This window comes from Nycticebus coucang, chromosome 19 (genome assembly GCF_027406575.1).
Source record: "Nycticebus coucang isolate mNycCou1 chromosome 19, mNycCou1.pri, whole genome shotgun sequence".
NCBI lineage: Eukaryota > Metazoa > Chordata > Mammalia > Primates > Lorisidae > Nycticebus > Nycticebus coucang.
Genome location: NC_069798.1, coordinates 33,845,391 through 33,917,479, shown reverse-complemented (window position 1 = coordinate 33,917,479; position 72,089 = coordinate 33,845,391).

The window sequence follows — 72,089 nt, the reverse complement described above, 5'->3', positions numbered from 1 at the left end:
AATGTAGAATTCACTTTCTTTTTAAACTTATGTGTATTATCACTTTTCGTACAGTGATCATCTGTTATCATGTGTTGTTGATACAATCAGAAAACAAGTCCTTGAATTATTTTCCTTCTCTCATCAAACTGCTAATGTCCTAGTTCATGTTTCAGTTATTTAAACCAGACTATTGCAATAGCTGTTTTTGTGACTGCCCTCCACACAGGCACTTCGGTGAAAACTACCAAATGCTACTCTACATCACTCTGTAGACATGGAGGACACAAACCACGAGTTACTCACTTTGAATACCATTCACCCAACTCTATCTCTGTCTCTTTCTCCTCTCTTTGAATGAGACAAATGAAAGAAAATAGAAACTATTTTCCCACCAAGTTACAATATTTTCCCAAAAGACTACAGATAAAAGGGCATATATAAATTTTCAGCCTTACACTTAAATTTAGTGTTGAGGTTCCCATTTTTTTTATTTTTAGTTAAAAATTTCCACTCAGTAGAAGTTGGATGATAACAATTTACTGTTCTTAACTATGTTTAAATTCCTTTGAAAATGAAATGGAATGAAAATTTTCAAAAGAATTACATTACATTAACTTTGAATGGGAAAATAATCAAGATTTTACTACTTTTTTCCTTAGAAAAAGTGGCTGTTTTGCTGCAGAACATCAGTGCCTGGAATGCCTTTCTGACAAAATGCAGAACAGATGCAGGAGGGCACCTTGGGAACTGTAGATTATGGAGTGTGGCTGAAGAAGTATTTTCACACCTCTCCCAGCCCTGTCTTCACCTGTTTATGCAGGAAACAGACCTGTGGATTTTAGTTCATCTGGTTCCATTCCAATGAATTCCCAGTGGCTCCAGACAACTGCTTTCTAATTTGAAGTTCTGCTCTTTTCCTCCCAGCTTTTGGCTGACAGTTGCTCAGTTTTGGCTGCTGGCAGGATGTCAGAGGCCTCTTGGCTACAGGTTGCCTTAGTTTAAGAAGAGTCAGAAAAAGAAAAAAAGAGTACTAAGAATGAGAATTATAGTCAAGGTGCCATTATTTTATGGAAGGGAAGGCCTTCTATGTAGACACCTTCAGAAAGACATATAGATATTTGACTCCCAGGTGGAAACCTCCTGCCATGTGCCTATAAATGTGGGGAGGGCAAGCTTACACCTGCAAACTCTAGACATATACCCATCTCCATCAATTAAAAAAACAAACAAACAAACGAAAACACTCAGTGTAACACCATCTAAACAAGGTCCTGTAACTAATGATTTCCTTGTTATATGCTCACCAAATAATCAAATTCCCTAACAAGCTCAGGTCATACATATTAAGTTATAATACTAGATGTGTTGATATCTAATAATTAAAAGAGAATTAGCCATGAACTCTTATGAAGTAGAAAACGTAAAGACTTTCAGATTACAATGAATGAAAAAAAGAGTCTAACAATCAGCTACAAAAATACACAGGCCAGAAATCGACATCTCTACCCTGTACATCTTCCCTGGCATAAGAAACATCGTAGCTGCTTTCCCTGGGGTGTGCCAGTTATGCCATAAGGGCTCTGATTGTCTCACTTTCGGGTTTTATTCCTGAGAGGCTGTGATGTGAACTTAGTTGAACAAATGTCCACATTCCCTGTTAGAGACCCTCTTTGGATGAGAAGAATCTGAATAGTGAGACTTCTGTGTTCCTTTCTTGTTTTCCATCCCAAGGGAGTTAGAATATGGTACCTATCAGAAAACAAACCAAAGTGCTGCCAGATATTTAGAAATAAGGCTGTAGATGTGTTTGTGGACTGTTTCAATATCTCTTTTATGTACATCTTCAGGCTTTAAGAGATATGGCATGGGTGGTGTTAAAGGACAGGATGTCCCATAAAATAATTTTTAGAACTCTTCATATATGGAGACCAATTTAACGAAATTTTAAGAGGCCACAAGGACAAGATCAGAGAACTCCCAGGGCCAAAGTTAAAGATTAAATTATTTGACAATGTTCCTGTGCCCTCCTTCTCTTTCTCAAACAGACATTTGCCTCAGAGAATGGCTTGGGAAAGCATACTGATTCTGGCACTTCTGATATTGATGGAAATCTCCCTCTCCAACTTGCATTTAAAGGTGAATTTAGAATTTAGCCATAATCCCTATACTTTACAGGTGATATCTTAGCAAATAAAATATTCGATACTCTGTGGTTATGACTGTGTCTTAGGGAATGATACTTAGGGCCTGATGACTCTTAAAATGCAAATGTCTTATAGCAAGCCATGTGCCTATAAGTGCAGCATTATAGTAATCACTGGAAGAATGCCAAGGAGTCTAGGCCAGAAACCAGCAAACTTTATTTTTTAAAGCTAAGAAGTAAATATTTTAGTCTTCGTGTGTCATACTATCTCTCAGCTTTGTTGTAGCACAAAAGCGGCCACAAGTAGTATGTAACAAATAGCTGTTGCTAAACTCCACATAATACTTTGTTTATATAAATAGCCCGTTAAATTCAGCATGCTGGCTACAGTTTGTGTACCCTGTTCTAGGTTTCTATCCATAGTGAGTTTACAGTCCATTAGGCAGAAGGGAAGGCTTACAAACGTGACAAAGGCAGTACCATGAGGGAAAACAAATCTATGATACAGATAATAAGATATTCACAAGTTCTGGGGAGTGAATGATACTTGAGAATAATAATCATGTTTTGTACAAGCCATAGGATAGCAATGCTGGTGTGTGTTTAAAGTCTATATCCTAAAATACATTATCATCATAGGTTCTTCTCTGTTAGGTAGATCATAAGTTCTTCACTGTTAGGTAGATCTTCTTTCTTGGTGAGTACTCCTCACTAACAAAGGAGGATACATTTGCCTTTAGAAGAAGTAGAAAAAAAAAAAAAAGAAAGAAAGAAAAGAAGTAGGTCTAAGGTCCAGAAAATTAAGGACTTCTAATATTTAAGATGATGATGAAATGAACTTACAAGTACTTTAAATATGAAGATTATACAATTGTCATTTTCTCCATTTTACCCATTCAATATCACATCTTGGGAGACTCAGAGGTTGATGGTTGCGTTGTTTAAGAAAATACATGTATGATGATTATTGGAAATATTTTGGCTTTCTGTTTTCATTACTGGCAAACATGGAGCTCATTTCAAACTAAAAATCAAACTTATAACTCCAAGCAAATATTGTGGCCAAACTTATTTTTGATAAAATGAATGTCAATTTAATTGCAAATGAGGTTCTCTCCTTAGACTCCTGGCAAATTGCAATCCTGGCCCTCAGTGCTGAAGGTTTGTTTTTTTGTGCTGAATTTTCCTGACCTGGTTTAGAAAATAATGTCCTGAGTTTCACCCAGAAATATTTAAAAAGGCATCCTGCACAGATGGTTTTATGGAGATGTGAATAAAAATGAGTTGAAGACGTCTCAAAGCAGCCATAGTCTCTCATTCAGTGCAGCTAAAGATATTTGAGATACTGTGCAAAAGCAGAGGACTTGGCCATCTTCCTTCTTGTGGAGTTAAGTTTCCTATCAATGAAAAAAAGTTTCTTTACCTTAAGATGAGCAAGATGGGCCTCTGATGGCCAAAGTTGAAGTACATTAGTGGAAAGATTCAAATCTACCTTCTGCCCATCTGCATTTTACATGACCACAAAATACAAAAAGATTTTTGTCTCATGTGAGCTGCCTCAGTCTCGTTCCTCCTCTCTCTATGAACACTGAATTTATTTGCAGCAGTATGATTTTCCTACTTAAAAACTGCATCCTCATTGTCATTCAAATGTTAAAAAGGGAAACCAGATGCTATAGTTATTAACTTTTGGAATCAACTATAATCTTCCTATTAAATTCTTCCATCCAGGTATGAGCAATTATTTGCTTGATCTAAAGGTGCAGAAAACGCAGGCACACAGGGTTTCAGAAAGTCCAGTTTAATAAGACAGGTGGGTAACTAATAATGTGGAAAATTACCTGAAGATTGGGAATGACTAATGACCAAAACTAAGTGAGTAAATTAGTTGCAAAATGATACCATTTGCAGCAGTTGTGTGAATGGGGGACGGGAAAGCACAGTGGCATGTGGCAGAGAGTGGAACAAGCAGAGTTTGAACGTGGCCCAGACTCAGGGAAAACATGGCATCAACTTATGCCTCTCCCCCTAGCCCTACCCTACAACCCCAGTGGCCTCAGGCCTTTATTTATTTATTTTTGCACATTTGGCAAAATCAGTACTGTAGGTGTAAGGTTTAATAGTGCAGGCTCTGGGGTCTAGTTAGCTTTGAGAAGTCTAACACAAAGTCTCTACCAAGGTCAAAGTCATCAGTTACAAAAGCCTGAATTTTCTTCAAAAACTCAACAGATTTCAGATAAGAAGATATGGCAATATTTGTAGAAAAGGACAAGGGCAAGGGTTAAATTAGCACTTATGTTTAAGTGTTATTAATTGGTGATGTGTTGGTATTACCTTCTTAAAGTTGCTGAACAAATACAGGGTGTCTGTAAAATTGGCATGCAATTTTAAATTGCACATGGATTTTATGGCCATGCTGTATAACATGAAATGCTTTTCATTTCAAAATATTTTGGAATAACATATAGTCCAAAAGTAGGCAAGGTCTTGTGTTTTATTTCATGTGCTGCTGCTTCCCTTTTTTCCAAAGAGCTATAAATAAATTGATGGTGTGTTTTGCTTTTTATGATGCTTTAAAATGGATAAGACACATATCTTATTGATATTAGTGTATTTTAAAATACATTTGCAGAGATACCCCTTTTTCCTTTTCCCAGGATCTCTTTGAGATATTGTCTAGAGACAGTGGTTCTCAACTTTCCTAATGCCGTGACCCTTTAATACAGTTGCTCATGTTGTGGTGACCCCCCAACCACAAAATTATTTTCGTTGCTACTTCATAACTGTAATTTTACTACTGTTATGAATCATAATGTAAATATATGATATGCAGGATGTATTTTCTTTGTTATAAAGGGGTTGCTACTCATAGGTTCTAGACTCTAGAACTAGCAGTACTGGTAGTTCAAAGCCAGTAACACATAACATTTCAGTCCATTGTCTGCACTTGCCCCAATGAACTTTAATCAATAATATTTTATTATTTATTATCTGTTCTACAAACTGCGTACATGCGACAAGTACTTCTCAGATTCAATGTTGTTACTATTGAGTGGTCACAATGTGGAAAGAATGCTAATTAATCACCCCTTATGACTAGCAGTCATTTAGTGCAATGATAATGTCCAGCCCTGAGGGAGGTACTATGACTTGCTTAAGAGAGGCACAAAGCCAGATGTCTACCCACCAAATACTCATAAAACTAAAACGTTTTGTTGTGTAAGTATGTCAGGAAATGTTGCATCATGCAATATATTTTCTTATGTCACATGGTAGGTGACTTAGACATTTTCTCCATAACTAACATGAAGATATGAAACACATATTAACCTTCTTTATATCCTCACTATCAAAGAACATGTTTTCAGCATTTTCTGTGTAAAGGTAAGAAATGACCTTAAAACTAGGCTACAGAATATAAACATAAATATAATCTAAGTAGCTTAGATTGTTCTAAGTTCTATTTTTTTTTATCTCTATTTAAGACTCTATTTAAGACTCCCCGTGTTGGCTTTACGAATAGATATGTATTCCTTTGCTAGACCATTTGGCCTATTTATCTAATAAAAGAATGGCATAGCTTTCTTGGTGTTTTGATGATCAAGTCATTCATAGACTTTCATAAAATGCCTTGAAAGACCTCACATCACCACACCTAAAAGCTGTAGACTAATCTCCCCTTTCACTTTCTTTCTATAATGGTTAGTAATATAGATGGGCAAAGAAGGGGCGCTGTCTTAGGCTGAAATCTGGCCTTTGATATTTTTATACCTATAAACAGAGTCCTAGAGAATTGAAGGCTGGAAGAAGAACAACAACAACAAAATTCCTGGATCTGCTGTATTTGAGTGTGGTTAATTAATTTTGTTAGGGCAAATTTAACCATTGCAATGGGCATTTTATAAAGCAAAACTGCAATTTCATTAGGAGTTAACAAATAGAATGTAACAGCTTTAATATACTTGCTAATCCACCCATTTGTTATAAAATGAATTTCTCCTCCATGTAGTGAATATACTATTGGGATGTGTAATACACAGATGAAAAAGATGAAAATATCTTTACGATTCTAAAATTATTTTAACTTGTTAAAGAACTTAGATCTTAAGTTCTCACATCCAATATTGAATTCATAATCTTCCATCCAAAATATTCCCATGCCCTGCCTTGTTCTTTGTTATAGTTATTTATACTTAAAACCTGAAGGTCAGCTTGCTTCATTACTAAGTTCTGTTTATTTTATCTATCCACTATCTCTTACATCTGAAATTTATTTCAATTTCTATGGTCATTATTCTTTTACTACAAAAAAACTTAAATTAAAAAAGAAAACAACTCAAAGGAATCAATAATTCTAGAACATTTTGGGAACAATATGGTTTCCCCACTCAAAATCTCCATCCTCATTTTCTCAAAAATAAAGTTAATTTTACTATCAATTACCCAAAGCTGATGGAATCAATCTTTTGGAAAATATCCTTTCTTTATCCATACCATTGTATAAGGATGAAAAGTAATTTTAAAGGTATGTAATATAGTATTTTCTACTTTCCTTTACTCTTTTCTTTTTTTCTTCAACAAGTATGATATAAAGAGATTTATATCTTCCATTAGGTGATACTGGCTAATTTACACATTCACATACTTCAATTTCTAGTAAATGAGATAGAGTGAGGCAGCAGGGGCTAGGATTGCTTACTGCCCTTGTAACTTTGGTTGATATTATAAGCCAAATGGATTCAGGAAAATATAACCAGTTAGGATGGGACACAGGAAGGTTCCTACAGGGTGATCACAGAGAAGCACTCGACCACGTGCCCAGACTTTTATCTTTATATTTTCATTCCTTCAGAGGAGAGGATTGTTTGGCACCGAATACTAAAGATTTTATGATGATAAGCATTCAGTTTTAGCCAGGGGGGAAGAAAGCGAAGCTGGAATTGAACAATGTGAGATTTCAAGATGCCTAGAACTTGGTGATTCAATTATAAGGGATCTGGCATGATGAAGCAGGTGCCTTGAACATATGAAGTAGGAAGAGAAGTTGGCAGAACAGAGAGGAAACCCATGCACTCTTGGGAAACAAACTTGAAGTGAAATTACAGGCAGCAGGAGGGTTTATTTTCAGTGCTTGATTCTGTTGGACTGCTGTACCCACTTTACTTAAACAGGACGGACCCATATGCAATATTTGACTTGGCTATCTGACACACTATACACACACTCAAAAAGGATTTGAAAACAATTATTTCTTACAAAATGAGGCTTTTGGGGGGCAACAGTGTGGCTCCCAAGAGGATATGAGATTGGATTGAAAGACCAAGAAAAGGAGACCGGCTTGGGGGTTTTATGTGGTTTAGGGAACATAGGCAGTGGGAAGGGACATGTATGTGCTGAGCCTTGCATGGATTGAACTTCTCATCTGTACCAAAAAATCAAGTTTTTTTTTTTTTTCCTACTAGCTTGCAAAGATGAGGGGCATAAGAGAAGGTGAGGGTTAATAGCGGTCTGCAGGCTAACATAAAAAAATGGATTCAGACACCTTATTACAGGGGCTTTCATTCTGCAGCTGGGATGCCCAGGTTTTTAGCTTCCCCAATAGTTTACCTTCATATCGTCACTCTTTGAGAGAAGAGGTTCTTTTAGTACCATAAACCAGCAGATTATATTATGATGAGAAATAAATTTTACATAGAAGAAAACTTTGATTTGTGTTGAAGAATGTGAGATCTCAGAATGCCTGCCAGTGTAATATTCAAGGTGAGAAAGTTGTGATGAAAGTTGTCCACTCTAGTGGGAAGAAGCATTTCATCACTGATATAGTTTAAGATTACTGGTGCATGGTGATAATAAAAAAGTAGATATCAACTTGTAATCAGGTTTTTATTGTTTTTTCTAAAATATTTACAGACATAGTACTACTGTAGTATCTGTACCCACAGTGTATAGCCCTTCCCACCCTTCCTACCATACCTTGGTATTCCACTTAAAGCTAGAGAAATACAGAATCCTGGTTTCTTGCATGTTGCTAAAACATTTTTCTAATATGTCTAAGGTTGGACACACAGAATAGACCCTGATTTCATAAGCACACTCATCATGGAAAAGGATAGGGTGGACCTTTCATCTTGATTCAAAAAAGAAAATGCCAGATAGTTCGTGTTTGCAGTGAGGTGGCATAAGATTGAGGTAAGCATTTGAAATAGATTTTTCAGATTGCTACAAAAGCATTCATTTTCCATTTACACAGTTGATTTCCTCAATTATAAAATCCAACAGAAGTTTTTTCTATCTTGTTTTTAGCAGTTGAAATATCTTACGTTGTATTAGAGTTATTTGGGGGTATATATATTGGATTGTATTCCAAAAAGAGATCCAAGTACATTACAGAAACTTTCAATATAACTCTCATCTAGGGTTCCCTGATGCTAATATCTAACATTACTGATGGCATATTTTTCAAAATGAGGAAACCAGTATTTGTACATTACAAGATTTTATCTGGATTTCTCATTTTTTTCATTAATCTATTTTTCCTCTCTGTTCCAGTCTATTATCACATCATTACATCTCCTTAGTATCCTTTAATGTACAACAACTTCTTAGTGTTTCATTTCTTTTTCATGATATTGGCAGTTTGATCAGATGCTTTTTAGAATGTTCCTCTGTTTGGGTTTGTGTGACTGATGGTTACTCTAGAGTCACAGATTTGAGGGAGAAATAAAACAGAGACCAAGTGCCGTTACTCTCATGTTCTCTCAAGAGGAACCAGTTTTTCTTTGTTTTGGGTTTTATTTATTTGTTTTATTTTAATTGTCTAGACAATGCCATGGCTCTTTGAGATGAGGAAGAACATCTTACTCATTTTTGGATCCTTCCATACTCATCACAATTTTTACATACAGTAGTACATACAGTAGTAATACTGTATGTAGTAGTATTACTACATACAGTAGTCCCCCCTTAATCACAACAGAAACATTCCAGGACCCTCAGTGGATACCTGAAACCATGAATAGTACCAAACCCTCTATCTACTTTATTCATTTCTATTCAGTCACATGCCATATAATGATGTTTTGGTCAAGAATAGGATACATATACCACAGTGATCCCATAAGATTAGAATATGATATTTTTATTGTACCTTTTCTGTGTTTAGAGACACAAATACCATGTGTTCCAATTGCTTATAGTACTCAGTACACTAACATGTGTAGGTTTTTAGTGAAGGAGCAGTAGGTTCTGTCTTGTAGCCTAGTATGTAGTAGGCTATGTTATCTAGATTGTGTAAGTCCACTGTGCGATACTCCTACCATGATCAAATAATCTAACCATACATTTCTCATCACATACCCTTGTCTTTAAGCAACACATACCTGTAGTGTCATCATTGAAACTGGGAGAATAATACATACTTTGTACATTTTGCAGTTTTGGAAACAAGTTATTCATTTGCTATGATAAAGTTTAATTTACAAATTAGGCACTAAGAAATTAACAACAAAAATAAAATATAATAGTTATAACAATATGCTAGCATTATTCTCTTATTGTTTGGGGGTGATTATGAAGTAAAAAATTATAAGCACTGTGATATCATGACAGTCAATGTGATTACTGAGATGGCTACTAATTGGCTCATGGCCAGATTGACTATATGTTGTAGATAGTCTGGAAAAAAATGGATAGTTCACTTCCAGAGGAGGATGGGGCTGGACATGGATTGTTTATTTATGTAATTTTCCAGGTAATAATTTTTTTTTGGCCGGGGCTGGGTTTGAACCCGCCACCTCCGGCATATGGGACCGGCGCCCTACCCGCTGAGCCACAGGCGCCGCCCCAGGTAATAATTTTGGACAGTGGTTGACCACAGGTAAGTGAAACCTTAGAAAGTAAAACTGCACGTAGGGGTTACTACTCTATTAGCAACTGGATACTTTGTAATGAATTAATAAAAAAATGAATAAATCCTAGAGACAACTAAAGCAAATAGACAACCTACACAATTGGAAAGGATATTTGTATATTTTGAATCAGAAATAAAGCTTAATAACTAGGATCAATAGGTGGTGTCTGTGGCTCAACAGATTAGGGCGCTGGCCCCATATGCCGGAGGTGGCAGGTTCAAACCCAGCCTTGGCCAAAAACTGCAAACAAACAAACAAACAAAAAAAAAACCCTAAGATCTATAGAGAACTTAAATTATTCCACATGAAAAAAAACCAACAATCCCATACATAAATGGGGAAGAGAGATGAACAGAACCTTCTCTAAAGAAGACGAATGGCTAGCAAACATATGAAAAAATGCTCATCATCCCTAATTATTAGAAAAATGCAAATCAAAACCACCCTGAGATATCATCAAACCCCAGTGAGGATGGCCCATATCACAAAATCTCAAAACTGCAGGTGCTGGCGCAGATGTGGAGAGAAGGGAATACTTTTACACTGCTGGTGGAACTGCAAACTAAGACAACCTTTTTGGAAGGAAGTAGGGAGAAACCTCAAAGAACTCAACCTAGAACTCCTGTTTGATTCTGCAATCCTGTTACTGGGCATCTATCCAGAGGAAAAAAAAAAAAGAACCTTTTATTATAAAGACACTTGTACTAGACTGTTCATTGCAGATCAATTTACAATTGCTAAAATGTGGAAACAGCCTAAACGACCCTCAACCCAGGAATGGATTGGCAAGCTGTGGTATATATATACCATGGAATACTATTCAGCCATTAAAAAATGGAGATTTTGCAGCATTTGTATTAACCTGCATGGAGGTGGCACATTTTATTCTTAGTGAAGCATTACAGAAATGGAGAAACATGAATCCTATGTATTCAACTTTGATATGAGGACAATTAATGACAATTAATGACACAGTGGGGGGTTGGGGAAGGAGAGAGCAGACAGAAAGAGAGAAAGAAGGAGGGAAGGGGTGAGGAAAAGGAAAAGAAAAAAGAAACAAAAGAAAATAGTGACTAATTCTCACATAAATCGCATTTAATTTTGACCAAAGTACACTTGTTAATATGTTGTTTAGGATATTGCATCCTCATTTATAAGTGAAATATGTTTGTAATTTACCTTTATAATAATATATGTTTTCCAATTTTAATATCAGGTATATCCAGATGAAGTAGAATGATTTTTGAAGTATTTCTTCTTTCTTTTTTTTTAGTGACAGAGCTTCACTTTATTGCCCTTGGTAGAGTGCCGTAGTGTCACAGCTCACATTCACTCCAACTCCTGGGCTTAGACAGTACTCTTGCCTCAGCCTCCCAAGTAGCTGGGACTACAGGTGCCTGCCACAACACCCAGCTATATTTTTGTTGCAGTTTGGCCGGGGCCACCCTTCATATGTGAGGCCAGCGCCTCACTCACTGAGCCATAGGCGCACCCAATATTTCTTCTTTTTCTATGGTCTATAAGATTTGGCATAATCTTTTTTTTAATTATCTTTTATTTTTATTTATAAATATTAGTTGTCTATTTTTTGAGACTTTGGAAAAAAAAAAAAGAAGTTAACTGATGACTCCATACTGAACCTCAGAGTCAAAGCATTCTATGATAGACATACTTTTTATCTGACAATGTGAATGTTATTATTTTGCATTATTATTATTACTCAATATTTTATTGCTGCAATTGTCTGATTTCTTTTCTGAATGTATTTATATTCGTTTGTTCTTTATGAGGGTTTTGTTTCTAGTCCTTATATTAAACATTGTTATTGTTATTAAATTTTAAGCCTTTTCAATGTTGTGAAGGCAAAAAGTGGAAACCAAATAAACACATGTATATGGACAGAGAAAATAAAAAATAAATAAATAATAAAAAAGAAAAACAAATAATTCCTCATAGTAGTTCTATTTGGAAGAAAGATCAGGTAGTGTGCTATCTTAATTAGAGTAAAGAAAGATGAGTCTCAAGCCATAAAATTGGTATCAAGATAATTTCACATAAGAAAACAGGTTTTCATGACTTTATATTTAGGCTAAGACAAATGAATCAAACTTTTTTTTATTGATATGTGGTACACTTAGTTCCTCAAATACTAGCGTTTGCTTTTTGAAAGGAACTGACCAGTTTTTTTATTCAGAAAAACCTCAAAAAATCAAGGAAACTAAACCTGAGAGTAATTTTGGAAGTTAGTGAGACTGGAATGTTAGCTGATGTTTCACTGTGCTCAGAAACATCCACTTTCAATCGGCTTCACCATGTTACATTAAGTGTGGATCTCAATATTGCTTCTACTTCAGGAGGAGCATATATTTGTGACGCAGGTGTCTTTTAACTTCTGCTGAGTCGTACATGTGGTTAGTGTCCTCATCTATTCATGTATTGTCTGCCCAGACTCAGGATTAAAGCTGAAGACACATCTGGTTTCCTGAATGATTTAGAATTTGGGAGTGTAGCATATTTTTAGTCCTTACCATGCCATTTTCCCCTGCCAGCCAGATTTATATACAGATATATTCTTAACCTATCTATTATGAACTAGAAAACTACAATAAAAGCTTCTCATTCAAGAAGTAGACACACGGAAAAGAGGCTGCTGTGAAAGTGCATTTCTTGAAATACTTGCTATAGTTCCCTGAAGTCCTGTAACTTTCCATGACATTAGTGAAAATTATTAGTTTTGCTCTTCCCTGTCATGTATCATGGTTACCTCTAATTGAAATGGAGGTGTTCCGAATAGCACAATCAGTTAAAATCTTGCCAAGTGCCTCATCTGGATAATTTATAGTAGGATTCAAAGCTGATGAGTTCAGAGTCCATGAGTCCCCCGAGTCCTTAATCTTTGATCATGTTTTTGTAGTGGGACAATGCTTGATGAAAGTGGAGTTTGAAGATAAGTGCTCCCTGTAAATGTATTTATCAAATACCAATGTTACCAGCAAAGTGATTTGATATGGGGATTACCTATCACTGGAAATGAACCACAAGGAGTATCTTAATTTGAAGAAAGTATAAGCTTGATACTTTTTAATAAATTCCTGATATTGAATAAAATGTACTACAGCTCTCAAGTTTAAATGACTTTTTTCATCAGAGACAAATAGAAAGTGGAAAAATGGCTAAGAAAGTAATAAAGGAATTAACATCTTTGGATAAGATTCTGTTGAGAAGTGAATTGAAATGGGGAAAAAAAATAAAAGAAAGAAAGTCATTGTAAATCATTTCGGGGACACATTTCAGCCCAGTGCTCCTTAAGGTAGCCCAGGGGTCTTTAAAGTAGGGTATACCTAGTGTGTGAAATTTGCAATACAATCCATCATGGCATTGTAACAAATATTTAAAACTCATAAGTTAATTTTTAAATTATGTTTGTTTTAAATTTTGACTTTTTAGTAGCTGTTTTATAATATATGTATTAAAATAGGGCTTATGTCAGTATATGTTTAAAAAGATACATACATTTGTGGGAGCACAGTGCAATATATTTTAACTGAGTTAGGTGTGTAATAAGAAAATTTAAGAAAATACTATCAGATCATCTCAACATGATTTGTAATAGTATATGACTGTTCATAATGAGATGATCAGAACGCTTTTTACATATTTATTTTTTTCTGTATTTGTTGACTTTTACCATCCCTGGATACACCAGAAAATTTTCTAAATCTGTGTTTTTAACCTGCATTCCTTCTTGGATTATGTGTTTTACATATGCTTAATTGAAAAGTAGTACTTCTATGGTTTATCATTTGATTTCAAGATTTAATGCGTACAAAGGCTCCCTCTCTGCTAGTGCTCTGGTTCTGGATTTCTTTTATCTATTTATTTGTTAATTTTGTGAACTATGAACAGAGATAGATTTAATACAAGTCTCTTTCTTTTCTTTTTTTTTCTTTTTCTTTCTTTCTTTTTTTTTTTTTTTTGAGATAGAGTCTTACTATATTGTCTTCTGTAGAGTGCTTTGGCATCATAGCTCATAGCAACCTCAAACTCCTGGGCTCAAGTGATTCTCTGGTCTCACCTTCCCTAATACCTGGGACTACAGGTGCCTATGACAATGCCTGGCTATTTTTAGGGATGGGGTCTTGCTCTTGCTCAGGCTGGTCTGGAACTCCTGAGCTCAAGCAATCTGCCCATCTTACCTTCCCAAATTGCTAGGATTACAGGTGTAAGCCACCATGCCTGGCCCACCATCTGTCTATATAAATAATTTCTCTATCTAATCTTTGGTACTTTCCTGAATTCGAAACTTTCTGAGATATATTGACTAGAATGTTTTACATTGTTACAGATATAGAAACAACTATAGCATTGGCTTGACAATGTATGGGACTATTAGTATTAGATAGTGGTATGATTTGAATGTCTGTCCCTCCAAGATTCAAGTTGTTACTTATTCCCAAATAAAATGATATTAAAAGGTAGAGCCTTTAAAGGTGATTGGTTCATGAGGGCTTTACTTTCAGAAATGTATTAATCCATTCATAGATCAATAGGTTCATTCATCATCATGGGAGTAGGGTAGTTATCATGAAAGTGTGCCTCTCAATGTTTGTTTTTGCTCTGTGGTGTCCTCTGCCGTGTCATGACTAGCTTGAGACTCTCCACAGAAGCCAGATGTGGCTGACTGAGCTTAGACTTCCTAGCCTCCAGAAATATAAAAATGTAAAGCCCTTTTTTTGTAAATTACCCAGTTAAAGCAACAAAAAATAGACTAAGATAGATAATATGCCATTTATTAATTAATTCATGTATTTAACAGTATCTAGTGAAGTATTTAGTAAGTGCCATAAATATGCTAAGGTATTTAGTTATAGTTATGTAGATATAGTTATTGACTTCCTTATCAGGGAGAAATGTACCTTTAATCTAACCAACCGTGATAATAGCTATAAAACAGAGCTGTGAAGAGGACATCCTGACTTAGTGTAGAGGGTCAGGAAGTTTTCTAAAGAAAGGTTATTCTTAAACTGAGATGATGATGATGATGATAGTGCTCAAAATGATGATATATTATGGAGGAATCTAATGATACTAATGTATATTTAATTATTCATAGGTATTAAGCACTCTCCTGGACACTTCATGTGAATTAATTCCTTTAATACTCATAATAAACTGATTAGTTTTTATTTTGTCCCTGTACTTCAAGTGAGGAGATTAAAGAACAAAAAGTATCAAGGAGTGAATCTGTAATATGTATTTTGTCTACCTTCCAAACAAAAATTTTAATTTCCAAAATAGTTATTCTACCAAATAGAACTAAAATATGATAGAAATAAGGCTGAGAGGGTAGGTATTGCAAGCCCTGATAGGCATGCAATAGAAGATGGCAATAGAAGATGGCATGTTTGACTGAAACTCAAAAGAAGAAGGTAAGGAGAGGTGGAATATGAAGATGATGGTAAGAGGGATGAAGGAAGGAGACTGTGAATGAACTTGGCCATGTGAAGGATTTCCATTTATGTCTTGGTAAGAAGCTATTTAAGGTTTTGAAGTTTGAGTAATGTGGTATATAAGTGTGTGTGTGTTTATGTGTGTGTGAAGGGAGCTGGTAATCCAAAGTTCATTCTGACGTCCAACTGGGCAATGGAATGCCAGGAGGCAAAGATGGAGGGAGATGTAAGTCAGCCAGGCCATTGCAAGAGTCTTGGGAATGGACTTTGGTGACTTGAAATAGCATAGTAACAATGGAGATAAAAAGAAGAGCATAAGGGTCAGCACCAATAGCTCAGTGGTTAGGGTGCTGGCCACATACACTGGAGCTGGCCCCAGTTCGAACCCAGTTTTGGCCTGCTAAACAACAATGACAAGTACAACAAAATAAATAGTCCGATTTGTGGTGGTCACCTGTGGTTCCAGCTACTTTGTAGGCTAAGGCAAGAGAATCACTTGAGCCCAAGAGTTTGAGGTTCCTGTGAGCTGTGACGCCACTGCACTCTACTGAGGGCAGAATAGTGGGACTCTGTCTTCAAAAAAAAGAAGAGCATCAGTTTTGATATTTTTTTCAGGTCCTAAAATCAATTGTATCATTGAAGTATTAGATATGAGGAATGAAGAAAATGAAGACATCAAATAAATCCTTAAAGTATTTGTTTTGTGCAAGAGGATAGATGAGGCTTCCATTGCCACGTTCAAAGAATCCTGGAAGAATAAGATAAAGACAACCATGACAGAAACAAGAGGAAGCAGTAGACTAAGCGTGAAATGTAACCTCTCTAGTTATGAAGAAAAATTCCTATGAGGGATAAAAAGCAATGATTAGAAAGATTGAAAGAAAATTAGAGTGTAATCAATGAAAGTTAAGAGAAGAGTGTGTTTTAATAAAAAGAAGCAGTCAATAGTCAATTGATTAAATACTGCTGAGAAATTAAGAAAAATGCCAAATGCCAAATAGACCCATGTTTAATGTCATAGGCACACTCATAAAACTTGCAGTCTGACAAATGTGTACAGTGTTTTAAACTTCAACTCAGAAATAATAGGTGTGTGATTTATAATCTGAAGTTTTTGTTTATTTACCTGTAAAATAACAGAAATTAAGAGCAGAGAGAATTAGAATAGATGATTTCTGAGATTCTTTCCCATTTTAATATCTATGACAACAAAATTATTATACTTCAGAAGAGATATCTGAATTGTGATAAAAGTAATAACTGACTCAATAAGAGTTGAATTGAGGTTGTCCAGGGAACAGTTAGTATTAGAGGAAAAGAGGAAAAAAAATCACAGTGCTATTCTCCTTCTACATCTGAGGGTTCAAATAATGAGGAATCAACATATTTGGTAAAACAACAATAATAATACAATATTAAAAATAATAAAAATTAAAAAAATACATTATAACAACTATGTACATAGAATTTTTATTCTTATGTGTTATAATTAATCTAGAAGATTTAAGGTATATGGAAGGATGTGCATAGGTTAGGCACAAATATTATGCCATTTTAGGGGACTTGAGCATCTACAGATTTTTGTCTTATTTGAGGGTGTCCTGGAACAAGTCTCCCATCAACACTGAAAAAGGACTTTAAGATAAAATTTAAGAGATAAATAGAAGAATAGAAAATGAGAAGTGGGAGAAATAGAGATGGCTGAGAAAAAAATAAGAGGAGATATATATGCCAAAGGTAAAAAAATATTCCAAGATAATCAGAATTGTCAACAATGTCAAATGCCTCAAGAGAACATTAAAGATAAACGTATTGCATTTATGCAGGATGAAGCCACTGAAAGATTTTGTGAAAGCAGTTTTAATGTTGGTGGATGCCACGTTGCTTCATTTTGAGCCACACTTAGAGAAGGGCACTGTGTCAAGAAACTTGCCTGTGATAAGGTATTTGGGTTACTTCAATACTGACAGTAGAAGTACCTGTAGTTAAGAAACTGAAGAGTATTAATGGTTGAAGAAACGGTTAACTTTTTTAGGAGGAACATTTCCTTTTTTGCCCAGACTGGAGAGAAATTCATATTTGGATAAATCATACCCTAATAACTATAACTTACCGTCTTAAATATTAAAGCAGTATTGTTACATTTCTGCTTTGATTAGAAGTGACCATTTCTTTGAACTGTCAGAGTAATTTATTTACATAGGGGATTGTTTGAGGAGTCATTGTGAGAAGAAAGTGTAAAGGCCCATAGGATGATAAGGACAGGCATGCAAACACAAACATTTACACACACCACAGATAAAACACTTTCTACATAAACAAGTAAAGTAGATCCACAATTCTACACACTCTGAGCAGAGGTCTAAATGATGAACATGTGAATAAGATAATCAAGTGTCTGTAGACAGTACTCTGGTGCCCCTAACTTTAAAGCAGCCAGTCTATTCAGTGCTAAAAAATCCATTAACCTGGTGTCTGGTAACTTACAGACAAAGCAGCCTGACAAACCTGGATTTTTCATTTTGCAGTTGATGGGGTGGTTGTCCTGTAGACAGAGATGAAAAGATTCATTTTATTAAGCTAAGACTTCATCCTAACCCCTATCATGAAAATCCCTACATTTTTATTTTTCTTCTGTTAAAACCTCCATAAAGGGCTAATTTATCATCTCCCCAAGTAAGTGTGATGGAAGCCATAGGGGGAAGAGAATGCCTTTTGTTTCTTAGCATAAGTACCCTTTTGAATTCACTACAGTGTGTGAGCATGCTTACAGAATTTTCAATAACATTAGAGTGTGAAAGAGAAGAGGCAGCTGATCACCCTGAGAGAAATGCTATTGAGAATAACTGGAAATAAGTCATCTTCTTCATGGTAAGATTCGGAAAATAATTCCATGGCAGAAAAGTCAAGGTAAATATTTACTCCAAGTTTCTTGAAACCAGCAGGAGGCTAAACCTTTAGTGTTTCCATTTTAATATTTATCTCATGCTTTTGTAAATTGGTTTTATGACCATTATTTCCCAAAGGGTCACTATTTGAGGAAATTGCATCATTGAGACCATGTTCTGATCTCAATGTGAAATAAAACTTTTTTTTTCTTTCCCAATAAGGAGAAACAGTTTCCATTGGCCTCTAGCATAGAAGAAATCTAACTTTTCTGCTTATGCTCTAGATCTCTCACCCAGAACTACTAGAATACTAGTATTACATGGGAAATATATAAGATATTTAGCTATTTAATTTGTGAAGAAAACAGAAGACAATTTCTGTGAGAAAAGGTATAGACTGAAGGGGCCATGGGCAAACCACTGAAAAAGTGACCTTGAATATTACAAAGTATTGTGCTCTTTCAGGATCCAATAGCACAAAGCTCTTGTGAGTGTCTGATTTCTTTTCTTTTTTTTCTTTTTCTTTTTGGTGCAGGGAAATCTGTGATTAAAAAAAAAAAAAGAAAAAAGATTTTGCTTTTTAACTCCCTCAACCACTTACCTAGCCCAGGTACTTTATCTGAATCTAGCATAGAGGCGTTTATTTTAAATTTATTCAAGGGTACAAAATTGTTGATTTCTTCTTCTTTTTTTTTTTTCAGATAGAGTCTCTCTGTTGCCCAGGCTATAATGTCATGGACTTAGTCTAGCTCAGGGTAACCTTCAGTTGCCTGGGCTCAAGCAATCCTGTCGCATCCTTCTGAGTAGCTGGGCCTATAAGTACTCAGGAGAACAAGGAGAACATCCACCTTTGTTTCTGCTTTTTTTTTTTTTTTTTTTTCTTATTTTTAGTAGAGACAGGTGTCTCACTTTCTCAAGCTGATGTCAAACTCCTGCCCTCAAGGGATCTACCCTTCTTGGGCTCCCAGAGTGCTAATATTATAGACATGAGCCACAGTACCTAGACACAACATTGTCAATTATTTATCAATATAGAATTCAAACAATCAGCCTATTTTGCATTAAATCAGTTATGTTTGGGAAGTGTATGTGGGTGTGGGTATATAAGTATGCAGAAGATACTCTTTATCATTTCTTTTTTTTCTGCTCTTCACTTTTCTTAAATTCCTTAAATCAATGCAAGTAGAATTCAGCCATGTTCTGGAAAATGATAAATGGAGTGAGAAAAGAGAGTGCAGTTGTCAGTAGCTCCTCTCTGTTAAGAATAAGAAGAGATTGCAGGGAATAGTGTCCACAGAGTCTGCTATAAGGCAGCAGCAATAAGACTTCTAGGTGCATTCTGATGCATTGTTTATTTGGATTACAGTTGGTTACATCATGGTTTTTGAGGTAAAAATTTAAAATAACACATTAGATAAGATCTAGAATTTGAATTGTGCCTATACAACTCAGTATTAGTATAATCTTGAGCAAGTTACTTTATCTCAAAGATCCATAGCCTCCTTATCAATAAAATTTAGGTGATAATATCTCCCTTATTGAGTTTCTAGAAGGTCAAATAAAATGAAGCTTGTGAAAATCCTTCATAAATTATAAGTCATTACACAAATATTAGTAATATTACATGTTGCAAATGTCCAAATAGGTTTCCTCTTAAAAATTCTTCTTGCATTTGCTGAATAAAAAAAAATATATGAATGGTGGCATCCCTCAACTACATTACTGGCAAAAAGTCCAGTCCTTTTAACCATTGGACAATGTCAACAGGAATAAAGAATCCTAAAATCTGGTTTTCACTCCATATTGGAAAAAAATGGAATCCCATCAGGTGATAGTGCCAGAATATTTTGCTGTGACTTGGTATTGTTCTTAAATTTGATCATATACATTCTACTAGCTGGTGCTGAAGCACTGCCGATATCCACTGAGGTTGAGGTGGCTTTTCAGAAAGTACCATCCTAGAGCTCTAATCTTTCTTTACACAGTTAATATTTCCATTTCCAACATTTATAGGGATAGCCAAGCCTGTGGGACACCATTAACCCCAGGTCCACCATCAACTACATTCTAGACCCAGAATTGTCATCCTTTTTCTTTCCTTTCACTTCATGTTCTCAGGAGGAAGCAGTGTTTTTCCTAAGCTCCTGGTACTATGCATGTACCTTTCATAGGAGACTAATTTCAGTGAATTTAAGTGATTTCGTTTTCAAAGAATATCCTCTAAGATAGTTCCAATAACTCTATACCTTTCCAGGGGAGCTACCTCCAGCCATCTCCAGAAGATTTTCTACCACCTCTATCACTCAAGAAGAGAAAGCAAAAACAAGCCAAATAAAATAATCAAATCCAATTATCCCTACAATAAGATAGCTATTTCAGTTGGCTATAAATCAAGAATTCTGAGGATCCTGTGTATTAGCTGGGTAATACAATCTGCTAGATCAAACACTCACCTTTCAGTGGCCAAACACAACTGACTGTCATTCCTTGTCATGTGACGATCCAGTGTGGCTCTACCATCCAATGGGCCTGTGTTTTCTGCCAATGCATGAGACAGAGAAAGCACAATGGCTTCTTAATTGGTTTGCCCCAGAAGTTGCATCACTGAAATGCTCATATTCTGTTAGGAAAAAACAAAAACTAATCTATTCCACCCCCCTCAGAGGCATGGAGTAGCAGTGAGGGGACTGAGAAATAAAGTTCTTGTGCAGGTATTGCTAACTAGCATTAACTCAATGCCATAAAAGAAAAACATGAGTCTTTGGTAGACAACAGCTTATCTGCCACATGATACGTAGAGCACCTCCTTCTGAACATTTTATATTTTGTTCCAGAATAAAACTAATACATACCCTTTTCACTCACCTGTTCTCTCATCTTGATGTATCAAGAGAAAAGTCAAACTCCTGATTACAAATAAGATTGATAGGAGTTAAATATACTTAGTGTAGTTTGAAGGGGACTCAGCTTCATGTGAGATCCTAAAGAAGCTCTGTCCTTCAGATTTGAATTTTGTCCTACATGACCAATGACTGAAGGTGCTACCGAAAGACTTCAAGGCAGAGAAGATCTGAACAACACTGATGCCCACCAACAATTCCTATGTTCCAGTTTTGTGGAACACTGAGAGGCATGGCAACTATTTTCAGTGAATTGACTTAAATTAACATATCTTTATTGAGATAACTAGTTTAGAGTGTCTATGTTTTAGGTCGCTCGCTGTATTCACTGTGAATAAATTTATGTGCATGATTTTAAAATCCATTATCAGTTTTATTCCTCTCATTCTCTTTCTGATAGAAAGGTAAGAAGTATGTGAATTCTAACACAATTCATCGAGAATGCACGTAACAAAGGCCATTTTTCTTTCTGATGTTTATGTTCTGTTGAGCAACTGAGATACAATATTATCAAACTCATCTGCTACCTACCATTTGCCAAATTTCTCTGTAAATACTCTTCACTCTTTCCAGGGTTCTGGGCTCTGTGCAACATTCTCTCTGCTGGGCCTTCCCTTTCTAGCATAGCTGACTCTTCTTATCGTTTAAGGGAATAAACTTTCTTTATCTTAATCTCATTATCTAAATAACAGCCTTCCAACCCAACCATCTCTTGAGAGCCTTTCCATCAATAGCATCCCATTTGTTTTCTCTTTGCATTTATTTAAACATCTATTAACACCTGAAATCATTTATGTGGCTACCTACTCACATACATAGCTTTTCTCTAGAATTGTTGCTTTATACTGTCTTTTAAAACTGAACTGAATTCCTGTTAAGAAAGTTCTAGATTCCATTTACACTAAGTGGCAGAAACTTCATCTCAGTACATTTAGAAATGCCCCTGCCTATTCCCTCCTTCCTTTTGGCTAGAATTCAAATTGCAATTAATTTTAAGGGTTCACCAAATGCCCCTGGACAGAAGGTATATGTAGTGTATGTGTGTGTGTTGGGGGTGGGAGAATCTTGCTGTTTTTTCTGTGAAACTAGAGAAGCTAAGCTTCAGGTCCAGTTCCATGGCTTTGTATTTAAATTTGCATGTTTTCTGTTAAAATAAACATCTCTAGGGCGGCACCTGTGGTTCAAAGGAGTAGGATGCCGGCTCCATATGCCGGAAGTGGCAGATTCAATCTCAGCCCCAGACAAAAACTGCAATAAATAAATAAATAAATAAATAAATAAATAAATAAATAAATAAAAATAAAAATAAAAATCTCCGAATTATTTGTTAGGCTCCATGAAACTGTAATATGCTCTTGAAAATATTACTAGAAAATCCAAAGCCATAGAACACTGTAGCTTACACTAGTCTACTCACGCATACAGCTATCATTTTCATTGGGGATCCTAAAATTAAAATGAACGGTGAGAAATTGCTTGCAGTGCTATCTTTGTCACTGGATGGATGTGCCATGCCTCTACTGAAATGCCTCTTCCTTCCTAAGAAAGGAAGCCTTTGTGAGCATGGTGGCCATGTTTAAAAGACTGATGGACTCACAAGCAAAAGGGAGATAAAATATTTTTTAGTAATCCCAAAAGAAAGGATTAGACAGACAAAGGAAGAAGGGCAGGTGGAAGCAGGGTTATAAAAGGAGCAAGTATGTGCCTGGTCCTTTGCATTTCCTCATGATGCTTCCTGCACTGAGAAATGCATGGTGGATGTTATTCACAACTTGTTACAGAGAAAAATTCTGATACTATTTCCCAACGTCACTCACCTAGTAAGTGGCTAAGCAGTCACACTCAGTTGCTTATGGTTCAATTTTTTCCAAGTGCAAGCCCCTGTGGGCTGTATCTCTGGTCAGGTGAAGTATTTAAGATCAGCACTGTTATTTATTATGAATAATGCATGCATGTTTTTACTAATAAAGTAATGATATGCCTTAAATTTTAGGCATCCTATGTATGCTAGACATAGTTTTGAAATTTCCTGTATATTTTGGCCACAGCAACCAAACAAATAGACTAAAAAAATAAAAACACAGGTAAGTAGAAGTATGCGTATAAATTACCTTTACACAAAAAGAAAGGCGAGGGGATGTTCACTGTGATGTCATTAGTGGCTGTAGAAGAACCATTCTGAAGGAAGTTAGAAGAAATATGACTGAATTGTGTAACACAGCTGAGGATGGCAGGGGTAGGAATCTTGTGCCCAGAGAAGAGAAAGTTGCTTTGGAGAGATAGCTAGAGGGCTTGAGGGAACAATGTAAAAAGCAAACTCACAATGGAATGAATAAAAATAAAATTAAATTAAACTCTTTCATTATTTTGAGTCCCATAAGAAATATGCAAAACAACAACTTGCTGTCAAAATGAAACTGAGTGTTCCCATCAGAACTAAGTTACATTAAATGGGACCAACTCTCGTGGTATTATGCTGCTGTCATTTAGTGGTAAATCAGTGTCGTTAGCATTGATTTCTGGAGGAGAGATTAAAAGAGGTTTAGTTAGGAGAGTAAGGCAGGAGTGGATATTATCCAAGCCAATGCAGCTCTGGGTCTCAAAGATAACATTTTCTTCTCTGCTTCATTAACTTGTAGAGCTTGTTGAGCTTTGGCTGTTTCTAATTAATTCTTTTACTAGTTTATTTTATTTTATTTTTGAATGTGTATCATCGCTGGCAAACCATATAAAATGAAGAAATCTTTCTAAGGTTTTACCCTTTTAATTATTTTTATTGCTTAAATGAAGCACCAGAATTGCAAATGTTGATATTTCAGTTTATTCTAGTCATTAGAGTTTTCAAAGAGGGGCACAAAAAAGTAGAAAAGGAAAGAAAGAGGAGGGAAAGGTTACTAAGGGGAGGTGGTGTTAAACGGAGGAAAGGGGGATGAGGTTGGGTCTCAATTGCAGAGAAAAACACCAAGAAGGGAAAAACAAACAGGTTTGTCAAAAGTGACCTTGTGATGGTTTTGCTGTTTTATAAAAGAGCAGGAAATAAAATGTCATGAGAGGTAATTTCTACTGGGTTCTTACACCAGCCAGTGCTCAGATTGCACAAGGCTTGCTGCTGTCTGTGCCATTTGCTTTTTACATAAGCAAGTAATTCCTAACAAATATAGTACACAATTTTTTTTGTCACTGTTATTTTTGTTTCCCTTTGAATATTTGAAAGAAGGAGAATAACTTTGGATAACAACAAATTTTAATCAAAGCAAATTTGTTGGAAAGGAAATTTGCTTTGGTGATCCAAAGAACAGTTTCTCAGAAAAGCTAGCTCTGGCAAGCATAATAAGTAAGTTACAACTAATATTAATTGACCACTTATGTTAAAAAAAAAATCTACTGGGCATGTGTACTGGGCTCAGGGATATGTGTAGGGTTAGTGTAGTGTTATAAAGAAATTTCAGAAAAATTTATCTTTTAGTACTTTACATTGAGTTTGTAATATACAATAAATTCATATAAAAACATAACAACTACTATTACCAATAGTTCTCTTCCAATATTTTGAAAACAAGTTTGATTTACAAGTCCATTTTTGAAGTTGGGCAACATTCTTTTCTGCAGAATGTGTTTTACACATGGTGTTTTGGTTCCCCAGCTGCTCACAAAAGCCTATTTAAGTAATAATGTATCTGAACTATAGTAATGCTCTAATAACACTATGGAAACTAAATACAAAGCATGGAAGTGTTTCTATGGGATAATGCAGCCAGAATTTAAATTTGCATCAGCAGGAATGTGTCTCCGCAGACTGTGGTGGAAGGGGAGTTATCTTAGCTGCAAGTCCTTAGAGCCCCTTTCATTTACACTTAAACCTCCACCTGGACAGGTGCTGTAGCTTTGTAGAAGTAGATATGGAGCTGCAGTGGGGAAGCGTCAGAGCATTAAGGTGAGAAGTCTTGAGAAACTGAGGTGACTGGTGTAGAGTAATCCTATGGAATGACTTGGCCTGGCGGAACCTTTGGTTCTAGGTTGTTTTTCATCTGTCTTGCCCAAAGGAAGATTGGGTTCCCTTTCTTGCAATCCCTCAGGACTGATTTCATAAGATTTCTCTCCTTTTATACAATCTCTGAAGGAAAAACACACTTTCTTTAAAAATTTTTAAAATTTGAGCCTTTTTTATTTATTTGCTTAAGCCAGTTATGTAAAAGCAAGGAATATGTTTAAGAAAAATCTCTTTCTCTTTCTACTCCATGCTACTTCTTTCTCCTGTTTCCTCATTGCCTATTCTCATGTGGTAGCTTAGACCCTAGAGAAAAAACAAAACAAAACAAAAAAAAAACTATATCTTTGTAAAATAATTTATGTATCAAAGAACTAACAGAACCATTCATGCCTTCCCAACCAAGGAAATTTAGGGACAAGACAACAATATAAAATCAAACAATTACTCATACTTATTGATTGCATTATTATGTGCTAAATGGTGTTTTAGGTAATTTGCATGTATTAAATCTTTTATTCTTTACAGTAATTCTAAAAGGTAAGTACAATTATTATTTCTACTGTATAGACAAGGAAAAATGAATGCCCAGGATTGATGACAATTTTTTAGAAAGGGATGAGTGTGTTCCAGGAGGCCAAAAATGCTGTTGAGGTTGCCAATGTTGAGACCAGGACACTCAAAGCAACAGAGCTAAGATTTTATTAAGGATACTCCTATGTCCTCCCTTTTGTCCTAATCGTTTGCTACATTCAATTCAGTTCTTGCAAGTCCAAATTGACTAAATTCTAGCAAGGTAAAATAAGGGAAAGATTTTCAGAGTACCTTAAGTGTATAAGAAATGTCTTTTCTTTGTCTGTGACACAAATTATTTTCTAAATATTATTCACCATTCCACCATGTTTTGAAAAACTTACCTTAGTTTTTCTTAGTGATTTCCTAAGGTTCTGAGTGATTCTCTGATTTTAGGCACAGGTTGAGAGCTTTAGAAATTCCTGATACCTCATCATCTGTCTATATGGATTTATTATCTCAGAGCCATCCATCTCTCCTGAGTACAAAAACCTCTTCAGGTTGTTAGGCTCTATGATGCTTTATTCATTTTATTTTATTTTTTTGTTAAATCATAGCTGTGTACATTAATGCAATTATGGGGTACAATGTACTGGTTCTATACACAATTTGAAATACTTTAATCAAACTGGTTAACATAGCCTTCACAGCATTTTCTTAGTTATTGTGTTAAGACATTTATATTTTACATTTAGTAGATTTAACATGTACCCTTGTAAAATGCACCATAAGTTGGGTCCCACCAATTACCCTCCCTCCACCCATCCTCCCTCTTCCCCTTCCCCTCCTCTTTCCCATTCATTTTGGGCTGTCGTTGGGTTATAGCATTCATATTTAAGTGTGTGTGCTTATAAGTTGGTTTCATAGTAGGGTTGAGTACATTGGATACTTTTTCTTCCCTTCTTGAAATACTTTGATAAGAAGAACATGTTCCAGCTCCATCCATGTAAACATAAAAGTGGTAAAGTCTCTATCTTTTTTAAAGCTGCATAATATTCCACGGTTTACATATACCACAGTTTATTAATCCATTCATGGGTCAATGGGCACTTGAGTCCAGGACCAGACAGCTTCACATCAAAATTCTACCAAAGCTTTAAAGAGGAACTAGTACCTATATTACATAACCTTTTCCAAAGCATAGAAAAAGAAGAAATACTTCCCAACACATTCTATGAAGCAAATATCACCCTGATCCCCAAACCAGGAAAAGACCCAACATGAAAAGAAAATTATAGACAAATATCTTTAATGAATATAGATGCAAAATTATCCAATAAGATCCTATCAAACAGAATCCAGCAACACAACAAATAAATTATACACCATGACCAAGTTGGTTTTACCCTAGGGTCTTAAGGATTGTTCAATATACGTAAATCTATAAATATAATACATTACACAAACAAAACAAAAAACAAAGACCATATGATTCTCTCAATTGATGCAGAAAAAAGCTTTTGATAATATCCACCATTCTTTTATGATCAGAACACTTACAATAATAGATATAGAAGGGGGACATTTCTTAAACCGATAGAGACCATCTACAGCAAACCTATAGCCAATATCGTATTGGAGGGTGTTAAAATTTAAATCATTTTCACTCAGATCAGGAACCAGGTAAGGTTGCCCATTGTCTCCACTGCTTTTTAACATTGTAATATAAGTCTTAGCCATCACAATCAGGCAAGAAAAGGCGATCAAGCAATAGGAACAGAGGAGTTCAAACGTTCACTCTTCGCAGATGATATAATTGTATATCTGGAAAACCCCAGGGATTCAACTACAAAACTCTTAAAAGGATCAAGGAATATAGCAGTGTCTCAGGTTACAAAATCAATACTCACAAATCTGCAGCCTTTATATATACTAACAATAGTCAAGAATTCTATTCCTTTCATAGTAGAGCCAAGGAAGATGAAATATTTGGGAGTTTACCTGAAGAAGGACGTGAAAGATCTCTATAAAGAGAACTGTGAAACTCTGAGAAAAGAAATAGCTGAAGATGTCAGCAAATAGAGAAACATAACATACTCATGGGTGGGAAGAATCGACATTGTTAAAATGTCCATATTACCCAAAGCAATATACCATTTTAATGCAATCCCTATTAAAGCAACAATGTCATACTTTAAAGACCTCAAAAAAATAATACTTCATTTTATATGGAATCAGAAAAAAAAAAAACTAATAGCCAAGACATTACTCAGAAATAAAAGCAAATCAGGAGGAATTACGCTACCAGACCTCAGACTATACTATAAAACTATAGAGATCAAAACAGCATGGTACTGACACGAAAACAGAGAGGTAGATGTATGGAACAGAATAGAGAACCAAGAGATGAACCTAGCTACTTACCGTTATTTGATCTTTGATAAGCCTATCAAGAACATTCAGTAGTGAAAAGACTCCCTATTTAACCAATGGTGCTGGGTAAACTGGCTGGCTACCTGTAGAAGACCCACACCTTTCACCATTAACAAAGATAAACTCCCACTGGACCCACACCTTTCACCATTAACAAAGATAAACTCTCACTGGATAAAATATTTAAATGTAAGATATGAAACCATTAAAATACTAAAAGAAAGTGCAGGGAAAACACTTGAAGAAATCTTTTCTGCTTTAGATTCATGCTTGGGGGTTGGAAATTTTGACTGAGCCTAGGGACCCTATACCCAATGCCCATATATCCTACTGCCATTCTAATTAAAAGATCTTGCCATTAACCAAGTCCTTTGTTTTGGGACTTCCATAACTTTCTCTCCTCCTTCCATCAGAGCTTGAGAAAGCCTCCTTTTGCGGGAAGTGGGGGCAAAAGTGGATTCCTTTTACACATTTCTTCTTTCTACTTCTTTCTAAGCATACTATTCCAACACTTTATCTTTGAAAATGTTTAATCTGCTCTGACTGGTTTAACTTTTTGGAAAAAAAATCAACACATCTGTAGGCTACTCTAATCTTCTATCCTGCACATCTTGTTAATGAAATAAGACAACCTGCACATGTTATTAATGAAATCAGACAACTAGCCAAATGAAGAGAAGGGAAAAAGTGTTGATGAGGAGAAAAAAAAAAAGATGATGTTTTCTTTTTGTTTGTTTTTTCTTTATTAAATCATAAAGAGGTAGATAATGTATACATTAATGAATTTATGGGGTACAAGGTGCTGATTTTATATGCAATTTGAAATGCTTACATTGTACTGGTTAATATATCCCTCACCTCATTTACTTAATTATTGTGTTAAGGCATTTATACGCTATAGTTAATAGATCCAACACGTACCCTTGCAATATGCACCATAGATGTGATCCCATCATTCACCATCCCTCCATCTGGCCTACCTCCTCCCTTATCATCCCCCCTCCTTCATCCTGGGCCATAGTTGTGATCTTCATATGAAAGTGTGAGTGATTGGAAATTTGTTTCATAACAGTATTAAGTACATTGGATACTTTTTCCTCAATTCTTGAAATACTTTACTAAGTAGTATATGTTTCAGCTCCATCCATATAAATACAAAAGATGTAAAGTCTCCATCTTTTTTAAGGCTGTATAATATTCCATGGTGTACATATACCACAATTTATTAATCCATTCATGGATTGATTGGAATTTGGGCTTCTTCCATCACTTGGCTATTATGAATTGAACAATCTGGTGCAAATATCTTTGTTATAAAGTGATTTTTGGTCTTTGTTTTCTAATTTGTATGAATAAGAAAGGAGTCCAGTTAGAGATAAAATGGAAAGAAGAAAAGATTATGTAAGGAAAGCTAAGAAGCCAGCCCCTTGTGGCAGCAACAGGTAGGAAAAAAAGATTTCTCCAGGCACAATTTCTGTGATGAAGGAATACCTATGCATTATGTGAGGGGTTTGGCATACCTATGTGTTATGTGACTGAGTGGTGAAATTTGGGGGGAAAGAAGTGAGGCTTTCTCTGTCTTTTAATGAGTAATGTTTGAAAAGGCATATGACAGAAAAGCAGCCACATTAGAGAGTGGACTTTCTGTAAAAAGAATATACTGCATTTGGAAATGTGTAACTTGGGTGGGTCAATTGCAGCCTACTAGGTAGGATAACAAGATCAAAGCAACACTCAAGAAGCACAGGTCTCAGACTTGAGTTACTGTTCTGGCTCCATCACAGACACAGTGAGACTTTGTGCATGGAGATGAGATTTCTCCCACAGAATAAGGAAGTTGTGTTCTTGGATTCACTTGCTTCCTTTAGCATCTACAGTTCTGTGTGTGATCCTGAAAAATGTAGTTCACTGTCTACATACTGGGAATGGAAAATGTGCTTCAACTTGATTGAGAATTATGAAATGCTAATATTCAGTGCACTTTCTTGAGAGAAAACAGTACCTTGCTTCCTTGAGTGTTTGTTTCTACTGGTCAAGAAGGCAAGGTACTGTTTTCTACGCTTTTCTGGCCTGATATCAAATGTCACCTTCCCTTCTTCTTATTCCTAGCATAAGCCACGAAAGTTATTTTTTTAGACTATACCTCTTTTCTGTTCCTCCTTCCCATCTCTGTGAAATTGGTTCCATTGAGACCATGGCCATGAGTACACGTATGTACATGATCCACTGAGGAGCTGGTACAGCCTCTGCATCTGTACTAATGAACCAATTCTCCACGTACAGTGGCATTAGCATTGAGCATTTGTTGTATTTCTACACAGCACAAATTAATTTTCCAGGGTTACTGAATGATACAACTCTAAAATGTTCACTTTTTCTTCTCCAAGACACTGGGCTCTGTCGTTCAGCTTTTTCTTAATAAAACCCAAGGGCTCCAAGTTTAAGACTGCATCTCCCCTTTTCTGTGAAATTTCATATAGTTTACTTCAAGTGCCTCCAGCTTATAAGGAGATTCCTCCTCTATAATTTTCTTTCCTTGATGAAATAAATAAAATGATTGAGTAGGGTTTAGTGAGAGGGGAGAACTGTTCAGCATCAGTCAAATTTAGTTGTTTCTAATAGATCTTGAGACTTCATTTAATTATTTTTCAACAATGTATTTTTATTTTGACTTATTTATGCATTTGCCCCCTTTAGGGAGCAGAGGAGAATTAAAATGTAGATTGACTCTGTTTACATTTGGATTTATCCTTACATAACCATCAGGTGTTCTGGCAAAGACAGATACTGAGTTTGAAGGAATGTTGGAAAGCAGCCATCCGGAAGAAAATAAATTGGAGATTAAAAAAAAAAAAAGGTCTGTTTTTTTGCCATAGTGGTTTTTACAGTCAAATACCTTTGACTTTCATGAAAATCATAATGAATAACATACAGAAATTATCCAGTGTTGATGAGTGTCTGAGTTTTGGGGGAAGAAGGTGGGGAGGTGACCGAAGGGGTGAAATTTTCTGGTGTGTAAAACTTCTTCCAGGCAGGTGGTTGAATCTTGACAAACTGCCAAAACACTTAACAGCAGCCACCATTGCTCAAGACACTCTTCCATGCTTTTGACTTTTTCTAGACTGAAATATCTTGAGCAAAAAAAAAAGCTGCCAGAAATTGCCTTCAAGAGATTATATAAGTAACAGAAAGAGAGTGTGACTAAGTGTCTGAGTCAGATGAGGCAATAGGTGGGCCTTCTGGTGGTAGAGAAATGGTAAGGAACTAGGTAAATGGAGATAGTTGCATTAATATGAGTGTCTTAGGAAAATGTGGAATTTGCTTTTTTAATCTTCCGAGAGGGTACATGGAAATTTACATCTTAGAAATCTTGAGAGCAGGGGTCATGCCTCATTTGTCCTAGGAACACAAAGTTTTTCATGATCAAAAAAATCAGGAATGTGATTTTTGTGATATACAGTGGTTAATATTCATTGAAAATATGAAATATACAGTGATTAATACTGAATATTGATTGAAAATATGAGGTAGAACTCAACTGGTGTCAGAGTAGAACAGAAGGACACTAGTCAGATGAATTAAATTGAATTACTTATCTGTGAGCACTTCCAGTTTATCTTGAAAGCTGAAGATTTTACAGTGGAGGCCTGGCTGCTTATTCCAACTCTGCTATGTCTGGCTATGTTACCTGAAGTGTCTCCAAGTCTTAGTATCTTCGTCTTAAAAAAAAAAAAAAAAAAAAAGGGCGGCGCCTGTGGCTCAGTCAGTAAGGCGCCGGCCCCATATACCGAGGGTGGCGGGTTCAAACCCAGCCCCGGCCAAACTGCAACCAAAAAATAGCCGGGCGTTGTGGTGGGCGCCTGTCATCCCAGCTACTCGGGAGGCTGAGGCAAGAGAATCGCTTAAGTTGGAGTTGGAGGTTGCTGTGAGCTGTGTGAGGCCATGGCACTCTACCGAGGGCCATAAAGTAAGACTCTGCCTCTACAAAAAAAAAAAAAGACAACAACAAAGAATGATTACATCATGTTTAATATGAGTTCTAGGTCATCTCTGGTATTTTTTAAGAGAGATTTTAAAAATGGCAGGTGCTCAAAAAAAGGAGTGTGTGTTCAAACATTCTTGAAATTAATCCATGAACACTCTAATTACCACTGGAAATTTCAGCATCAAAGAGGTTACTTAGCCACAAGGGGAAGTGAGCTATGGTAAAATAAACCCCTGACTCTTCAGTAACATGACAAGAATTTATTTTTAAACTCAAGAAATATATAATTTTTACCTGTAAATGTTGCATGACAGAATAAGAGCTTTAAGCAGGAGCATATTTGAGAGAGCATAGATTTGGCTGAATTTAGTAGGACTTACAGCTTTGTTTGTTTTTCAGTACCTGAAAGATTACTTATTGGAAATAAAATTATCCTGAGTCTCCCTCCTTCTTCCTGTTTTCTGTTTTATTTGCTTACTTAGGGAGCTTATGCAAATGGGGCCTCTATCCTCATAGACTGCCTAAGGAAAACATCAGCACATAGCTCGGAACAAAGATTCATTCAAAATTACATAGTTGATGTCTTCTTTCAGAAGACCAAGAACAGGAGGGGAAAACCAAAGGTACTAGCCCTAGAACATACTTTACCTTATCAAACAAACTACTGTACCATGGGACAAATATATTTTCTTCTCAACATCACATTCTAAAAGCTCAAACTCATGCATAAAAGTAGATAGAAAACAGAAAAATATTCTCTGAAGTTGATTTGAAAAGATAGGGGTAGTGGAGCAGTTGATGCTGCCACAGAAGGCCTGTATGTTTGAAACTATAGATCTTTATTATAATTGTGGCACAAGCTGATGCTACAATATATGGTCAGGTAGGAATTACTCAGATAGTGTCTTTATTTTATTTTACTATGTTTTATTTTATTTGAAGGGATTTACATGCAATCCTAGCAGGAAATAAAGATCAACATCATGATAAAATAGAAAAAGTGCTGGATCTGGCATTAGAAGATTTAAATTCTATATAACTGTCCTTGGGCAACTCAACATGACTAACTTCTGTTTTACATGTTTGTTTGCTTTTAAAAAGATGCAAAATATTTGGAGGTGTAACAATTATTTCTATGGATCTTTTCAATTCTAAATATTTCAACAGCCTATAATTCAGAATTAAATTAGATAGTATGACACTTTAGATTCAAAAGAAGCATCATCACATATTCCCAGGATTCATAGGGACAATGGAACACTTAGTTTGAGACTGTAGAAGATGTGGTTAAATAAATAGGGTTGAATCAACCTATAGAGAACTGAATTGTTGAACTTAATGTTATCCTCCAACTATTGGCATATAAGGAATTTGTTGAAAGAGATAAATCTAAAAAACAAGAAATGTATTGATTACTTAATAGAATAATCACATTCTTTTATGAATCTAAGTTTTCACAGCATTTCCTGAGATAGGACTCTATTATCATTTCTACCTTATACGTGAGAAATCGTAGGCCAAAATATTAAGGGATTTTTTTTTTTTTTTTTTCAGTTTGGCTGGAGCCAGGTTCAAACCTGCCACCGTAGGTATATGGGGCCGGCACCCTACTCACTGAGCCATAAGTGCTGCCCCCAATATTAAGGGATTATTTTCCCAGTATCTATTAGCAAGCTAAGTACCATATTCAGAATTTGATCCTAAACTCACAGATTTTATGCTAAAAGAACCTTAAAAGTTACCTCCTTCAAGAATGCAAGTACAGTGCTATTTTGAAAAAAAATGTGTAGTTCAAGAACCTTTTGCTTCAAATAAATACAAAAGCAGATATAAAAAAGATATCTTAAAACTATATAACTAATTTTTTCCTTATCAAAATACTTATTTTTCTTTACCAAATATAACCTAAAAAAGGCATCCTCTTGACAAGCCATCACACTTTTAAAATCTGTGTTCTTTGACGTCATTCCCCTTCCTTTACCCACCATTTTACTTCAGTAATAAAAAGTCTTCCCTACTTTAGATCTTAATAACTCCCAATTCATTTTACTCATCCTAATAAGTAATCCTTATCTTATCATCCCTTATCTGACTAACATTTTCTTACTTATTTTTGTTTATGTCTTATCAGCCTACCTTTCAGCATAATTGGCCTGCTGGTCTTGCCAATGCACAATTTCCACACTCAATGCAAATATAGCCCTCCCCTCTTTGTTGTAGGACATCCAGTTACATGATATTTTCTGGATTACTTGACACTGGTTTAATTTATATGCTCAGGATTATCATATTATAACCAATTTCACATGATGTCTTTCATACGTTGAAATCTCTAGTACACTCTCTAGTTTTTAACTCCCTTTTTTATGTCTTTGCACGTAATTAGAACTTATCTTCTTTCATAGTTGATAAATTATTTGTCAGGTTCTATACCCCTGTATTTGTTCATAAAGAGGAGTGGGAGTAAGACAAATGAGTACTTTTAAGAATGTTCATATTGGCGGCGCCTGTGGCTCAGTGAGTAGGGCGCCGGCCCCATATGCTGAGGGTGGCCGGTTCCCAGCCCCGGCCAAACTGCAAACAAAAAATAGCCGGGCGTTGTGGCAGGTGCCTGTAGTCCCAGCTACTTGGGAGGCTGAGGCAGGAGAATCGCCTAAGCCCAGGAGTTGGAGGTTGCTGTGAGCTGTGTGACGCCACGGCACTCTACCAAGGGCAATAAAGTGAAACTCTGTCTCCACAAAAAAAAAAAAAAGAATGTTCATTTCAATACATCATGTTTGAGGCCTACATCCCTTTGAAACATAAACATCTTGTGTTCATTTAAAGAAGTGTTTATTTTCGTTAATGGTGAAAGGTGTGGGTCCAATTTCAGTCTTCTGCAGGTTGCCAGCCAGTTCACCCAGTAAAGATTTAAACTTAAGACATGAAACTATAAAAATACTAGAGGAGAATGCAGGGAAAACCCTTGAAGAAATTGGTCTGGGTAAGTATTTCATGAGGAGAACCCCCCGGGCAATTGAAGCAGCTTCAAAAATACACTACTGGAACTTGATCAAACTAAAAAGCTTCTGCACAGCTAAGAACACAGTAAGCAGAGCAAGCAGACAGCCCTCAGAATGGGAGAAGATATTTGCAGGGTATATCTCTGACAAAGGTTTAATAACCAGAATCCACAGAGAACTCAAACGCATCAGCAAGAAAAAAACAAGGGATCCCATCGCAGGCTGGGCAAGGGATTTGAAGAGAAACTTCTCTGAAGAAGACAGGCGCACGGCCTTCAGACATATGAAAAAATGCTCATCATCTTTAATCATCAGAGAAATGCAAATCAAAACTACTTTGAGATATCATCTAACTCCAATGAGACTAGCCTATATCACAAAATCTCAAGACCAGAGATGTTGGCGTGGATGCGGAGAAAAGGGAACACTTCTGCACTGCTGGTGGGAATGCAAATTAATTCATTCCTTTTGGAAAGATATATGGAGAACACTCAGAGATCTAAAAATAGATCTGCCATTCAATCCTGTAATTCCTCTGCTGGGCATATACCCAGAAGACCAAAAATCACAACATAACAAAGATATTTGTACCAGAATGTTTATTGCAGCCCAATTCATAATAGCTAAGTCATGGAAAAAGCCCAAGTGCCCATCGATCCACGAATGGATTAATAAATTGTGGTATATGTATACCATGGAATACTATGCAGCCTTAAAGAAAGATGGAGACTTTACCTCTTTCATGTTTACATGGATGGAGCTGGAACATATTCATCTTAGTAAAGTATCCCAAGAATGGAAGAAAAAATACCCAATGTACACAGCCCTACTATGAAACTAATTTGGGACTCTCACACGAAAGCTATAACCCAGCTACAAATTAACAATAGGGAGAAGTGGGAAAGGGGGGGGGTGGGTAGAGGGAGGGGAATCGGTGGGATCACACCTGTGGTGCATATTACAGGGGTATTTGCGAAACTTGGTAAATGTAGAATGTAAATGTTTTGGCACAGTAACTGAGATAACGCCGGAAAGGCTATGTTAACCATTGTGATAAAAATGTGTCAAATTGTTTAGAAGTGAGTGTATGATGCCCCATAATCATATCATTGTATACAGTTATGATTTAATAAAAAAAAAATAAAAAAAAATAAAGAAGTGTTTATTATATTATTCTCAATTACATTCAAATTTAAGGCAATTTATACTTTGAAAAATATTTACAGTTCAGTTTTAGAACTATTTTGATTAGAAAAGACAAAGAATAGTTTGTAAATAAACTTGTAAACACATTCATCTTTATTATTTAATCTGATAAGTCACTGTGATCTCTTTCACCTATAAGTGACAAGTGGTATTTCACTTTGGTAGATTAAAGATGATCAAAACTGTATTTTCTATGGCACATGTGGCCTCTGAGACTGCTTAAAAAAAAAAACATGTATGATAGAGCTGATACTTCCAGTTTGGGGGCCTGAGTTTTAAGAGACTGGAAGCTTCTACTTCCTGTCTCTTTACTTAAACTTGGAAGTCAGCCACCATTCTGAGAGGAAACCCAATCAACCCAATCAGCCTCATTAATGAACTCATGTAGAAAAAAAAAAAAAAAAAAACAAAGGCTCTCAGCTGAAAGGTGCAACCAAGCTCCCAGCTGGCAGGAAGCACCAATTTGCTGGCCATGTGAGTGAGCCATCTTAGAAATGGATTCTCTAGCCTCAAACACTTGAGATGGTATTGATGGAACACAGTCAAGATCTCTGCCAAAATCTCAAATATGTGAGAAGAAAAGGAAAAGAAGAGAAGAGAAGAGAAAAGAAGAGAAAAAAGAAAAGAAAAGAAAAGAATGTAAAATTTAAATCCATTAAATTTGGAGATGATTTGTTAGGTAGCAATAGATAAATGAATTACCAGGTTTTTATATCTTATTTTGTTGTGTTGATGATGTTATTGATATTGTTGCTTCTAAATGCTTTTCTCTCCTTACATTAATTTGGGTTTATCTCAATATTCTATTTCTTAGAGGGGTCGTACCTGATAACCCTACCTCAAATAACACTCTGCTACCCCACTACTTCTCATAACTGAGCTTTATTTGTTGTCACAGCATATATTTCTACCCCAGTTATTATAGGTAACTATTTATTTTATTCTGCCTCCCTGGAATATAAAATCCATAAGTAAAAAAGATTTCTGTGTGCTTATTTTTGTATCCATACTTCCTAGACCAGTTCCTGGCATATTGGCAATGCTCAATAACTATTTATGAATAAATGCATAAGTGAGATGGATAGTGTTGCTTACAGATGGAAGAGATCACGGTGACTTATCAGATTAAATAATAAAAATTATTTGTTTAAAATTCAACTGTGAAGTATGAAGGGGATTTGGAAAATAAAAATGTGAAAGAAGAGGAAAAAGTAGAACTTTTAGTTGAGAGAAATTGAATAAATAATAGTTAAAAAAAAGTCAAAATGTATGATGTAATCAAGAAAAATGGATAAAGTATTTTGAATGGCAAAATTTGTGGCCATGTAGAAAAAGATTTCTATTTTACCCAGAGGGCTACGCACCCTTTTAGATTATCTTCTTCCCTGATGTGGCAGCTATCCTCAAGTTTGCCCATTTTCTGTTATTTGTACCTTGGATGGTCTCAGATCACATGGAATGGAGCTGATCTGCACAAACAGTTGGGTCAGATTATGCATATTAGTGACATGCATTATGATAGTGAGGAGAGAAAAATGTATAACTTCTCAGACTAGGCCCCAATTACAGCTTCTTCTTTTATTTGGATCACTCAATCTGGAGAAATTTAGCTGTTATATCACAACTCGTGTTTGTGGAGATGTTTGCAAGTAAAGAACTGAGGCTTCCTTGACATCAGCCTCATAAGTGAGACATCTTGGAAGTAGATCTTCTAGGGCTACTGAAACTTCCAGATGACTGCAACCCCAGATGACATCATGACAGCAACATCATGAAATGATCCAGAGGAATATTCCAAAATTCTTGATGTACAGATTGTAAGTTACCAAATTATTAGTGTCACAGTGTTTTTCTCTGGCCACATTTCCGTTTTTTCTGTGTTTCTTCTTCTTTTATCTTTATTTTTAATGTTGGTATTTCAAAGGTCATCATCTTGGCTATTTTCTCTTTTCCAAATATGAAATACTTTGAGAGATCCCTTCAATTCTCATGACTTCCTCTGCCACCATGATGTTCATGTTTGCCTACTCCTCATTTTCATTCAAAACGTGTAGCTTGACTTATAGATTATATAGCCAGCTTCCTTCTGAATAAGTACCGTTGGGCACTTCAAATGCCTGTCTAAAATTAATTTCAGCAACCACCTTTCCCACCACACATACTTCACAAATAACAGTCTTTGTCAGGTTCAATATATGGAAGAGCTGTTGCTAAGTTTGGAGAATCCAATCTGACACACAATACCATTGTTTGACACACTGAATATTTATTTTGAAATCTTTCTCTTTTTTGCAGTTTTTGGCCACATCTCATATATGGGGCTGGCGCCCTACTTCTTGAACCACAGGCGCCACCCATGAAATCTTTCTTAATTAATTGCAATTCCCAAGGTGGATAACATGTGTGGTATATATTCCTCTGCACATATCTATCTCTTTGGGTGCCAATCACTCCTTTCTTATCATCTACTCATCATTCAGGATTTGGTTTGGCTGATGTTTTATCTTTAATGCTTTCCCAGAAGCCATGGTCTCCATTAAACTTTTTCCTCTGGGCTCTTTCAAAACTCTTTTTTTACTCATGTATTCTTTATGCTTTCTCAACATTACATTTCTATCACTTCAGAACTCCTCTGTCTCCTCCACTAGACTCTAAGGAACTTGCAGGTGGATGTACACCATATTTGTTTGTGTATATTCTTTGCTAGCTGACTAAAAACTGGTAGGAATTTAATAACTGGTTAAATACCAGATGAATGAGGCTAAAGAGATGTTCTGGGATACCATTACTGAAGACCTTGTTTGTTAGACAAGAGTTCAGTTCTAGGCTAGTCTACTAAATCTCTGCCTTCCTGAGTTAATTATGAATATGTATTTTGATGGTATTAATTAAAGAAGGTATATAGAACTAACATGATGGTCGAATGAAATGTCATAAGCCATGGGCAGGATGTCGAGTGTTCCCTGTTGATGCATAAAAAGACAACAGTAGCTTTCTCTCAAGAAAGATTTTACATGCAGGTAGAGGAAAAGACTCAATGAGCTTTAAGATCTGTTGAAGTAATATGATGCCATTGCGCATTTTTTTTTAAAAAATAACTACTATTATATTACAAAGACTTCATTTCTAAACTTAGCAATTTCTTATCTAGTTTTTGGAAGCTGATGAGTCAAACACTTATAGACTTAGAGGCTTTTCTGGTAAAAGTCATTTGTAATGTGCAATGCTCACAGCTTTTTACAAATCCCTTAACATGCATAATCTGACCCAATATTGAGATAGCCTTTAGAAAGATAGAGAGTTAAGGTGAAAATATATATGAAGTGATTTTTGAAGATTTCCTAATTTGAAGGACTTTAACTGAATTCTGATCATAACTTCTCCAAATCTCTCTGTTACACCTGAATTTGGACATCTGGCTATTTCATTTTTATATTTTCAAATCATGACTGAGCAATAGGGATGCTGGATTTAGGTTCAAAACTGATTTTACCCATGTAAAATGATGGACACAGTGAGGTAAAGACTTTGAGAAAAAGAGAGTATAAGCCTGACTGTGTCCAGCAAGATTGACATTTCTGGCACAGAATTAATAAAAAACATGAAGAAGTAATGCTTTTAATCAAAATAACTGTTTGACATTTATATGTAAGGTTTTGATAATAAAATTCAATTAGACTCCACTGTGAGCTAAATATTGTGGAGATGTCAAGCAAGGCATAGTTTTTACTCTTAAGACATTTAAATAATTTGAGGGATAAGATACATGACAAACAAGGAAGCAAATCAGGGCTGATGAGGTGCAGTGCAGAAGTATTGCTAAACCTGACTTTTTTTTTTTTTTTTTTGAGACAGAGTCTCACTTTGTCACACTTGGTAGAGTGCTGTGGTGTCACAGCTCACAGCAACCTCAAATTCTTGGACTTAAGTGATTCTCCTGCCTCAACCTCCCAAGTAGCTGGGACTACAGGCTCCCATCACAACGCTGGGCTGTTTTTAGAGGCGAGGTCTCACTCTGGCTGAGGCTGGTCTCAAACTCGCGATCTCAGTCAATCCACTCACCTTGACCTCCCAGAATGCTAGGATTACAGGTGCACCACCCTGTCCCCTATGGGTAAGTTTGGGAAGGTGAAAATGCAGATGATATAATGAGGGGGAAGAGAAAAAGTAACTGAACAAATGGAGAAGGGAAAGAAATGCAGATTGTAGAAAAGAGCATCAGTGGGAATTTTTTCCCTCCAAATCAAAACTCAAGTGATGAGATGTAGTAGTAAGGTAAATAGTTGGAAAGGAAAATACTGCCCGTGGAGGATCCTAATACCAGGCCAACGAGTTCATACTATAAAAAATGTATATGTTTCCTTTTGACAATGAAAGACAACTTATTTTTTTAAATAAAAGTTACTTGACAATAACATAGTCCCATGAATCTATATATTTATAGTATGTAAATAGATTGAAGGTACTTGAAGTTACCTGGGGTAATAACTGAATACCACTTAAAAATTTCTAAACAAATGTCCTAATGCTATAATTGATTAAATGAGGTGTAAGCTATGTTCATTAGTATGATGCAAGCACTCCAATTTGTAGAAATAATCAACACATTGAAAATGGCATAAATGTATTTATGATCTGTGTACAAAAGACTTAATAAAAAATTTTCTAAATTAATATATTGCAATTAATGCTGGTAGCAAGATGAAGAATAATGAAAGATGCAAAATACAGGACTGGGCTCATTTCTGCATTCCTTAGAGCTAAGTCCATTCTTTGTAACGCATCCTAGAATGAAATCTTTCCCAGCCTGTCTCCATTTTGGAAGGAATTGCCATGTGAAAACATCTAGGTTAAAAATAACTTATTGTGACATAAAGTGAGGAAGGAAAGGGAAAATAATGACAAATGTTGATTCTAGTTTCACCACTATTGTCCCCCTACCTTAGTACCACAACTGTCCCTTGCCAAATGCTTGGCTTATCAGTCCCTGCTGTAACTGCAGCAAAGCATCCTGCCTCTCAGGTCACACTAACTCACAAGTCCCTTCAATCTTTATGGCACTTACAATACCGGAAAGGTTCTCTTAACCTTTTATAGCAAAAACTCCAAGGCCAGCTTAAATGTTATTTGCTCCAGGAAGCTTTAGTCTTTTACTTCTTCTACCTGGCCATCTCCATATTGATACGTACACATTACATCACACTGTATAACATTCATTTGTGTGCCCCATAAAATATAAATTCCCTGGAAGTAGCTAACTTCATTACTTTATTTTTATCCTTGTCTTCAGTGTTTTACTGGTATTTTGGAATAAATGAATAAATGTTCTGTATTCAGAAAATACAGAAAATCTCTGTATTTTAAATTATAATGACTGGGTAAATAACTGTAATTGATAAAAATACCTATGAAGTTTGGAGGAAAATCTTTTTTTTAAATTTCATTTTTCAATAACATGACTTCTTAAAGGGGATCTTGAAGAAATGGACTTGAGACCTTTGGATCTAAAAAAACCTTTTTCTTTGCCACCGTAGGCAAAGTAAAAATGAAATCTTCTAGACACAGTCTTTCAAAAGGCATGTAAGGGAAGGAGGCAATGAGGAATAAGAGAGACAAGATACAGGGAATTCCAGTACAAAAGGGGAAAGTAGCATATTAAGCTCAAACAGAAAAGGTTCTTAGGCAAATGAGAAGTCCCAAGTGTCCTTAGCATAAGTTATTAGTGAAAGAATTGGGTTCAGCCCCAAACCCAGAGGAAGTGCTGGGAGCCACAGGATGTGATAGAGATACCCCTTAATAATCACATTGACCTTTCTGATGTGGCCTTTCTGATGGCTTCTGCCATAAAGGAATAAAAAACTGCCAATACTTGGCTGGGCGTTGTGGCTCATGCCTATAATCCTGGCACTCTGGGTGGCTAAGGTGAGAGGATGATTTGAGCTCAGGAGTTCCAGACCAGCCTGAGCAAAAGCAAGACCAAGACCCTGTCACTATTATAAATAGAAAAATTAGACAGATGTGGTAGTGCACCCCTGAAGTGCTGCTGCCATGGGAGCTGAAACAGAGAATTACTTGAACTCAGGAATGTGAAGTTGCTGTGAGTGAGGCTGGTGTCATGATGCCACTCTATCCAGGGGCAACAGAGTGTGACTCTGTATCAAAAAGCAAAAGCAAAAAAGAGAAAGACCCTGATTCCAACATGTGAGCTACACATGTGACAGGCTCTATCCTGGCTTCTGAAGCATAAATGGACCTGGTTGGCTTTTAGCGAAACTGTGAAATGAACCAAGCTACCTTTAGTGTCATTACTTCCATTTCCACTCACTTTTCCCTTCCTGGATCTCAGTGCTCTTTTCCTACTCATCTCTTGCTCTCAGGCAAAGAGTGGTCCATTTGAATAAATTTGGACTTGAAAACTGGAGTTATCTCTTCTCTGCTAACCGTCTAGGATTCTTTGTTCAAACTTTGATATCTCTGTGCTGGAATTTTTTTTAAACTAAAATTGGTGCATTGTCACAATCTTATAATTAATTTTTTTTTACCTTCTCTTTCTCAACCACCATTCACTGCCTCAGAAGACCACACCCACCTGTCTACTTCTTCTTTTCATGCCTTTGCACTGGGAAAGACCCTGGAGTCATCCGGCATCTAAGAGAGGTTGCTCAGAGGGCTGGAGTCACTCAGAGGAACACAACTAGACTTGTTCTCTAAAAAGAATTGAGGCCAAATTAATCAACTACATAAGAATCTGTTCAAAATTAGAAACATTAAATGAACCACACATATTCATTGCAGAAGATAGCAGGGAGATAGGGGTGGGAAGGAAAGTATGGGGAACTAAGTCAGTGCAGAGTGGTAGGTAAGGGTTAAGAAGAAACAGACAGAGGATATAGGTAAGGCAGCAGCTGGGCTGGGATCTGCAGCAACATTCAGGACTTCTCTCCCAAAAGGTGGAGTTGCTACTGGAGAATTATTAATATTCCTCACACTAAGCTAGTTATGTTTCTTGTGTTATGATATCTGAGCTGAATTTTAAGGACAACTGGCCTGTGGGATATGAGAAGAAGGGGTTAGATGGGTCTGGTTTTCTGGAGCAGGTGTCTGAATCTAGCAGTTCTGGAGGGTATGAGTTTATTTTGAAGCCACCTCCTTAAGGAGAAAGAGAAGACTCAGCCAGGAACCAAATGGAACAGGGAGTCTGACTCACTTTCTTTTCTTCCTTTCTTCCTTTCTTCTCCTTCCCTTCTCCTTCCTCCCTTCCTTCCTTCCTTCCTTCCTTCCTTCCTTCCTTCCTTCCTTCCTTCCTTCCTTCCTTCCTTCCTTCCTTCCTTCCTTCCTTTGTTTCTTTCTTTCCCCCCTCTCTGTCTCTCACCTTTGCTTTCCCCTCTCCATTTTCATTCTCTCCTCAAAGCCAGTAGTGTGATGTTGCTCAGGCAAGGTTTGGAGAGTGAGGTCAAGTTTCAGTTACTGCACAGGTCATCATCTCAACTACTCTCTTTCCCCACATCATATTAATAGCTTACTTTCCAAATGCCCAACTCTGGATGTCTAGATGGCCAGAAAAGGCTGGAGCCTGAAGCTCAAGCCTTTTTGCTGATTCTTTATTTTAAAGATATGGTGATTAAGGAAGCAGTGAGAATGAGGATCTAGTACAAACTTTTTTTTTAAATTTTTCTAATTATCAGTTTGACCAACTTCATTGAAAAATTGGTCTTTAACACCTCTCATTAAAAAATGGGAACAGGATGCAGATGCTGGTTTTGCAGTGCTAACCCAGAAACATACTTCTTATCAGGCAACCTGGTTTCTAGCACATCCTGGAAAGTTCTTCAACTCTTTAGAATCAATACTCTCCAGTAAGATTAAAAGTTGTCTGGGTCAAATCCTGAGGGTGACTGGTAACTGCTTAAACCCTGCCTTCTTGGCTCAGTGGCTTGCTTTTGGTATTTCTGCTAGGGTCTGAAACCCAGCAGGGGCCACCTCATGCAGCTAAAATAGATGTCTAGTTATAAGTAGTCTTTCTCTCTCTTTCATTCTCTCTAATTGAGCAACTTTACTGTGGAGAAGGTTGGTTTAAGAGACCATCTTAATGAAGTAGTCAAATTAAATATTCTGAGTAAAGAGACAAATAGAAATAATGGACCAACTGATAAATTGCAATTAGAACACAGTCTCTTTCCTGATATATTCCTGACCAAAAAATGTGTAACCTAATTATTTTCATGAGAATTAAGCCAATAACCCCCAAATTGTGCACACTATACAGGACAAGTGGCCTGCAACCTTCAGAAGTATCAAGGTTATGCAAGTGAAGGAAAGAATGAAGACTCATTCAGATTGAAAAAAAATATTAACAGGTGGTGCCTGTGGCTCAAAGGAGTAGGGTGCTGACCCCATATACCAAAGGTGGAGGGTTCAAACCTGGCCCCAGCCAAAAACTGCAAAAAAAAATATATATATATTAATAATACATTACGACCAAGCCAACACATGATCCTGGATCAGAACTTTTGGCTTAATAGGGCATTTTGGGAAAAATTGGCAAAACCTGAATGAGTATTTGTGGATTTGGTAATATATCCATATTAACTTCCTGTTTTGATCATTCTATAGTAATTATTGTAATAAATGCAAGTGAAGTATTTGAGACTGATGGGACATTATGTTAACACTTTACATACCAGTGATTCATGGAAATAAACTTCTTTTTTTGATTTTTTTGGCATGTTTAAAACTATTTCAAAGTTTCAAAAAGTTCAAAAAGCTAAAAACATGGTCTACATTCATAGACTTACAGGTACCAGGTCTTAGAGTTCCTTTTAACGGTATCTAATCCTTTCACATCCTTTGTACTAACCTGGATGGATGTGGAACACATTATCCTTAGTAAAGCATCACAAGAATGGAGAAATAAGAATCCTATGTATTCAATTCTGATATGAGGACAATTAAGGTCCTACCCTGTTTCCCTGAAAATAAGATAGTGTCTTATTTTAAGGTGTGCTCCCAAAGATGCGCTAGGTCTTATTTTCAGGGGACGTCTTATCTTTCCTGTAAGTAGGTCTTATTTTTGGAGGATGCCTTATATTCGGGGAAACAGGGTAGTACACAGTGGGAGGTGGGGGATGGGGAGAGCTGAGAAAGGGAAGGAGAGAAGGCTTGGGGGAGTCAAGGGGTAGGGTTCACCTTCTGAGGGTGGGACACAAATATAAGAGTGTCCTTATCTAACAAAAACAATCAATGTAACCTACTTTTGTGTACCCTTAATGAATCCCAACAATAAAAAAAGAATTAATTTTAAAAAATGAGAGAGTAAATTATGTGGGGTTTGTGGGGAGTGGGCTGTGGCTGGCATGGTCGTCACAGCCAGGGTAATGCTCAGGGAGTGACTCCCAACCACTTCTCCTCCCTTAACAACATTGTTTTCACCTGCCAAAAGGCGTGTGGCCCATGCATACTTTCCTGGTTATCGGCTAGAACACAGTTTTTCCTCTTTAAGGTTGATCTCTACCTCATGTGTTAAGACTTATGCAATCTTGTTAAGATGATGTATAAATAAACCTGTTTTCACAGTTCAGGGGCTGGTTGCAGTCATCAGCTGCACCCGCCCTCTGCACACCAGCCTAGTTCTCATCTCCTGTCTTTTTTCACCTCTCCCAGTTTTCATGGCTTTGTATTTTTTCATTTCCCACCTTTCCACTCAGGTCAACTCTCCCCACTCGCTCTGGGTCACCAGAGGTCCCTCTGTCATGCTGGTATGGGACAGGGTTAATGCATCCTTTTTTAAGGAAGTAAATACTTAATATCAGGAAAATCAAACCAAAGTCCACTGAATTGGAGCATCTGGGATGTAAGTTTGTACTCTCTAGGTGCAGAGGTATGTGTAACAATGTACCTAGTTAGCTTCCTCATACATTAATGGGAGTGACTCTGGAGTTCCAAAAAGAGAAGGTTCAGGTTAATTGAATGAGAGTGCTTGAAATGGCTACACAGGTGAAATGAAGGTGGGAAGCTAATAAATAAAATAATATTTTGAAACTTTATAATGTAACTTTATTTCTCACTTTCATGATTTCTGTCTAGAATAGACTCAGGATAATGCAAGTTCTATTTGTCAAACACAAGTTGAGTTTTTTGGTTTGATTGACATTTAAAGCATAAAGTTTAAAGCTAAAGTTTCATTTATTTCTCTTTTGAAACGCTGACATTGGAATCAACAAATACTCAGATTGTCCACATAAATAATGTGTTTTCCTGACCTTTTGCATAGAAGAGTCATGGATTTCATGAATGGAAAGGGCAACTAGAAAAGAGAAAGAAGTGTATCAAATTAGTTACATCAAAGTGGGCTGAAGTTGCCCCTGCTTGTGTTCCTAATCAAACAGATAACATTAATGATCTGAAGTGTCTTTTCCACCCCACCCACCAATGATTCATCTGCTTTTGTTCACAATATAATTGTTTGCATTTTCTAGAGTTTTGTAGAAATGGCATAGCATGATATGGCCTAATTACTTTCAGATACATCCAATTTGTGTAGAGCCATAATTTATTTTTATTGCTGATGAGTATTACATGGAAACATCAAACTTTGTTTATTCATTCACCTCTTGAAAGACATTTGAGTTATTTCTAGTTTGCGGCTATTAGAAATAATGTTCCTATAACATTTATTTACAAGTGTATTTCTGTATATATACTCTCTTTTCTCTTAGCTAAATATTTAGAAATGAAATAGCTGATAATGTGGTAACTATATATTTAACTGTGTAAGAAACCATCAAAGTTTTCAAAATAGATGTACCATTTTTTACACTTCCCCCAACAGTGTATGAAAGCTCTGTTTCTCCACATCCTTAGAAAACTTGATTTGATAAACATTATTATATATCATTTAATTCCCCCACCCCACAAATGAGATAATCAAATATTAGTAAATGAGGTACATGTACACAGAATCAGTGAATTAAAACAAAAATTGCTAACCCAGGGTAAAATGCCAGATAGATTCAGTGGGCCAATGAGCTTAAAGGGAGAAAAATTACATCTGATATTCACAAAACTCTTGTTGAAATTCACCATTTTTATTAATTATGAATGAAAGCAACAAACTATAGTTCTGTCACTAGTACCTTGACTTTATCACCAAGAGAAGTCACATTTATCTTTAAATCACATTCAATTTGTTTTACACATCTCAAAATGTTTCATCTACTAATCATTATAATGAAATAATGACGATTATTAACCTGAACACTAGATTGTATTTTTAATGTACTAAAGAACACATATACTTCTCTGCTACACACTTGTTTTTGTATTTTGATAATTTGATTTCAGTATATTTGGTCTATTTTGTAATCCTATATATTTGACTATTTTGTATTCCACTATATAGGGAGTAAATGCTTTTCATGTATAAATTTCACTGAGAGATTATTTTGAGAAGAAGCCCAAAAGAGTCTATAGAGCAAAAATGTTTAAGAATTCCTAAAACAGTCATATACAGGATCAAAGATAATTATTGAAAACATAGTATTTATTCAGTATTAAAAGCACAAATTCGGTTGAAATGTAGAGCATGATGCCACTTCTTTTTTTTTTTATTAAATCATAGGTGTGCACATTAATGCAATCATGTGCAATAATGCAAAAATGCAAACATTTGAAAATATTTTCATCACACTGGTTAACATAGCCTTCTTTCTGGATTTTTCTTAGTTATTGTGTTAAAACATTTATATTGTACATTTAAATCAAAATAATGCCATACTAAAAATACACATAGGCAGACATGAATCTATAAGAGAAGAAAGTGAAGACTAGGTGAACTCGTTGGGGTGGGAGTTACACGAGATAAAAATAATAAACTAAAAATCATGTAAAAATCTGTGATGGGAAATATCTGCACATTATGGTCAAAGAGGAAAAAGCAAAATGAAGATTTGGAGTTTGGTTCCAAACCCATCACCTCCCCTAAGGCACTGTATTTTAAGAGAGAAAGTCCTTCATCTCTGGATTTAGAATCATTAGACTCTGCTTACCTAGGATTTAAAGTTCTCTTTCTCTCTCTGAAGGGATGTATATTCTCTAGGAATGTCCTATTCTGTTTTCATGAACAGAACCAATAACTTTTCTTCCTCATTACCACTTGTCACTTTATCAACCCTTAAAGCAATCATTTTTCTAAAACGCTCAGAGCTTGCCTTCCCAGCCCAAACAAAAAGTGTTGGTTTATGAGTGTGCCCATATATTGAGCCAAAATGTAATATCATTTCTCTATCAGAGACCATATTCTATATTCTACTTTTATTCCAAAGAGCCCCTTCATTTCAATTCTGAACACATAATGCATTGCCTCTAAATACTTGTCAATTCAATATACATTAGAATTGTTTGACAGCAAATAAGACAACTTTCCTTGTATAAATTCTGGTTTATTTACATCTTTGGCCATGGGAGAGCCATATAAATATTCCCATATCTGTCAAGATTTCTTTCAGTGATTTTGAACTAGCATCTCATCTTATCATCATTTACCAGAAATATGCCCTATGCTACCATGAATTTCATGAATTTGACCCATGTCAGGTTGTCTTATGAAATTATCTTGATTTCCTTGAGTGGGCTGGTTATTTTGCCTCCCAATATTTGATTTGATCATGGTTAAGAATGTGCATCTATTGAAAAAATGTTGTATCCTTCTCTGTATAAAATTTACTTCTTTTAATCTACTAGTCTATAAGTTTTGTAAAGACAAGGTTATTTTTTTCTCTTGATTCTCTTATGTATCCACATTGAGTTGGCCCTAACTAAATGTTTGTTGTAGCAATTAAATAAACAGTAAAGAAAAACTAAATGAAATTTATTTTGAATTTCCTTGCAGCAGTTACCATCTTAAGCCCTGACATGAGAAGTTCAAGTTGTTGAAGTTGTCCATGTAAGCATGGAATCCTAGTTATTGTGATATCTTTTTCATGATATTTCTATTATTTTCAAATTTCCATGATTTATGAAGCTTAATGTATGATTTTCTAACAACAACTTAACAAAACATCAGTTGATGTTTTTCACTGGTTTCCTTGCTAAAAGCCCAGCAATTTTGGATAAATGATGGTGGCTACTTTTAGAACTTATTCAGGAGCAGATGAAAGCAGAATAACATTATCATATCTAATTTGTTCTAGTTATTTAGAAAAAAATAATTATTACGATTTGCTATTTTAAATCATATGTTGTATGCTGCTTGTTTAAAAATATATTAATTTCAGTGAGAAACATCTACATCTTCAATTTAGTCTTCTGCCAGTAATTTCTTTACTGAATATTTAAACTCATGATGAGATATCTAGATGCTATACTTTTGTAATATGTTTCCATATCTAGTTATTGAAACTAAGGAAGATTGTTCAGTCTTGGCAAAGTGAGCACAGGTGAAATCTGAGCCCTCTGTGAGGCTGAGCTGGGTGGGTTGCAGGAGCTTAGGAGCAGGGGAGTAGCCTGAGCAAGAGTGAGATCATATCTATACTAAAATAGAAAAACTAGGCAGGCACCATGGCAGATGCTTGTAGTCCCAGATACTTGGGAAGCTGAGGCAAGAGAATCATTTGAGCTCAAGAGTTTGAGGTTGCTGTAAACAAGACTCTGTTGCAAAAAAAAAAAAAAAAAATTAGGTACAAATTTGCATTCTTTATTATTATTATTATTATTTCTTATTGTTGGGAATTCATTGAGGGTACAATAAACCAGATTACACTGATTGCATTTGTTAGGCAAAGTCCCTCTTGCAATCATGTCTTGCCCCAAAAAGGCCCTACCCACCTCCCTACCTTCTCTCTCTCTGCTCTTCCTCTCTCCACCCGTCCCTCCATCTTTCTCTCTCTGCTCTCCCCTTTTTAGCCAACTGTCTGTCTTCTTTAGAGAAGGTTCTATTCATGTGTCCTGCCATTGATATATGGGATTGTTGGCTTTTTTCATGTGGATTAATTTGAGTTCTGAATAGATCCTAGTTATAAAGTTTTTGTCTGATTCAAAATATGCAAATATCCTTTCCCATTGTATAGGTTGTCTATTTGCTTTGGTTGTTGTCTCCTTAGCTGTACAGAAGCTTTTCAGTTTAATTAAGTCCCACTTGTTTATTATTGTTGTTGCAATTGCCCTGGCAGTCTTTTTCATGAAGTCTTTCCCCAGGCCAATATCTTTCAGTGTATTTTCTATGCTTTCTTTGAGGATTTTTATTGTTTCATGCCTTAAATTTAAGTTCTTTATCCATCTTGAATCAATTTTTGTGAGTGGAGAAAATTGTGGAAAAAGTTTCAGTCTTTTACATGTGGATATCCAGTTCTCCCAACACCATTTTTTGAATAGGGAGTCTTTTCTCCAAGGTATGTTCTTGTTTTGTTCATCAAAGATTAGGTGGTTGTAAAATGTTAGGTTCATTTCCTGGTTTTCTATTCGATTCCACATGTCTATGTCTCTATTTTTGTGCCAGTACCATGCTGTCTTGACCACTATGGCTTTGTAGTACAGCCTAAAATCCAGTATGGTGATGCGCCCATCTTTTATTTTTATTACTAAAGAACTGCCTTAGCTATTTTTTTTCTGGTTCCATTCAAAACATAGAATCATTTTTTATAAATCTTAAAAGTACGATGTTGGTATGTTAATAGGAATGGCATTGAATAGGTAGATTGCTTTGGGAAGTACAGACATTTTAACAATGTTGGTTCTTCCTAGCCATGAGTATGGTATGTTCTTCCATTTGTTAATATCCTCTGCTATTTCCTTTCTTAGGATTTCATAATTTTATTTATAGAGGTCCTTCACCTACTTTGTTAGGTATTTCATTTTCTTTGAAACTATGTTGAAAGGAATTGTGTCCTTAATTAGCTTCTCATCTTGAATGTTACTGGCGTATACAAAGGCTAATGACTTGTGGACATTGATTTTATATCCTGAGACATTACTGCATTTTTTTTATTACTTCCAGGAGTCTTGTGGTTGAGTTTTTGGGATTCTCTAAGTATAAGATCATGTCGTCAGCAAAGAGGGAGAGTTTGACCTCCTCTTCTCCCATTTGGATTCCCTTTATTTCCTTGTCTTGCCTAATTGTATTGGCTAGAACTTCCAGCATTATGTTGAACAGAAAAGGTGACAGATGACAACCGTGTCTGGTTCCAGTTCTAAGAGGAAAAGCTTTCAGTTTGACTCCATTCAGTAAAATATTAGCTGTGGGTTTGTCATAGATAGCTTCAATCAGTTTCAGAAATGTGCCACCTATGCCTATACTATTCAGTGTACTGGTTAGAAAAGGATGCTGGATTCTATCAAATGCTTTTTCTGCATCTATTGAGAGGATCATATGGTCTTTATTTTTGCCTCTGTTAATATGATGAATAACATTTATGGACTTGCGTATGTTAAACCAGCCTTGCATCCCTGAGATGAAACCTACTTGATCCTGATATATGACTTTTTTGATAATAAGCTGTTATCTGTTGGCTAGGATTTTGTTGAGAATATTTGCATCTATATTCATGAGTGGAACTGGTCTGAAATTCTCCTTTTTAGTTGGGTCTTTTCCTGGTTTTGGTATCAGGGTGATGTTTGCTTCATAGAACATGTTGAGGAAGATTCCTTCCTCTTCAATTTTTTGGAATAAGTTCTGCAGTACGGGAATAAGCTCTTCCTTGAAAGTTTGATAGAATTCTGGTGTGAAGGAATCTGGACCAGGGCATTTTTTGGTTGGAAGTTTTTTTATTTCTTTAATCTCAGTGCTTGAAATTGGTCTGTTCAGGAGGTCTATTTCTTCCTGGCTAAGTCTAGGTAGAGGGTGTGATTCCAAATATTGACCCATTTCATTCACATTGTCAAATTTTTGGGCACAGAGTTTCTGGTAGTATTCAGAGATGATCTTTTGTATCTCTGAGGCATCAGTTGTTATTTCCCCTTTATCATTTCTGATTGAGGTTACTAGAGATTTTACTTATCTGTTTCTAGTTATTCTGGCCAAAGTTTTATCTATTTTATTTATTTTTTCAAAAAACCACCTCCTTGTTTCATTAATTTTTTTGAATTATTCTTTTGTTTTCAATTTCATTGATCTCTGATTTGATTCTGTATATTTCTTTTCCTCTACTGGGTTTAGGCTTAGATTGTTCTTCTTTTTCCAATTCCATAAGATGGCTTGGAGTTTGTTGATGTGCTGTCTTTCTGTTTTTCAAACACAGGCATCTAAAGTGATAAATTTTCCTCTCAAAACTGCTTTTGCAGTATCCCACAGGTTTTGGTAGCTTGTGTCTTCATGTTATGCTCAAGGAAGTTAATGATTTCCTGTTTTATTTCTTCCTGCACCCATCTGTTATTCAACAGAAGATTGTTTAATTTCCATGGCTTTGTGTGGGGTTGAATATTTTTGTTAGAGTTGAGTTCCACCTTTAGTGCCTTATGGTCTGAGAAGATACAAGGTAAAATTTGAATTCTTTTGATTCTGTTGACATATGTTTTGTGGCCTAGGATATGATCAATGTTGGAGAATGTTCTATGGGACTATGAGAAGAATGTGTATTCTTTATCTTTGGGATGGAGTGTTCTATATACATCTATAAAGCACAGTTGTTCTAGGGTCTCATTTAAATCTCTTATATCTTTGTTTAATTTCAGTATAGAGGATCTGTCCAGCTCTGTAAGAGGAGTGTTAAAGTCCCCTGTTATTATAGCATTATCTGATATCATATTGCTCAGACTGAGCAAGGTCTGTTTCGAGAATCTGGGAGCATTTATATTGGATGCATAAATATTTAGAATTGGAACATCTTCTTGTTGTATTTTTCCCTTGACCAACGTTAAGTGACCATCTTTGTCTTTTTTGACTTTAGTTGCTTTAAATCCACATGTATCTGAAAATAAGATTGAAACTCCTTTTTTGTTCTGAGTTTCATTTGCCTGAAAAATTGTCTTTCAACCCTTGACTCGGAGTTTTAATATGTCTATTTAAGCCAGGTGTATTTCCTGCAGACAGCAAATGGATGGCTTGTGTTTTTTAATCCAGTCAGCCAATCTATGCTTTTTCAGTTGGGAATTCAAGCCATTAACATTTATTGAGATAATTGTAGTAGTTGAATTCTACTAATAGAATAGATAATGTGTAGTTGAATTCTATTCATCTTATTTTTGTGTGAGTCCATTGCTTAGTTTTATATTTTTCATCAGTATGGAAGTTAGGTTCTGTCCTTTAATTTCTGAGTTCTTACTTTGCTGCTGTTCCATTGTGATGGTCAGTGTGTAGAACAGGTTGAAGTATTTCCTGTAGAGCTTTTCTTGTTGTGGCAAATTTCCTCAATGTTTGTATATAAGTAAATGACTGATTTCTCTGTCAATTTATTTTATTTTTATTAAACCATAGCTGTGTACATTAGTATGATCGTGGGGCACCATACACTTGGTTCATAGATTGTTTGACAGATTTTCATCACACTAGTCAACATAGATTATGTAGCATTTTCTTAGTTATTTTGCTAAGACCTTTACATTCCACATTTACTAGGATTCACATATACCCCTGTAAGATGCACTGCAGATGTAATCCCATCAATCCCCCTTTTTCCCCCTCCCTCCCCTCCCTTTCCCCTTTCTCCCTATTCTTAGGTTATAACTGGGATATAGCTTTCATGTGAAGGTCCTACATTAGTTTCATAATAAGGGTGAGTACATTGGGTACTTCTTCTTCCATTCTTGAGACACTTTACTAAGAAAAATATGTTCCAGCTCCATCCATGTAAACATGAAAGGTAAAGTATCCATCTTTCTTTAAGGCTGCATATTCTCTGTCAATTTAAAGCTTAGCTTATCAGGATATAAAATTCTGGGCTGGAAACTGTTCTGTTTAAGTACATTAAAAGTAGACGACCATTGTGCTTGGAAAGTTTCATTAGAGAAGTCTGCAGTCACTCTGACAGATTTTCCCCTGTAGATCAACTGGCACTCACTCCTGGCAGCTTAAAGAATCTTTTCTTTTGTCTTGAGTTTGGACAGGTTTATCACAATGTGTCTTGGAGAAGCTCGGTTAGAGTTGAGGCAACCTGGGGTTCGATATCCCTCTGAAAGGAGTGTGTCAAAATCCTTGGTGATATTTGGGAAATTTTCATTTATAATATTCTCTAGTATGGCTTCCATTCCCCTGGGGCATTCTTCACTCCCTTCTGGGATTCCTATAACTCATATGTTTGAATGCTTCATAAAGTCCCATAATTCTGTCAATAAATATTCTGCTTTCTATCTCTTCTTTTCTGCCTCTTTAGCTATCTGAGTTATCTCAAGAACTTTATCCTCTATCTCCAAAATTCTTTCTTCTGCATCGTCTAACCCATTGCTGATACTTTCTAATGCATCTTTAATTTCCCTAATTGACTGCTTCAGTTCCTTCAGCTCTGCTATATCCTTTCTATATTCTTCATATCATTCATCTCTTATTTGATTCTGTTTTGGATTTCCTTTTGGTTATTTTCCACTTTATCAGCAGTTTTCTTCATTGTTTCTATCATTTCTTTCTTTGTTTTCATCATGTGTATTCTAAATTCCCTTTATGTCATTCCTAACATTTCTTTATAGGTGGAATCCTCTGCAGTAGCTACTTCATGGTCCCTTGGAGGGGTTGCTCTGGACTTGTTCTTCATGTTGCCAGTATTTTTTTCTGCTGATTCTTCCTCATGAGTGATTTCTTTTACCTGTTTCCTTGCCCTAATTTTCCTTTCACTTCTTCTTGCTCTTTAAGTTGCCATGCCTGTGGACTAGGGTTTTGATGAGTCCTTTTGGTACAGAACCAGAAGGATAAGAAGGGTGAAGTACAAGAATGGATAAAGGAAAGAAAGAAAGAAAGAAGTAAAAGAAGAGGAGGTGAGGAAAGTGAATATTGACAAAGAGAAGAGAGGCACAGAAAGAGGGAGATAGAGCAATATAGGTGTACAGTAAGGTACTTTTACCTAACCTAAAAAAAAAAAAAAAAAAAAAAAAAACCTCTGGGTGTTCCAGGTTGGGTGGTTCCCTTGAGATCATCAGCTCTTGGCTAGCCTGATCAGATACAGTACCCCACCTCCACCAGCTAGAGAGGAAAGACAAAAATGCTATAGATCAAACCAAAACAAGCAAACAGAAAACTTCACAGGCTAAATTTGGGGGGGGGGGAAACAAATAATAGGGGTGGAAACACTAGCAAAAATGAAGTTCTAATTATTGAAAAAGGCAACAATGGGAAATTATATTTATACTAGAAAACTGGAGAAAGAGAAGAAAGAAAAAAAAGAAAAGAAAAATCTATAGGGATAAGGTTGAAATTAAAAAACAAAACAACAACAAAACAAACAAACAAATAAATAAAACCAAAAACAAAGCAGTATTTTATATATATATATATATATATATATATATATATATATATATATATATATCCCAGCTTGTCACTGGGATCACGGCTGAAGTGGCTATCCACTTACCCAGTGTGCTAAAACCAGTCTCACTCTGCCCCTAAGGGTTAAGGCTGTAAGGTGGCTCAGTCCCTGCCTTTAGGCTGCTCAGTCACTAGATTACTAGCTCCCACCAGATCTTGCTCTGCAACCCTGAGGGCATAGCTTGCAGTGGCAGTTCTCTCACAATGGCTCCGCGTGGCCCACAACCAAACACTATTAGCTCTGTTGGTCTCAGCAGCTCAGTCTGCGGCGCTAGACAATGCCCAAAGTTCTCCACACTCCTGCCCAAGCTCTCTCAAGGCAGTTCAACTGCATACCAAGTCCAAAGACACCAAAACAGCTCACCAGGTAAGGCCTTTCCAGTTTCCAGGCTCACTGCTGATGTACTTACAGCTGCTAGTGGGATTAGACCGAAGGAACACATGCAACCACTTGCTAATTTTCCACTGCTTTTTTCCTCCTCTTGGGGTCCAGAAGTCTCTCGCTGACTCTCTGTGTCCTCAAAGGGATGATTATAGTCACATCCCACCAGCCAGAGATGCCTAGAGTCTTGTCTCCCCAGACTCACCATGCCCAGTTGCAAGGAAGCTGTTACTGCCACCATCTTGCTCGTATCTCTCTTTGCCTTATGTTTTATAGTCTCTGCCCTTTCTCAAGTAATCAACCTGTATAACTTCTTAAATCAACAAACAGCTTTGCCTCATCCTCCTATGGTTGTTCCATAGCTTGTAAGTGGGATCTGGAACCTGGGATTCTGCTTGTCTATTGATTAGTAAGATGCTTCTTATGGACATCAAAGTTTGAGACTTTTATTGTTGACATAAGAAGAATCCTTTAACAGTTTTACGTGGGTAGTTTTTTAGCCCCCAGGGCATATGGATATAAACAAATTAAATACAAAATGTGTGGGGTGGATTATAGACCATGCTATTATACATTATATTATACATTCATACATTTTCTCAGGACTAAGTTACAGCTTCTTTGTGATTCTTTCATCAAGAAATAAAATATTCTAAAGACTAATTTAAAATCATATTGTAAGATTGAAAGGAAAGTGCCCAGTATTAATTAGGGGCTGGTTATATTTGGTATCACTTGGGCTAATTGAAGTACGCTGGTCTTTGTTAACTGGGTCATCCAGGGGTCAAGAGAACAGGTGGATGAGCACAATATGATAAGCACCTGTTTAATATTTGGCTCTGCTATTTCCCTGAAGTTGATCAAAGTGGGGATATGATCATTACCCAAAGATTGTTTAGAGAGATTGAGTCTTGACTGATGAAAAAGAAGCTAATTAGAAACTCACCTTTCCAATCTGGAAAGTTATCGAGTTTAAATAAGATTGGCAAGCAATGGGCTTAATTGATAAAATGGATCTTTCCTCACTGTGCCTAGACTGCCTATAATCAAATATTTTGTATACCTTTTCATAATTAAATTATCAACTTCCCTAGGAGTTTATAAACTTTCGTTTTCTATTCACATTCTCTCCTCTTTTTTCAATAACTGGATTTAACATTGCCACAGATTCTTTTAAAATAAAAAAAAAAATTACCTACACGGATTGATCTGAAACACACATGAATTAATCTTTAACATTTCTAATAGTTTATATGACAAAAATATTCTTCATAGAAGTCAAATATCTTTGATTTTAACAGTTTGCTAGCCATACATCTGCCAGAATCACTTTGCTGGGAATAACTTTTATAACAGATAATGTGGTCATTTTTTAGGATAGAAAACTTGTGTAATTAATATAGATCTTGATAAGTCTAAATCAGTAATCAATACCTAATGGAAACTTGTAATAAAAATTCTTTTTAAAAAATTTTATTACTAAGAAATGCTTTAGCTATATGGGTTTTTTTTCTGGTTCCATACAAAATGCAGAATCGTTTTTTTTCCAAATCTTAAAAGTACAATGTTGGTATTTTAACAGGAATGGCATTGAATAGGTAGATTGCTTTGGAAAGTATAGACATTTTAACAATGTTGATTCTTCCTAGACATGAGCATGGTATGTTCTTCCATTTGTTAATATCCTCTGCTATTTCCTTTCTGAGGATTTCATAATTTTCTTCATAGAGGTCCTAGGCTGTGGTACAAAGCCACAGTGGTCATGAAAGCATGGTACAGGCACAAAAATAGAGAAATAGACACATGGAATCAAATAGAAAACCAGGAAATGAAACTAACATCTTAAAACTGCCTAATCTTTGATTAACTAAACAAGAACATATGCTATTCAATAAATGGTGTTGGGAGGACTGGATATCCACATGTAAAAGACTGAAACTGAACCCATACCTTTCTCCACTCACAAAAATTGATTCAAGATGGATAAAGGACTTAAATGGGGGTGGGGCCTTGGTATGTGTCACACTTTATGGGGGCAAGACATGATTGCAAGAGGGACTTTACCTAACAATTGCAATCAGTGTAACCTGGCTTATTGTACCCTCAATGAATCCCCAACAATAAAAAAATAAATAAATAAATAAAAATTTAACCACAAAACAATAAAAATTTTCAAAGAAAGCATAGGAAAAACACAGAAGGATATTGACCTGGGGAAAGACTTCATGAAGAAGACTGCTAGGGCAATTGCAACAACAACAAAAATAAACAAATGGGACTTAATTAAACTGAAATGCTTCTGTACAGCTAAGGAGACAACAACCAAAGCAAAGAGACAACCCACACAATGTGAAAGGATATCTGCATATTTTGAATAGACAAAAGCTAGTTATCAAACTAGGATGTATAGAGAACTCAATTTAATCCACATGAAAAAAGCCAACAATCCCATATATCAATGGCAAGACACACGAATAGAACCTTCTCTAAAGGAGACAGACGGTTGGCTAACAGACATATGGAAAAAAGTTCATCATCCCTATCTATTAGAGAAATACAAATCAAAACCACCCCAAGATACCATCTAATCCCAGCGATAATGGCCCACATCACAAAATCTCAAAACTGCAGATTCTGGCATGGATGTGGAGAGAAGGGAACACTTTTATACTGCTAGTGGGACTGCAAACTAGTACAACCTTTTTGGAAGGCAGTATGGAGAAACTTCAAAGCACTCAAGCTAGACCTCCCATTTGATCCTGCAATCCCATTACTGGACATTTACCCAGAAGGAAAAAAATCATTTTATCATAAGGACACTTGCACTAAACTGTTTATTGCAGTTCAATTTACAATCGCCAAAATGTGGAAACAGCCTACATGCCCACCAACCCATGAATGGATTAACAAGCTGTGGTATATGTACACCATGGAATACTACTGAGCCATTAGAAAAAATGGAGACTTTACATCCTTTGTATTAACCTGGATGGAAGTGGAAGACATTATTCTTAGTAAAGCATCACAAGAATGGAGAAGCATGAATCCTATGTACTCAATTTTGATATGAGGACAATTAATGACAATTAAGGTCACAGTGGGGGTGGGGAAAGGGGAGAGCAGAGAGAGAAAGATGGAGGGAGAGGTGGAGAAAAAGAGACCAGAGAGAAGGAAGAAGGTTCGGGGGTGGGACATTGGTGTGTGCCACAACTTTTGGGGGCAAGACACGATTGCAAGAGGGCCTTTGCCTAACAAACGCAGTCAGTTTAACCTGGTTTATTTTACCCTCAATGAATCGCCAACAATTAAAAATATAAAAATAAATAAGTAAATAAATAAATGAAAAGAAGTTATGCAGGTGATTCTGATGTAGAGCAACACCTGTAGACTATGGGAATGAATTTGTATTTATAGGAAGACAACTCCTAATGAAGCATCTCAACTTTGGGTTGAGCATCTCTTTCTGTTGTTTTTTATTGAAGAGGATATCTACATGTATAGCAGTGACCTATTTCCTATCAAAAGGAAATCCCAGAAGTAGATGAAACATGCTTTGGAGGAGATAAGGAAAGAAGCAAGAATTACTCTTTAGTTGCTCTGATTGCTCATTTCAAATTAGTTCCATTATTTCATTGTTAAAAAAGTCAGTGTCTATTATTTTCCAGGAAAAAATACATATATTTTGCCATATATATGTGTATATGTGTGTGCGTGTGTATATATATGTACACAGTGAGGCATACTCAACACTCGTAAGTAGCCTGGAGGTGATTAATAGGTCCATTCTTCTAAAGCAGTTGTTCTCAACATTCCTAATGCAGTGACCCTTTAATACAGTTCCTCATGTTGTGGTGAACCCCAGCCATAAAATTATTTTCGCTGCTATTTCATAACTGTAATTTTGCTACTGTTATAAATCATAATGTAAACATCTGATATGCGAAATGTATTTTCATTGTTACAAAGGGGTCACAACCCCCATGTTGAGAACTGCTGAGCATTTATTGTTAATCTGTTAAACTTTAGCCTGCACTCAGAATTAACTGGAACCATGTGCAAAATTTCAGATTCAGCATGTCTGCTGTGGAACTGATCATTTGCTTTTACAACAGGCTCTTAGATGATGCCTTTATTGACTGGTGACAAAACTTAGAAACCCTGGTTTACAGCATGTTCCATGCCTTAGTGTCCAAGGATAACCATGACTCATCATCTGGCTTACATCATAGTTAGTGTAAGTTCATTTCTCTTGGCACAACCTGGCACAACCCTGCTGTTTTCAGGGAGAACTACCTACATGCATACAAAGCTACCCAACTAGGGTGATTTCTGAAATGGACATTATGGTCTGGTCCCTTCTACTGGAAGAGGTTTTCTTTACCAGCCATCTTCCTAATGGGTAAATCAATGGGAACTCAGAAATCACCTATGGTGTAGGAAAATCATAGGCAACACTTGTCCAAATTTCTTAAAAATGTTGAATTTAATATGAACATTGAAGAAGAGAAGAATTTTGAGAGATAGAAAAGGAGATTCTGTGAGTGACCTAACAAGAGCACTCTTTTGTTGTCCACTGCAATACATACTTTACCTCCATATTAACAAGAAAAAAAAAAAAAGAAAGAAAGAAAGAAACCTAAAAGACCAATTAACACCCTGGAAAGCACTTCGGAATTGCTCTCTAAACTTGGTGTAATGAAAACAAATGGACATTTTGATTAAATAGATATCATTAAAATGACATGTTATGATCTCAACCCCTGGTTTAATGATCTAATTAAGACCAAGAAAAATTCATTATGGACTCTCAGATCAAATAATTCATTTTACAGAGCCAAGGGAAAAAAAAGTCTCTGTTCAGGATAGAAAGACTGTCTTGGATGAACAGAGAAAATAAATTTAAGCCTGATAACTTTATAACTTCCTTTAATTTAAAGAGGAAAATGAAAAAAAAGAAACCAGCAGTGAAAGGCAGAGAACTTGGATGGAAAGGGGCTTGGATACTGGAAATACTTTCTCGTCTGCCCATTTTTTTGCCATATTTCACCTCAGTTCATTGATCATGTAAGGAGTGTATGATGAGGTAATACAATGGAGCTGGGATAACTGCAACCTTAGAGCTTTTACTTGGGTGAAGGTGAAGGTGTATCATAGTGAGAGGATTAGGCAAAGCAGGCAAGAAATGTGAAAAAGGCAAATTGCAGATAGAAGCTCATGAGAGGTAGGAGTAAGCTCATGAGGAGCAGGAAATATCAGCATGTGAACCATTATAGTGAAAAAAAGAAGAACAGAACGTGCTAGAATTAAAGCTGGGAGCATCCGTGAAATGCTTAAGGAATGCCACATGTAGTCTTGAAGACAGTGTTTCTCCCCTAACTGTTGGGTGTCATTAAGAACTGTTCTATAAAGGCTCATTACAATCATCAAAGTCTTTTGGTGAATGTCTTCACCTAAATATCTGAGAGGGGGAAAATACAATTAAAAAAAAAAACCTGTTAGAGTACTGAGAAATTTCCACTTGAAAGTATTTAAGATAAATTCCCCTAAAACTTTAAGGACAAAAAATTAACAACGTTGCCTGTAGCCTTGTCAGTGGCCATTTGTTTGCTGTGTCTTGTCAGAGGACACTGACAGCAGGTTACAGGTAACTGCTGGCAGTCTTTTTTCATGCCTCTCTTAAATGCAGTACTTCATACCGTTTTGACATTGCTTTGTCAGTTCAGGTGAAGTTGAGTGGAGTGTTAGGACCTCAGCCACGTGAGCAGGGAAGAGAAAAGAGAGGTGAGTGAGGCAGGATGATGGACAGGGAAATTAGTCTACCTAGAGATAGAGCCCCTAAAGGTAGCCAACTAGTGTGCAAAGTTTGTGAATTCTGCTTATATTTAACAGTTAATACCTGAGGGGAGTTAAATGCACAGTGAGGTCCAAAGGATAAATTAGGCTCAAATTCTAAGCAATGGGGACACTGTGTTTTATTATGAATGGAAACAATGACTTAGTAGCAAGCAGAGCATGATAAAACATGACCTGAGGCTAATTAAAATTCAACAGAATGTCGAGATCTTTACTCTTAGAAGGAGAAGCAAGAAAAATGAGAATGAGAGTTGAATCAAAATATCTGGGCCATGTGACAGAGAAATTCATGAAGGTTGTGACTTTATGTACTCACAGATGCAAAGGTATTACCCTTCGGCACTATGGAATGGTTACAGGGCCCACAATCTGGAGAGCTGAGCCTATTGATATTCATTTTCCCATTTATAATCCAGTTGAGGTGGGGAAAGCATCCATGAGTAAAACTAGCAAGACGAGAAATACAGGAGCTGACAGAACACACTACCACATTTGATAAGGTCATTGCCTCTGCTGCTTTCTGCTCATGGGACTCTCTGGGAGATTAGACTCTCCCATGTGTTGTACAAATAACTTCTTCCAGTCACTGTATATTACCTTGTTACCACTTCCTTTGCAACCATGGTGCAGAGGGATCTTCTGTCCTTCCTGAAGAATTAACTTCATAACAATCTTTCCCCTAGATCTTGTCATAGAGTAGAGAAAGCATAAGCTTTATAGTCAGGGAGAAATTGAGTTTTTATAACATAAACGCTAGTTGGGTTCTGTGTTTAATTTAAGGCTCAGTTCCTTATCTGTGAGTGGGGATAGAATGGTCTTAGTGTGTTGCTGAGGTGATTAAATGAAGAGCAAAATCCTTTCAAATCCTTAGCTCATGGATGACACTTGACAAGTGTGAAATTTCTCCATCTCACCCCATGTCATCTCTGCCCTTCTCTTATACAGGGTTTCTGCCTGCTACTGTTTGCTGTCTTTGGGGCTCTCCAGAGCATCTTACCTTAAAGCAAAGCTTATGCCATTTGCTATTATTTTACTCAAGGATGGCCAGGTGTGTGCCTCTAATGGCTCATGGGGAAAAATAATCTCTCTTGTTTAATCAAGGGTGTCATTACTAACCAGATGGTTAAATATCTATAATTAATCAGTTATTTGGTACATAAACAGAAGGCTGCCAAGTTAAGTCAGCCTTGACAATTTGATACCTTGAAACTTTGTACTCACATTTGCAGATGTAATATAAACTTTACTTTATATTGTTTCCATCTTACTGTAGAGTTGCTGCAAATTGGAACTATGTAAGACTTGAATCTCATTAAATGATGCAAATATAATCTACTTTTTCTTTCTTTTGCCATAATGTTTCTTGCTATTTGTTTTGATATATTTTATTTTGTTTTATGTTATTCATTTTGCCTTACAATGGTTAAAAAAAGTGGGGGTTAAAGTATTTTTGAAGATGAGTGTGTGAATTATATTTTATGTCTTTTAGTCAAATAATATAATGAGTCAGGATCTTCACATTTATATAATGATATTGTGTTACTGTTCAAAATAATGAATATACTGATGTGGAACAACGTTCCAGGGAATATGCCAAAGCTACAAAAAGACAATTTTTAAAGATTTATGACTATATAAAAACATAGGTGATACCTGAGGAAGAATCACAGAATTGGGCTAGTTGTTTCAACCAAAACATTATATAGAGGAGATCCAAGAATTTCTTTTCATAACAGAGATAAAGTATAAGGTAATTTACTGGCAGAAGTAGTTCTGTTCAGTTCCATTGGGAATATTAGTAAGAAATATTCAAATAATCTAAGCCCCTAGTAAAGGAGAAATTTGGAAATAATCATATTTTGAGACAGTGATAAGGCATACAGCCATTTAATGAGAAAAACTACTGGACTGTATATACCAATGAAACAAGCATCTCATGGTTATGGGTTGATCCACAAAGTAAAATTAATAGGAAGTTTTGAATAAGAATATCATCAAGTTGGAGACATTAGTACTGGAGCCTTAATGCAGGGTTTGAGTCTTTTCAGAACAATGTTCTGTTCTTTTTGCTACTGAAAGATTAGCACAGCACCTCAGGAGTTGGCAATGACTCAAAAAATCCTGCAAACTCTCCTACATGGAGTAAGGATGAAAGTTTGTACCATTAGTAAGGCTCTGAAATTGCAAGGTTTCAAATGGGTTATATAGGTTTTTACGTGTCAGGCTACAGAGATGATTTCAGATCCCCTCATTTCTAGAACTTTTAGACGAATAGGAAATGAAATAAATTCTTGACTTATTGATATAAAACCTAGGGTGAACTCTACCCAGGTAAACACAAAGATGTAAATTTTCCATCTTTTCTTATGAATAAATAGTACTCTATGAGTTGAAACACATTCTTCTAAGGAAAGGAACTCAAGAATGGGGACAAAAACTTATTCAATGTACTCAACACTGATATGAAACTGATATATAAACAGCTACAAGCCCTCATGAATGAAAATACACAAGTGTAGTCTAGCAAGGGGGGGGAGAGGAGAAAGAGAAGGGAGAGAGGAGAAGACAGGGTGATTGGTGGGATCTCACCTAATGTGCACAATGTGAAGATGTTCAGCATGCTCCCTGAGTGAAGGGCTCAACTACAACTTGAACTTCACCTTAGAAATGAAAACAAGGTAATGTAAACATTTGTATCCTCATATTAATCTGAAATTTTTTAAAAAGACAACAAACTCTAAGGGCAGACACTTTCAAATACCCTCTGAATGTAATATTTATAATATTTCCCTTCACACTGTGTAATGACTTATCAATAAGCAATGATATTATATATCTCTTCATACTGTAGATTATTTTTATTCTTCATACTGTAGATTATTATTATTCTTCACTACTGGTGAAGAATAAAGACAGGGTAACTTATTTCCACAAAATATGTGGGCTATTTTTGATGGTAAAAATTCCTAAGGTAGTACTATCTAATAGAAATATAATCTAATCCCCATATGAAATTTTTTTCCCACATGAAATTTCAAATTTTATAGTAGTAATATAAAAAATTAAAAAAGGAACAAGTAATAGTTTTTACACTTTATTCAGACAGAATAGTAAATTCACATGCAATTGTAAGAAATAATACATGTATGAAGATCCCTACTCCCTTTATCATTTTCCCTCAGAAATAAGACCTCACAAAAGCTTTTCTGATTGAGAAAGTACAATATCTCAATCAGGGTATTAACATTGACACAGTCCCCCAAACTTATTGTTATTTCTCCAGTTTCACCTGTCCTCACTTTCATGTGTGGGGATAAATTTAGTTTTATGTAATTTTACAATACATTGTTTATGTGTTCACTACAACAGTTAAGACACAAGGGTTCTACCCACTAAAGAACCCTTCCTGTTGTCCTTTTGTAATCAGGACTACTTACCCTTTCCCAGATTCTTGATCCTTGTTAAACCCCAATCAGTCCTTCAGATCTGTAATTTTCCTGGTAAAATCAGTTAATTTTAATAATGTAATTTATTTAACCTAATATACTTAAATTATAATCATTTAAATATATACTCAGTACCAAAATATTAATAGGATATCTTGCATTATTAATGTGGTGTGAAGTCTTTAATACAAAATTGTATTTTGTGAATGCAACACATATAAATTTAGACTAATGAAAATTTGAATGTTCAATAGCCACATATGCCTTGTGGTTGCTGTCTTAGATTGCTTAGGGATAAGAGAGATATTTTGGCCATTTGATCATCTATGCTATCCAATTTAGAGGTTTTAAACTTAAGAAAACATGAAAACCAGGAAATTATGGATGGATGGAAATAATCTTAATATTTTGCATTAGAAGAATGATTAAGTTGTTCAATATTATAATGGTACATTAAAATTATTTTTCCAAAGAAAATGAAATAACCTAATGTAGGGTGATTATCTCTTGCAGTTGCCTGAGATTTATGATCTTCTTAAGACATGGAACTTTCATGGCTACCTAACCTGATGAGACCAATGATGCTAACTTGATGGGAAACTCCTCATTATGATTGTGTATATATACCATGATTTCTTTGTACACACATATGCACATACATACGTCATATATGTATATACATCAACGAATGACAGTAATATATATAGAAAACATCTTAGAAACAAGTATAGTGCTGAACATTTTATAATTTTATTTTTAATTATTATGGATACATAATAGTTGTGTATCTTTATAGGGCAAAATTGATGTTTTAATATGGGTATACAATGTGAATTAATCAAATTAGGGTAATTAGAGTATCTGCCACCTCAGGTATTTATCATTTCTTTGTGCTAGGAACATTCCAATTCCACTCTTTTAGTTATTTTAACCTATACCCTATCTTATTTTAGATTATAGTCACATTCTAACTGTTTAACTATATTTGTACATCCAATAACCATCCCTAATATTGGGGAGCTTAATGCAGCCCCACTCAAACCCTTTTCCCCTCCCCTTCCTCCTTCTCTCCTCCTAAGACAAGGACACAAAGCATCTGGCTAGCCCCAGAAGTTCACACTGGAAGACTCTAACCTGACAGGTTATGGATGTGGAATGTGCACCCTCCAGGGCCCCATATAAAAGTGGTCTTTAACTCTGTCCCAGTTGAGAGGCCATCTTTGGCCTCAGCCTTGTCTCTTGGCACCACTGTTTACACCTTTCACCTACTTTATCTTGTCCTCCCTCTACTATTTACAACCTCTGGTAACCATCACTCTACTTCTGTCTCCATGAAATCAATAGTTAGCTCCTATAGTGAGAACACGAGAGATTTGTCTTTCTGTACTTGGCTTAATTCACTTTACATACTGTTCTCTAGTTCCATACATGTTGTTGCAAATGGCAGGATTTCTTTGTTTTCTTTGGCTACATAATATCAATTGTGTATATATATCATGATTTCTTTGTCCATTCATCTGTTGATGAACATTTAGGTTGATTCTAAATCATGGTTTATTGTGTATAGTTCTGCAATAAACATGAGAGTGCAGGAATCTTTTCAAAACACCAAACTTCCCTCCTTTGGATATGTGCCCACTACTAGTATTGCTGAATCATGTTATAGTTCCATTGTTAGTTTTTTGGGAAATCTCTATATTGTTCTAACTACTGGTTGCACTGAGCTACATTCAAAGCAATAGTGTACAAAGGATCCTCTTTCTACACAATCTCACCACCATTTGTCATTTTTGTGTTCCCAACATACCCCCCCCCCCAAAAAAAAAAGCCATTTTAACTGCAGGGAGATAATATCTCATTGTAGTTTTGATTTACATTTTTCTGAAGACTAAGAATGTTGAGCACTTTTTAATATACCTGTTGGCCACTTATATGTCTTCTTTTGAGAAATATCCATTCAGATCCTTTATGCACTTTCTAGTGGAATTATTTGATTTTTTACTGTTGATTTTTTTGGAGCTCCTTATATATTCTAGTTAATAATCCTTTGTCAGATGGGTAGTATTTTTCCCTGATTCTAGTTTCTCTCTTCACTTTTCTGATTGTTTTCATTGCTGTGCAGAAAACTTTTAGTGTGATATGATCCCATTTGTCTAATTTTGCTTTGGTTGTCTATGTTTAGGGGTTTTACTCAAAAAGTGCATGCTCAGACTTATGTCCTGAAGCATTTCCCCAAAGTTTTCTTTTAGTAGTTTCATAATTTCAGGACTTAGATTTAAGTCTTTGATCTATTTTGACTTTATATATTGTAAGATATATGGTTCTATTTTTATTCTAGAAATTTCAGTTATAAGATGAATACATTCTGAAGATCAAATTGGTGACTATAGTTAATAATACTCTAGCCTTTCCTTGAAATTTGCTGAGAGAGTAGATCTTAAGTGTCCCTCATCACACATGTAAACACAAAATGATAATTATCTGTGGTGACAGAGGTGTTAATTAATCTAATTATGGTAATAATTTCACAATGTATATGGATATCAAATAATCATAGTGTACACTGAGTACAAAAAATGTTTACTTGCCAATTGTAACTCTAGAACCTAGAGTATAATAACTCTAGAACCTTCCACAAATAAAAGTACAATATAAAAAACCCAAATGTATTTGGGTTGATTGATCAAAAATGATCAATTAAAGACCTTCAAAATTCTCTCCTCCACAATAAAAGAAAACTGGCAAGAATGCCCAAATGAACTTTTTCAGGATGCTAGAAATTAACTAAAAGCTAACATTTTAAAAAGCAATTAGCTACTCAAGAGAAACTGTCAATTCTTGTCAAGAACTGTATGATTACAGGTGTCCTCAAACTTTTTAAACAGTGGGCCAGTTCACTGTCCCTCAGACTGTTGGAGGACTGGACTATAGTTAAAAAAAAAGAACAACAACAACAACAAAAAACTATGAACAAATTCCTATGCACACTGCACATATCTTACTTTGAAGCAAAAAAAAAAACAGGAACAAATACAATCACACCACCTCATGTGGTCCACGGGCAGTAGTTTGAGGATCCCTGCACAACTTTCCTTATTTTTAACCACCACTCACAGCCACCCACTTTCCATCTGGCTCATGGTAGTCTTGAAAATTAATCAGCAGCCTGGCAGCCACCAGGGGTGCCAGACCCCAATATTTCTGGGTGTGTCTGTGATGATATCCTCATAAGAGATTAGCATTTGACTTTCTTAGACTCAGTAGATGTGGTTGTAAGTGGGCTTCATCCAATCCCTCAGAGGGCCTCGATAGAAACAACAAAAAGGTAGAGGAATTCAGCCATTCTTTCCTGCCTCATTGATTAAGGTAGAACATTTCATCTTGTCTTGTCCTGTACTTTGGGACTGACAACATGAGTGGTGGTTGGCTCCCCGGGTTCTCAAGCCTTCAATCTTAGACTGCATTATATTATTGGCTTTCCTGAGTTGCCAGGATCATAGAATTTCTCACCCTCCATAATCACATGAGCCAATTCTTCATAGTAAATCTCCTTTGATACCAGCACTAGTATATTAATCTCAGTACTAGTCATAATAGCAAAGGTATGGAATCAACCTAAGTGTGAATGACCAGATGACTAGATAAAGAAATGTGGGATATATACATAATAGAATACTATTCAGCCATTAGAAATCATGAAATCACGTTTCTATAGGAACACCGATGAAACCAGAGGCCATTATATTAAGTGAAACAAATTAGACATAGAAAGACAAATACTACATATTCTCAGTTATAAATGGGAGCTAAAAAAATGTGTACACGTGCATGTAAAGTATGGAATAGTAGGCAATGGACACTTAGAAGGCGGGGGGAATAGATGGTGAGAAATTTCTTAATGGGTACTGTGTACATTTAGATACCCAGAAGACCTTATTACCCACTACACAATCTATCCAGTGCAAAATTGCACTGGTGCCCCCTACATTTATAAAAGTAAAATAAAATAGAAATAAAAAATAAAAAGGGCGGCTCCTGTGGCTCAAAGAGTAGGGTGTTGGCCCAATATAATGGAGTTGGCAGATTCAAACCTGGCCCTGCCCAAAACTGCAAAACTTCAAAAAAGAAAAAACAAACAAACAAAAAAATCAAAAATAAATAAATAAATAAATAAATCTCCCTTTGTATACCAGTTATGTTATTCGGGAGAACCATGAATAATACAGGAGCAATTGTTTTTTTTTTTTTTTTCTATTTGATCATCTACATATTTTACATTAAATAATATGTATATTCCTTTTGTGTCAGGAGAAAATACATTATTTTTGAATTACAGTTTTAAATGAAATTTAGTTAAAATAAATACACTAAATGTAGGTTCAAGAGTCTACCATATTTTGTTTTCAAATTTTTAAGAATATCTTTTTCAATTTTTGTGAAATTTCAGAATTTTACAGGAGTACATAGGTTTTGGTTACATAACTTGCTTTTGTACATTTTAAGCCAAAGTTATGATTTAGGATTTTAAGTGCTATTGATGCAAACTTCTAGAATGATATAAAGGAGTTTGGGAGCTTTTTAATTTTTTTTCCTTTGTATTTGTAATTTCTCAGTCATACTTGTGAGTCAAATATTTATTTGTGGCATTTTATGACTAGACATACACTTAAAAAAGCAGTTTATTTAGGACAAATAATATTTTTGGATTAAAGTTTTACAAAATAAATATAATCATGGAGAATTTATATAGATATAGATTTAAAAGTAAATATATATTATATATTGGTTTTTAACTTTGTGGTATTTCTTTAGGTAGTATTTCTGTGTTTTTACTGTTACGATTAGAATATTATTATTGGTAATGTCTGCATGAATGTTTCTACCTTTGATGTGAATTTCAATGGAGATTGTTCTCTATTTTATCCCATCCAAGGGGACTTCAGAGATTGTTAAGGTAAATTTAGTTTCCCAAAAAGAAGAGAAACTTCATATGAATCACTTCAATATAATATTTGCTTATGATAGTGCTCTGCAACCAGGTTATAATATCTCCAAGGTATTCATATATAACAGTTCTTAATCAAATACTAGGTAAAATGTAGACTTCCCAGTAATGGGATTATTACAATTCATTGATCTTCTGAAATAAAGTTGAAAACTAAAAAAAAAAAAAAAAAAAAAGTAAACATTTGAATGTTGGTTTTCATTATTTTCCAAAAAGGAAAACAAACATTAAGAAATTTATGGAAACCTTAGCTCATGACTCAATGAAGTCCTCCTAAAACATAATGAGATGCCACCTATGATTTCTGCTCTCTACAGGGTTGTTGTATGTTTAGATTGGAAGATGAAAAATCACTGAGGCACTTTCCTTTAAATCGGGTTGTTCTAACATCATTTAAGAAAAATAAAGATTTCTGTATTGGAATGAGCAAATAGTGTTTCATTGATTGGTGAGGAAATTTGTGACTTACCCACCAGATGTCAAAAGTGAGTGAGTGATTTATGAGGTGGGACATAACGGAATGGACTATTTTTCCTCCATCGTAATTCTTTTCTTCTTTGATGGATATTTATTAAAAAATTCCTTTGTGTTACTATTGCTGTGGTTGCAGAAATTTGGAAGGAACATTCTTGAAAGCAGAGAGATGTAGAGAAACTGGCATATTGAAGTTCTTGGCTTGTATTTTCTAATCTATTTACAATTGCTTTTCCCCATAAACAGTCTTGGCAAATAGTTGACTTCACTGACACTGATATTTGTCTCATTTCTCTGCTGATTCTTTTTGTGAACTGCATATGAAATAATAATCAAGCAGATAAATAGTGGAGAGTATATTCTGCAATCCAAATTATCCACAACAAAAAATTTCATTATTTTAACCATCAAGGTACTGACAAAAATGTACAACTTTCATTTTCTGATTGGTATTTTATTCACATTAGGGCTGATTAGGTAGAGGTACTCTTGAAAGGTATGTCTTTTTCTTTATGATAGGATTTCAGACATGAAGTAGATTTCTAAGTTGGAACAGTAGATGAATGCTACAGCTGAATTCTAAGAGAACCAGGGCATCTTCAAGGGTAACTTATGTTGTTAACTAGAAAAAAGATAAAACATACCTCTTATACTAGTAGAAATTTTTGTAATTGTTTATTTCTCTAATTTAGGAGTCTTACATTTTTTAATGCTGCACATTATTGTAGACTTTTAGACAGTATACATTTAGACTACCCTAAACCTGTAAAAAAAATTATCTTTCTTTAATACTAAATTAACATTAGCTTATTGTAAATTTTGTAAAAATATTTTTTATTTTAAAATAACACTTTGTTTAAAACACAAATATATAGCCGTACAAAAATATTTTCTTTATAACCTAATTTAAGAAGGATTTATATATATATATATATATATTTCTTTTAAGAGTGTTAAAAACTAAAGCATATACACAAACATTACACCTAGCCCTACACAGAATCAGAATCTTCAATATCATTGTTTTCAACCTACACATTTTTTCTCACTTGAAGGTCATCAAGGGCCATAATTGTCATAGAACT